This window comes from Capsicum annuum, chromosome 8, assembly GCF_002878395.1.
Source record: "Capsicum annuum cultivar UCD-10X-F1 chromosome 8, UCD10Xv1.1, whole genome shotgun sequence".
Classification (NCBI taxonomy): Eukaryota; Viridiplantae; Streptophyta; class Magnoliopsida; order Solanales; family Solanaceae; genus Capsicum; species Capsicum annuum.
Window position 1 is genome coordinate 170,615,004 of NC_061118.1, and position 67,761 is coordinate 170,682,764.

General features: G+C 32.6%; 7 protein-coding genes and 1 non-coding gene across 9 annotated transcripts in view; 5 read left to right on the forward strand and 3 right to left on the reverse strand.

Moving 5' to 3' along the window:
* Positions 1-1,349, reverse strand: part of LOC107840472 (SH3 domain-containing protein 2) — a 9,120-nt gene extending 7,771 nt beyond the window's left edge. The window contains exon 1 of the mRNA XM_016684341.2: positions 926-1,349. Coding sequence (XP_016539827.1) covers positions 926-985 — 60 coding nt within the window. The 5' untranslated portion in view covers positions 986-1,349. The remainder of the gene's footprint in view (positions 1-925) is intronic.
* Positions 1,350-15,290: 13,941 nt separating this feature from the next.
* On the forward strand, positions 15,291-17,223 carry LOC107840473 (GATA transcription factor 5). Its single transcript, XM_016684342.2, has 2 exons — positions 15,291-15,946; positions 16,281-17,223. The coding sequence occupies exons 1-2, from the start codon at positions 15,635-15,637 to the stop codon at positions 16,965-16,967; spliced, it is 999 nt and encodes a 332-aa protein (XP_016539828.1). The 5' UTR covers positions 15,291-15,634; the 3' UTR covers positions 16,968-17,223.
* Positions 17,224-19,463: 2,240 nt separating this feature from the next.
* On the reverse strand, positions 19,464-24,038 carry LOC107880009 (protein FMP32, mitochondrial). The gene is made up of 7 exons (XM_016726932.2): positions 23,618-24,038; positions 22,637-22,768; positions 22,480-22,539; positions 20,388-20,464; positions 20,255-20,311; positions 20,077-20,143; positions 19,464-19,836 (listed from the first exon to the last, which is right to left on the reverse strand). Exons 1-7 carry the CDS (start codon positions 23,852-23,854, stop codon positions 19,717-19,719), a joined length of 750 nt encoding a protein of 249 aa, XP_016582418.1. The 5' UTR covers positions 23,855-24,038; the 3' UTR covers positions 19,464-19,716.
* A 1,728-nt stretch (positions 24,039-25,766) lies between these two features.
* Positions 25,767-31,000, forward strand: LOC107880010 (protein CHROMOSOME TRANSMISSION FIDELITY 7). The gene is made up of 7 exons (XM_016726933.2): positions 25,767-26,057; positions 26,830-27,086; positions 27,975-28,236; positions 28,343-28,438; positions 28,559-28,627; positions 28,930-29,279; positions 30,638-31,000. Exons 2-7 carry the CDS (start codon positions 26,929-26,931, stop codon positions 30,771-30,773), a joined length of 1,071 nt encoding a protein of 356 aa, XP_016582419.1. The 5' UTR covers positions 25,767-26,057; positions 26,830-26,928; the 3' UTR covers positions 30,774-31,000.
* Positions 31,001-38,250: 7,250 nt separating this feature from the next.
* Positions 38,251-44,259, forward strand: LOC107840474 (endoglucanase 24). The gene is made up of 4 exons (XM_016684343.2): positions 38,251-38,846; positions 42,095-42,394; positions 42,548-42,709; positions 43,342-44,259. Exons 1-4 carry the CDS (start codon positions 38,424-38,426, stop codon positions 43,948-43,950), a joined length of 1,494 nt encoding a protein of 497 aa, XP_016539829.1. The 5' UTR covers positions 38,251-38,423; the 3' UTR covers positions 43,951-44,259.
* Positions 44,260-46,093: 1,834 nt separating this feature from the next.
* Positions 46,094-46,166, forward strand: TRNAE-CUC. Its single transcript has one exon. It is a non-coding gene; the product is annotated as a tRNA-Glu (tRNA).
* A 45-nt stretch (positions 46,167-46,211) lies between these two features.
* Positions 46,212-53,036, forward strand: LOC107840477 (fructose-bisphosphate aldolase 1, chloroplastic). The gene is made up of 6 exons (XM_016684346.2): positions 46,212-46,363; positions 48,171-50,302; positions 50,992-51,261; positions 51,680-51,789; positions 52,022-52,382; positions 52,511-53,036. Exons 2-6 carry the CDS (start codon positions 50,129-50,131, stop codon positions 52,787-52,789), a joined length of 1,194 nt encoding a protein of 397 aa, XP_016539832.1. The 5' UTR covers positions 46,212-46,363; positions 48,171-50,128; the 3' UTR covers positions 52,790-53,036.
* A 1,491-nt stretch (positions 53,037-54,527) lies between these two features.
* Positions 54,528-60,482, reverse strand: LOC107840478 (B-box zinc finger protein 19). 2 transcript variants are annotated; one of them, XM_016684347.2, is made up of 6 exons: positions 59,891-60,482; positions 58,383-58,479; positions 58,170-58,285; positions 57,832-58,074; positions 57,655-57,749; positions 54,528-54,984 (listed from the first exon to the last, which is right to left on the reverse strand). In XM_016684347.2, the coding sequence occupies exons 1-5, from the start codon at positions 59,981-59,983 to the stop codon at positions 57,660-57,662; spliced, it is 639 nt and encodes a 212-aa protein (XP_016539833.1). In that variant the 5' UTR covers positions 59,984-60,482; the 3' UTR covers positions 54,528-54,984; positions 57,655-57,659. The 2 variants fall into 2 exon arrangements, with proteins under 2 accessions (XP_016539833.1, XP_016539834.1); XM_016684348.2 differs by lacking the exon at positions 59,891-60,482 and adding an exon at positions 58,576-58,745.
* Positions 60,483-67,761: the final 7,279 nt, after the last annotated feature.

Below are 67,761 nucleotides of genomic sequence, written 5' to 3' on the forward strand. Positions count from 1 at the left end.
CAACTTTTTACCATCAAAATAACCAAACAAGGAAATTAAAAATATTTACAACTGCGCTACAATACAGCAGAACAAGGCACGGTTCTCACATATCAAGACAATCACTGAACAATAACACGATAAAAATCAATACAAGTAGCCTAAAACGGATCAATACATAGACTACACATGTTTTTATGTATTGAGTGTTACTATACTTTAACAGTGATCGAAATTGATTATCACGGAGCATTACTAGGATATAGCATACTTTAACAGTGAGAGAAAATCAGTCTACTATGTGAAATCAATCAAAATACACTATACATAAATTAAAATTACCAAATACTAGACATGTAAAAGCTATGGATGCACATGAATAAACAAATAACCGACAATGAAACAAAAAATATTCAGAACTGAGCTAAAATACACCAGAACAAGGCACGATTCTCACAGATCAATACAATCACTGAACAATTACAATATTAGCTTACAACGGATCAATACATAGACCATACAAACATTAAAAAAACCTAATATTTACCAATTACAGAGTAACAAAATGCTTATATGCATGGAGCATTACAATGATGCAATACTACTCTAACAGTCATAGAAATTGATTATCATCGAGCATTACTCGGATATGATACGCGAAATCAATCACAATAAATTATACAAAGCTTAAGACTACCAAGTACTAAATATGTAAAAGCTACGAATGCACATGAATCAACAAATATTCAGAACTGAGCTAAAATACACCAGAAGAAGCCACGATTCTCACAGATCAATGCAATCACTGAACAACTACAAAAATCGATACAATTAGCTTACAACGGATCAATAAATAGACTAAGCAAACATCAAAAAACTATAGAATTTACGAATTACCGAGTAACAAAATGCTGCTTATATGTAGAAAAAAGGAAATCGATCGTACTTGCTGTTGGCGAGCGACTTGTTCCCTAAGCCTAGTAGCTTGCTTTCTGATGGCTTCCATTGACGAACCAAAGTGGACCTTCAAAATCTATAGAGCAAATTCAGAGAGATTTCAGATTGTGCGATTTAGGTCCGATTCGCCGGAAACGGAGCTTGATATTTATACCCTTTCAATTTTTCGAAATGGGAGAATTCGAATGGGGTGGAATTGGAAAATGGGGAAATGTGAATTGGACAAGTTTTGTAAATTGCATTATTTACCCTGAGGTTTTGAAATTTAACAAATTACCCTAATTTGCCCTTGTTGCTGGGTGATAATACTTGTTGTAAGCGCAAAGTCTTTTTGATGTGATTTGATTGAAGTTTAAAATACTCAAAAAAAAAAAAAATTGAAATTTACCAGAATTCTTGGATGGAATTTATTCCAACCATAACTCAACCAAATTTGGGCAGATTTGACATGTTACATTTACATGGGCTGAATTTGATAGTCTTTTAAGTCATGGCATCTGTTTTAGTTCTGGATTTTAGTAGGCCTATATTTGTGGGCTGTGGTACCAAGTCCACATTACTCAATTTTCTGTTATAACGTAATTACAAGGAATCGACTACCATTTCACTCATGAGAGAATAGTACAAACTATTTACAATCAGATTACTTATAAGAATAATTGTAGATAAATTTTTATGATAAGCATCAATCAATATTTTTCTAGAAAGTTGGTAACTAATATGATATAATAATAGGTCTCGAAATACTTTTTTCTTCTACATACCTAGAGCTATCGCTTTCTTACAATGTCCGAAGTTCAAGTAAACATTTTTGCAGAAATTCGACAAGCAAAACTCACCCGATTCTCTCATTCTTCCATGAATGATCATAATTTGCATACATCTTTCCATACCTCACTTATCGGACTACATTGAGTATCTATGTTGTTGTTTGGTGATAGGCGATTTCACCCGATCATATATGATAGCAGTGAATGTTGCGTGAAGGCAAGAATAAACGGAGATATTAAAACGCTTGCAGCAAATATTTTAAATGCTTCATGATTGAAAAATTGTCCAAATTAAAATATTTGATTTTACATTATACAGTATGCTAGAAATAAAAAAAGCTCTAACTAGCTTGGATCGGATAGACTCGATGTATTAAATACTTTGAGGAAAGTCCAAATGTATCCCTTAATTATTCTCTTGACTGTGATTTAGAATTGTCATTTTATGATATGTTAGATTGGTTATATGTATCTTTTTATTAGGGTCAAGGACAAATATAAAACGATTGGCTAACGATAATAATATAAATAGGCCAACAATGCAACATAAGATAAATTAAAGTGTTTCATATAATAGATGGCCGACACAAACGATTGCAAAAAATCAAAAAAAAAAAAAAAATCTTCTGGTGATATATCATTATTTAAATGTTTGCAATCACTTTTTTTTGTTCTTCTGGTGATATATAATTACTTAACTGGGACTGGGTGGATTCTAGTGACCTGGTAGATAACTACAATGATCGAACAAGAAAATTTGCCTTTTGAAAAATGTAAAAGCAGATTATCTTTTTGAGAAAACTAATAAACTTTGTAAACTTTTAGTGGATATGCAGATAAAGTCCCACTTTGGAAATTTGATGAGAAATAAATGCTACATATAAAAAAGTTTAGTAATATATACTCTCAGGAGGAGTAGAACTTACAAAACTTTTTGAACAAAATAAAAGAATTTGGATCATAGCTTAAAGCATCATATATCATGTTAATAGTCAACTTTTAATTTCGTTGGGCAGCATATTTAGCCCACCTTAAATTGATATCTATTTGAAAAACACTGCATGGAAATGGATATACTTTAATTAGGTCTCATCTATCAAAATGAGTTTGTTGCTTCTCAGCTCGAATTTAGATTTAATCGAACTCAAATACAGAAATCGAACATTAGTCGAAATACCCTCCCCAAAAGAAGAGGTTGTTGCTTCCCCCACCCAATATTTATTTTTAAAAAAATCTTTAAAAAATTTAAAAGATAACGAAACGAAAAATAGAAGGTGGAAATTCACGGTTTGTATGGTTTCTCTCAGGTACGAAAGAAAATACAATTAAAAAGAAATCGTGTTGCATGCACATATAATTAATATTTTCATAGTTAATTATACTTGCATTACTAATATTTATATAATTCTAACCATCCACCAAACGACCCCATAACTTTTGATGATTTTCAAGACTACTAGTGAGTTTTTTAGTTTGTTTGATTAAACTTAGAGACTCATATAAAGTTAGTTGACTTAAAAAAAGAAATTTCAAATATATAAGGTCACAAAGTTGTTGACATGCAAGTGATCAGATTATGAAGTCGTAAAAACAGTCTCTTACAAAAATATAAAGTGAGACCGCATATAATAGATCTTTATTATTCACCCATTCTCAAAATACCATATATAGTGAAAGTTTTAATGCCTATTTATTTCCACATATATAAGCAGTCATATTAGAGTAGACTTTCTAGTAATACTATTGTAAGGAGGACTGCATAGTGGAAGTGGAATTCATGCCAAACACGAAAAAGGAAAAAGGGAATAAAAAAACCTTTGCACATATTTTTGTTTCTTGTTATTGGATTCCTGATTACTCCTATCTTAGATGAGTACGATGTTAACATCAACCTAATTTTTTTTTTCTCTCATTTCCAAAACAGAATATTTCGAAATTCAACTTACCATTTGGATTTTTTCAATTTATTTCAAATGTTGCCTGCAAACACCTGACTTTGCTGAAGAAATAAATAAATAAATAAATAAATAAATAAATAAAGTTACAAATTAGCAAAATTAATCAGATCTTAATCAAATCAATATTTTTGTTAAAAAAATTGATGGGAGTGGCAACTTGTGAATCACTTATCCGAACAGGGTGTATTCGGTATGAGGGAGGATATTTTTTTATTTCTTTCCAATCAGTTAATCAAATTTTTTTCTTAAAAACGAGAGAAAATAACTTTTTAATTGAAGTATGAAAAATAAATTCTACACGTAATATTCCTCATCATTATATCCTCCCACAACTTATGATCGTCATCCCACCCTCGTAGCCCCTCCTCGCATCATTATTTGTCTTGATTATATACAAATATTTTTGTAATAATTTCTTTCCTTACATACTGGCCACAAGAAAATAAATTTAAAAAATTACTTATTTTCCTAGAATTTTTTTTTCTAAGATAAAATTTTTCGTAAAAAAAAATTCCTTTGTATCAAACACACCTAATCAAGTGTAATACTCTATAGTATCTTGTATAACAACTGTACAGTATAGTAGAGTATTTTTAATTTTTTTTTTCTTTTTTGTACAGATGACATAGATTCCCCACTGTCCACCACTCAATAATTAACCTGTTTATAATGCGTATCTACTTGGGAGTAGTATATTGAAGAAAAATTGGCCAGCTGTTATTCATTAAATTGTGGACATGTGACTAACTAGTCAAATAAAGTTTGGTGATAATTAGGTAAAAATTATGTGAAAATATACGTACATGATTTTTACAACTAACATAAGCACATTGTTATTTTATGGTGTTTCGGGTATAAGAATCTATATAAATGCAACACCAATTTTAACACAAGTTGCTGTATAAATAAGAACACCTATGAAGTTTTTTAACGCCTTCAACGAACTCACTCAACAGCTTAATGATCACACAGAGTTTTTGTTAATAACAAGAGAGTTTTTGTTGTCAAAATTGATGTCAATACATAGCCTTAAGGTATCCTTTCAGAAAGAATGCATTGGTTCGGCAAAAAGGTACCTTTTCTGCAACAGTCACGTCCATGCGTTGGGACTATGCTGGACATGAGCCCGAAGTGCGCCCGCACGCGATGTCTTGCAGATTCCAGTGAGTATCTGCGCTGGAAGTGCGTCCGCATTTCACCCAAAATCGCGAAACAGTGTGCCTCTTCTCGAAGGGTCGCATTCCTTCCTGAAATGCTTCCGCATTTGGAGAAAATTAATACTATCAGATTTTGGATTAACCTTTCACTTGTAAACAAGTTCCAAATAATTTTTGTCTAAAATTATTAGATCTCATCGATCGCCAAATCCAAATCCAAAGCTGAGCGATGACAACGACGCGAGGCATCACCTAGTTCTCTATCCATGTGGAGTTAGTATTTCTCATTATAAACACTTTCAAGTTCTCTTCACCCACCAATATGGAAAAAAGAGTGAAGTTTTAAATTTGGGAGTACACTTTCTAAATTAATGTCCCCTTCTCTCCACTATTTTTCCTTCATTTTCCATTCATACACACCTTGAACCCAACACACATTAGGCCTATACAGTACTGCAGTAGCAGTGGTGACTAAGTCATGTAATTGGGCAAGGTTTTAATTATTTAAAGTATTTTCAGTGTTAAAAAAACAAGGCATTGTTGAATTGTGACAAAAACCAATATATCTAATATGATTTCATGTGTTATAGAGACACATGGTAAATAATTTTACGTTGGTAAAAGACCATTTTGAAATATCATAGAACTTTTTTCAGTTGAACCAAACTCAGTTACAAAACAATCAAATCTAAAAAAGATGAATGTAATATTGAAAATCAGAAAAAAAATTATTATTTTTTTCTTTGAAATTTCCTCTTCTTTTTTTCATTTATATTTTTTGGGGGGACTTTGTGAACAAGGGGAAAAGAGAAGAAGATAAAGATAACAAATATTTCATGGATGACATTTAATTGTCGTTTCCAATCGTGCTAGACTGAGGTAGACTTTTGACTAGCATTTTTCACAATAATAACGATTATATATTACTATTGATCTTTTTAAAAATTTATATGCTATTTGAAAGGAAAGGAAAGACAATATGAAGGAAAAAAATTGAACCGACTAAAATTATGTGAAGACACGTATTTTTTTATATGTAATAAATGTAGTAGTATATTATTTTATTTTATTTTGTTATTAAAAAAAGGTTTAAAATATATTGGAACTTTCAAGAATACATGTAGGCTCATTTTAGTTACCCGGAAAAAAAAAAACAAAAGAATGTAGGCTCATTTTAAACGAGCTGAAAGGAAAATTTGTCTTCTCAAGTTCGTAATCCAATGTGGTCCTCGTTGTTTACTACTCTAATTCTCCTAGTTCCTACATAAGTATTGTTTTAACCTTTTCATTTTATTACTAAATAAGTGGTATTTAAATGAATAAGACATTAATAATACTCCTTCAGTTTTAATTCTTTAGATAAAGAGAATTTCACGTAATCAAAATACTACCAAAGAGTTACAGCTTGAGTTCAAGATGAGTACTTATTAAGAGTAAGTAAAAATACTCTTTGCTTTCTAGGTATAAGTACTAATTCCTTAAGAAGTACTCCAAGATAAAAACATCACTTATTTAAAAACAGAGGAAAAATACCATTGACTACCAATATTTATTATACCTTTTAAAATTACTGTTATTCACAATTAATGGAAGGAATTAAAATGAGAGTATTAAGGTTTGGCCGTATGATCTGATAATAAAATTTTCATGGAAATTAAAATTACTATTACAACAATATGTTGAAATGAATATACTGCAAGAAACGAGATAATTGATATAAAATCACATGGATAGCTAGAAGCTTTATACAACTCATTTCAATTAGTTTGAGATGAAAAGATTAACAAATAATTTGGACGAAGTCAGTTGGATGTTCATAATCTGAGTAAAATAATCTATCCGTTCACATCGGAAATCAATAACTTTATTACTATTTGCCTGCAGTACTTAGGCATATTTTGCATGGTAGGAATAGGAAGGGGTGGGAGCCAGAATTTTAAGGTTTAAAAGTGAGCATACGAACTAATCGGAGAAGAGTTAAACATTTACTATATATAAATTCAATAACAACAACAACATACTCAGTGTATTCCCACCTAGTGGGGTCTGGGGAGGGTAGAGTGTACGCGGATCAGGGGCGGACCTACATAGTGGCGAGGAGGTTCACCCGAACCCCCTCAGCAAAACATTACGTTGTATATATAAAGTAGAAATTTTTTATTTATGTACGTATATTAATTTTGAATTACCTAACACGAGATTGTTGGATAGCTCAGTGGTACAATCTCCACTTCTTGGGGCGCTACTTCAGGCTTGGTCGCGGTTTTAATCCCTATCATGCTGCTCACCTACTGAACAAAAAAGAAGAAGCCCACAACTATTAAAAAAAAAAGACTACACACCTTGCTATTAAAAAAAAAAAAAAAAAAAACTTTAAAATAAGTTAAAATATAAGTTTAAGTATTTTATATTTATAGACTATATACTATTACGTCCCTTGAAATTATATTTTATTGACTTATTCACACATTTATATTTTTATTTTTCGAACCCCCTAAAGAAAATTTCCGGATCCGCCACTGACGCAGACCATACCACTGCCTCAGGAGAAGTATAGAGGTTGTTTTCAATAGACCCCTGGCTTAGGAACTATATATAAATTCATAAAAAATAATTTTAACCATGCATAAATAGTATAATTTTGGGTCCTTCCCCGAACTCTGCGTATAGCGGGAGCTTTAGTACGCTGAATTGCCCTTTTAAATAGTACTATAATTTTTCGCCGACCAGAGTTTGGATGAACCCCTTGTTCAAAGATGGCTCCGCCCACGGGGGAAATTAGTGTGCCACAAAGGCCATGAGTGAGCATTGATACGATTCTTCAGGCCACAAATAAAGGGCAATCTCAATATATTAATCCGTGATTACTAGCAATTTCAATTTCATGTTCTCATAGTACATTGCACAATTTGAAGCAAAATAATCTTTCTAAATTCGTTGTGCTTTACCACCTTACTTCCTATTATAATTGTCATTTTTACGCGTACGTGTCCAACCTTTAAGGGCGTGTTCCTCAGGTATATATAAGCAATTAATTTGTCTTATATACAGTTAAAAAGACTAATCACTTGCATAATAGTGATATCATCAATTAAATATAAGAATCAATCTAATTATGTAGCATTACAAGTTGTCTAACATGTTTGACTAATGAGCCATCTTTTCAGGGAACTAGTATGACTACGTTTAATTACTAGAGTTATTATTGCTAATCAAGTTGACGTAAGAAAAAAACCAAACAAAAAAAATATAAAAAATATAAATGAAAATTGACAGAGAGGACTCACATGTGGAGCTCCTTCTTGTGCTGTAGCTTCCCCTTTTGACCTTTTTTGCAATTTTTTAAAAAATATAACAACACTATGACTCATTCTCCAGTCACTTTCTAAAAAAATGAACTGAGAAGAGGTGAGGAAGTGGTGGAATGTCCGATGGCGGAGCTAGCTAATAGTGAGGGTTCAATCGAATCTTTTTGGACGAAAAATTACATTATTTATATAAATTTAAAATTATTTTTTATGTATATATAGCGGACGTTGAACTCTCTTTGACTAATTTGTTTTTTGTTCACAATTTAAATTTCTAACCCTCTTAATTAAGATGTCAGCTCCACCACAGAGGTGTCCGATGGCTTCAACCTTTGCACAAGTTTCGTAGTTGCCGGCTAAGACTCCCACGATGTGAGCTATGTGCATCATGAAAGACACACCCCCAACTATCCAACTACTACTTTGAATTATTCTTATTTTTGGTAAAATCTAAGATAAAATACACACCATTGGATGTATCAACAAGATAAATATATTTACTTGAACTTAGAATTTTTTTAGTAAATTGAGCAATTTAAACGTAATATTCACATCGGAGTTCTATGTACTAACGGGTAACGGGGACGACTCTATCTAGCCTCTTAAGGCAACGCAAGGCAATGGAAGCCTTTGCCTTGGGCCTCCAAATATTAAACCCCCACCTCACCCCCACATTCCATAAGACTAGGGATTTTCAATGCTAAAAATGCCCCTATATCTTAATTGGATCACGACTCATAGAGTCTATTTTTACTCCCCAAGATAATGTATTACTCCTTCCGTTTTTTAAGTGTTGCTATTTGATCGGATAGGAAGTTTAAGAAATAAATATATTTTTACAATAAAATTTAATTTTAGATCACTAAATTCGTAAATATACATATATATATATGTGTGTGTGTGTATACTAGTCAAGTGTACGTGCTTTGCACGTGAGTCATGATAATTAATACTAATAAAACTATGAGAAGAAGCACGTGTGTCACATTAATTAATACTAATAAAGCTATGATAGGAAATTAAAATAGTACAAAATTATACTGTATAAATGTAATATTAAATTACTTTCGTATAAATCAATATCATAGTCTTTGACTATATGAGCATTTTCATATCGTGTATATAAATGAGCACTTTTTTATCGATTAATTCAAAAATCTAACCGTTAAGGACCCACATTGATAAGAAATATGTTATTGATTTGGTTATTGATTTAGTACAACAACAACATATCCAGTATATTTTCATCAAGTGGTGGTTATCGATTTAATATGTTTAGAAATTAAAAACTAATAAAACGAATGGATAATGCATAATACCGAACTATAAATCAACCGATGATGGAATACCTTAGAAAGGAGTAAAACGTGTGCCAACCTAAAAGAGAATCATCATTCTCGTAATATAAATTTAAATTTTTAGGTAAGATAAACATTTGATTTTTACCGCTACTTCACTCGTCGGCAACAAGTTAGTTTTATCCAATTAATACAAGAAATTATTAAAAGGGAATAAACCATTGTTAATTATTGTTTACGTATAATTCATATACAATCTTTAAACTTATCACTAATGATAATGAATGAAAGAATACGACTTCAATCATAATCAAAATAAGAAAAAAAGTTATAGCAGAAGAAGTGGCGGCTTTTCTTTATTAAAGTTTGATCAAAGCATTATTTAATAAAATTGCAGATTTTTTTTTTATATATAAAATAAAATTCTAATTGATTTAGAAGTCCAAAACATTTTCTTTAAAAAAATAAATTATCTAAATATAATAGATTTTTATTTTTATTTCATAAATTATCTATCAATACTAAAATAATATGGATTCCAATATAAACTCACAATTCTTTTTTATCTTTTTGTTTACTTTTCTTTTTCAAAACATGTTGCTTTTTTGTTTCAACTCTGTATGTTATCTTTTATTTAAATAAAATGGTCCAAGAAAGAAAAAAGTAAAATTAACTATATTTAAAAGGTATAATTATGATTAGCCATGTTTACCTATATTTACTTTTTATATTAAAAGATATTAATTATCAAAATTATATATTTACTTTCCGTAAACAATGAATATAAAAAATTTAGTACATATAAGCTCTAAATATTAGTGTCATAATTAATATTTATTTTTAAATGTTTGAAATGTGTTCTATACGTATATCTCGGGTCAATCAATAAAAGAATATATAAAAAATAAATTTATTAAAAAATATCAATTAACTTTAATATAAATAAATCAATGAAAAGGCTCTAATTATATACAAAGAAAAACGAAAAAAAAAATTGTAAAAAGGAGGTATATCCCAATATTAAATAAAAAAACATGCTTGTAAGCTGCAAAACATCATTTATTAGAGAAAATTATTTTAATTGACAATAGAAATTAAAATAACCTCTAGAAAAAGTATTTGATCATATTTTGTACGTAAGATAACAATTGGAGCTTGTATCCAAGAAAAGAATAAAAAAATCATTAAAGTATATGAATAAATATAATGATGATATACTAAATCTCATGATTTATTTACAATTAAAATAATTTCATATAAGCAAAAATTTAAAAGGAACTTCATATAACGAAGAAGGCTAGAAAAACTTAAAGAATTCAAGAAGAAAATATTAATTAATCATCAATCAAAATCAAAATAAAAACAAAACTAAGAATAAGAAGAAAATATAGAAGCAGGAGATATTTTTCTAGTAAAATTTGATCAAATAATATTTAAATAGAATTGTAGACATTCTCTTTTTATATAAGGTAAAATTCTATTTAATTTAAAAGTGTTGAATATTATGAATTTTTATGTGAATAAAATATATTTTTTTCTTTCCATACATATATTTTAAAAAAAGTATATTTTGGTTCCTAAATTTTTTTCATTAATAAATTAAATTTTTTCATCAATAAATTGGTACCTTTTCTTTTATGTCTTTTTTTTAACTATAATTTTTGGTTATTCTTACCAAAAAAAAAAAAAAAAAGGTTTGGTTCTTAATCTTCTTTTTTGTCCTTTTGAAGGATAATTTTTTTCCTAAAAATTTGTGTAGGATCCTTAATTAAAAAATTGTCATACTACATTTAATTTCTTTTAGTTATGTAATTCTTTCTTATTTTTCTTTTTGTATCCTAAATATTTGAATAATAATTTAATGATAATTATTTTTTTTTTTTAAAAAAAAAGATGATTTTATCTATTGCAGGGTATTTTAATGAAGGACAAAAAATTTAAATTACTTTTCTAAAAATTTTCACACTTTTAATAAATTATAGATTAATTATAAATTATAGATGTATCTATTGCGTTGAACTTTTTGGCTAATGAATTACATTTGAATGGAAATAGGAAAGGGTGGGGCGGGAGCGAAATTTCCAAAATATACCAATAGCAGTGGTAGCCCAATGGTAAGAGATTGGTCTACCCTACTCAGAGGTCGAAGGTTCGACTCTGGGTATGGACAAACATTCTATTGGGAGCTCTTCCTCGCAAATGAGGCCTGACGCGGGGTGAATCTGGATATAATCGGACTCCTAAAAAGCGGGTATCGGACACCAGGTGGTTTAAAAAAAAAAATTAAAAAAAATTCCAAAATATACCGAATAACAGCGGCGCAATCAACGCGGCAAAGTTTTGCTACTTTCTCTATTTTTTTTTTCAATCAAAATATACCTAAAACAAAAAATAAGAAAAAACGGTGTAATTTGATTTTTGATTTTTGAATTTTCATAGCGCCATAATTTTCAACTATTCACTCACATTCGTCTTGTCTTTTTTTGATATGAGTATTTATATTGCTTTCATTTATAATTTGTCGTTCGTGACATTGGAAATGCCTTAGACCATCAATATCAATATATCATCACGATTTATTCAACATCCCTCCTTTCTAAAAATTTGAAATTCAAATCATGCAACTATTCAAAGTTTAAAATGCATCCAAATAGTGAAAATATTAAAATATTTAGATGATAATATTACTACTCAAGTTCTATGGTTACGTGATGATGATTCATTTTAAAATTTATTGTTAGTATTACAATAACAACGATGTACTAAATGTGATCCAACACGTAGGATTTGAGGAAGGTAAAAAAACATACGCAAACTTTACTTTTATCTTGTAAGATGGAAGGTATAGAGATTGTTTGCGACGGAGCTTCAACTCAATAAAAATATTTTAAAACAGGTTTCAAAAAAACTGAATTTTCTTGTTACTTACATCAATTTTAAAGTTTAGACATAATTGGAAATTAAATTTTCTTATCTACTCATATTTGAAACTATGGATTCGAATAATAATTCATATCTATATCGGAGGTCAACTAATTAAATAAGTAAAAAAGTTACAAATTCTCTCCCAATATTCAAACTATTTTAAGTTTGCCCTCTTTTATGCTATTCGAACAAAAAGATCGTCGACGTTCAATAAAAATCCCCAAAAAATTGCTCTCCTTTAACATCCGTCCAATGTCGGAAAATGTCTCTAACTCAATTAGCTTTTCTCTTCATCTAAATCAAATTCTCCTCTCGTTCGTACTGTAATATTGATCCAATTCAATTGAATATAAGGGAATAATAATACAAATAAGATTTTAAAATTAACATAGACAAAATTGTTCCCTCGTAAATTTCAAAAAAAAAAAGCAAATGCTTCTCGATAAACCCCAATGAAAGCAATAATCATTGTGTTGCCCAGCTAAAGTTTTGATTATTGACCTATATATTACCCCACCAAGCCAATAATCACTCCCTCTAAATAAATATCTACATTTGTTGACAAGATCTCTATGATTCTGCTAAATGCGTGCTAATCAATCTATCCTCGCCGTTTTAATTTACTCTTTCTGCTTGACAATAGTATTGTTAATGTTACTAAAAATATATGCTTAACAATACTTGTTCGATTTAAAAAATAATGAATAATTTATCAATTTTTATCCATTTATCTTCGTTTTTAAAAATTATTTATTACTCAATGATTTTTCTAAACCATTAAATAATTATATTTAAAGAATGATATAGTAAAATTACTCATATTATTTATTGTTTCTTAATATGTATCTCACGTTAATAGTGGACAAGTAGTATTGAAGTAGGGAATATTTATTTTATTTTTGAAGGGTATTCTAGTTCATTGTATATATCTTTTAAATAAATAATTTTTAAGTTACTAGATTTCAAAGCATAATAGGTACAAAAATATTATTAAACCAAATACATGATTATATTTATGTTTACGCGGAAGTACAAAATGCATGTTGAAAATTTAAAAGGGAATAAGTGAGTAATAAAACAGGCTCAAAGAAAAATCACCCCATGACTAATCAAATAAGTTGCCCAAAGTAACACATGACGTACAATATGAATAGTATCACCTTTTCAATCAGAAAATTAAAAATTAAAAATTAAAAATTAAAAATTAAAAATTAAAAATTAAAAATTAAATGAAGTAAACTTGTAGAGTTGAATTTCATAAAGTGCCTACGTAAAACTAATTTTCATTAGCTAAAAAGTGAGCTTTCACCAAAATTATTATTTTACCACGAATTCATTATCTAGTACTAATATACTCGTATTTTTGACTGCCACGAATATTGAGTACTCCCTTCCTTCGTTTTTACACGTCACAAATTGAGATAACATATTTATTAAAAAAATAATTAATAACATAATTATTTTATCATAGTACATTTATTAAATAATGTTTAAATTGTGTCTTCAAATTAATTTGAAGAAAAGAGTAAAATAGGAAAAAGGATTTTTTTTTTTTTTTTTTGATATATAAAGAATGACAAGTAAAAGTAAAAATTTAATTAGAAAATTTGTGACCGGTAAAAATAAATGGAGGGAGTAATTATGTCAACCAAAATTTAAAAGATTAAAGAATAAAATAAAATATTATTTCGTAGCTCAATCTTAACTAGAGGTGTCGGGTTTGAGCCCTGGATATGAAAAAATTTTGTTGGGAGCGCCACCCCCAAAATGGTCCTTAACACCCGGATGAGTAAAAAAAAAAAAAAAAAAGGAGATCGAGGTCCATTTGTTGCTTAAAGTTGTATATTTCCGCGTGTGCCAAGTGAATCACAGCTAGATTAATTTACTGAATCGCATTTAAAACTTAGTCACTTCATTATTTTCTATATTTTTTGTTTACTCAACTTATTATTATTATTTTTAATTAATTTTTTTTATTTGATATTTTTGATATAGCAAAAAAGATAGTGATTTTTTTTCTTAGTATTAGTTATTTATTTTGTATGGTATTTTTCAAGACATATTACTCTAAATATCAATTAATAAGAATAATATGATAAAATAGTCGTATCAATAATTAATTTCTTAATGAGTGTATTATGTTAAAAAATAACAAGTAAAAGAAAATGAAAGAAGTACTGTCTGTTTTATTTTTCATGTTTTTTAACTTATACCTCCTTAAAATATATCAACTAAAAAGATAATTTAATGAAATTATTCTTAATTAATTTTGATTTAATTCCTTTTTTACAACCACATTAATCTGTAGCTGTATTTATTGATTAAAAATAAATATGACAATTAAAATGGATGAGGGAGTGGCAAAACTTAAACATCATTAAGAAGCGTCAATAAGGATTCAACGCGGTAATAACTTAAAGACAATTTAAGGGCTGTCTTTCTAGAACAGCTCTCTCTTTTTGACCATTTTCATTTTGTTTTTGTTTTTTTGTTTTTTTTTTTCTTGTAAGAAACTTTGAAATTTAATCAAACCTTTCATTTTCACTTTCCCTGCCTTTGAATCTTAAACCATAAATCTAACAAATATCCTTCTTATTTTTTTTTTTTTTCAAAATACAAATAAAAAGAAGAATATTACAATAAATCTACTTGAAATTCTGGACCAGTTAAAAAAGAAAAGATTTGTCATGTAGCCAATAATATTTCAACATCTGTAACTTATAATTTCATGCCTAACGGCCCACCGTAATAATAAACAGTCTTCTACTAGTCATCCTCAATTATTAACAAAAACAAAAAAGAAAAAATTCAAAAAAATAAAATAAAATTCATCGAATGCACTAATACTGTTGCTATTAACAGAATTCAGGAAAGAATCAAGTCATGTACCTTTTTGCAATCTACATGAACATGTTTTCATAATTTAAACTTGTGATCATCTTGTAAATAGATAATAATTTTATCGATTATGTGAAAGCTTTTGGAGCATAAAAAAAAAAAATAATTGGAGAGTTATTTTTTCATAAAAAGGAGAGAGAAAGTTAGATAAAAAGAGAAAAATAAAAAACAATAACCCCCCACTAGTTTCGCCCCCTTTTCAGTGCTTTTAACCCAAAAACTCTTCTTCTCAAATTTATTTTATTTTAGCCTTCACCTGCAATTCTCCAAACTTCTTCTTCCAATTTTCCTACCAATAAAAACCAACGTAAACTTCTCTGTACCTTAAAAAAAAGGCACAAACTTTTTTTTGCCTAGTTTTCAATTTTGTGCTAATTTTTTCTCATGGAGTTGATTGAAGCAAGAGCATTGAAACCTAGTCTTCTTTCAGATATGGCTATGAAAAATACCCAACAAGTTTTTATTGATGATTTATGGTGTGTAACAGGGTTTAATAATGGAGCAAATGATGATTTTGAAGTTGATGACCTTTTGGATTTTTCTGATAAAGATTTTAAAGATGGGTGTTTACAAGAATTGCATGAAGAAGATGAAAAGGAATCCTTTTCTGGAAATTCTCAGAACAGAAATTCACAAGATTCTGCTTTTTCCGGCATGGAAAGCTTTGGTTCCCTCGCCGGCGAACTCCCTATTCCGGTAAAAACTCATGGCCTTGGGAAACAGAAATTTGCCAATTTTTCGTTTTATTTTGTAAATTTTGGATTTTTATGATAACCCAGAAGAAAAAATTGCAATTTTTTCATTTTATTTTGTAAAATTTGGATATTTAGGAAAACCAAGGAAAAAATTGCAATTTTAGTTTCGGTTTGTAAATTTTGGATTTTTATGATAAACCCAGGAATTTTTTTTGCCAAATTTATTGTTTTATTTTGTAAATTTTGGATTTTTATGTAAAACACAGGAAGAAAATGGCCAATTTTTTGTTTAATTTTGTAAATTTTGGATTTTTATGAAAAACCAATTTGAACAGGTTGATGAATTGGAGAATCTCGAATGGTTATCACAATTTGTGGATGATACGTCGTCGGAATTCTCGTTGTTGTGTCCAGCCGGCGGTTTCAAGGAGAAAACCGGTGGTTTTCCACAGCCCCGGTCTGAACCGATGGTTATGGTTAGACCGGTTGTTAAGAAAATGAAAGTTCCAGTTCCTTGTTTTCCTTTACCAGTTCCGGTTAAACCGAGGACCAAACGGTCTAGACCGGCTGGAAGAACATGGTCTTTTCCATCACCGACAGTTTCAGCGGACTCTTCTTCTCCAACCTCTTCCTCGTACGGTTCATCACCTTTCCCTTCGGTTTTATTCATGAACCCGGTTCATGATGGTGACTTGTTTTTCAGCGTGGAAAAACCGCCGTTGAAGAAGATGAAAAAGAGTTCATTAACTGAACCCGGTTCAGGACGGAGATGTACTCATTGTCAGGTTCAAAAAACACCTCAGTGGCGAGCCGGTCCATTGGGTCCAAAGACTTTGTGCAATGCTTGTGGTGTTCGTTACAAATCCGGTCGGCTTTATCCTGAATATAGACCGGCTTGTAGTCCAACTTTTTCTCAAGAAGTTCATTCGAATAGTCACCGGAAAGTTTTGGAGATGCGGCGGAAGAAGGAAACCGGTGAGGTTATTGAACCCGGTTTAGCTTCAATGATTTCAACTTGTTGAAATGAAATAGAACCGGCCGGTTCGGTGGAAAAAGCGGTTTAGTAGGTTGCGGTTAAAATGTGAAAATTTTTGGTAAAATTGTGGTTTGTAGGAGGAGGGTAGACATAGGAATGTAACGGTATTTTAGGGAGGTTATTGTAATTTTACTTTTAGGTATTTTCTACTTTATTCTTTTTGCTTGATGTTTTAATTTTTATTTTTTTTTGCAGTGTAAAATTCTAATTCATTTGCCGTTTAGTGGTCAATCTTTTAGAAATTGTTTTCATTATTTAATTTATGAAAGTAGGTCGGAACAATTCAAAACGGTTGAGCGGTTTCTGACAAGTGACAACCCTTGAAGTTCGAAAAGCTCACGTAATAATTCTTCACTCGCCAAATTTAGTACTACAGCTTCAGCACAAAGTACAAGCATGTTAGTCTTTCAGTTTGATATAATCTTGTAAAGAACTGGGCAAAGCTAAGAGAATTTATATCCAATATATATGTATATTTATTTTCAGTTGAAACAGTATCCAACTGATCATCCTTTGTTTAATACGGAAATAAATGTTTCGATAGATGGAACGTCTATGCAGGATAAAGTAAAATTCAAATATCACAAATTGCATATACACACTATGTTCAAAGGGCATAGATGCTACAAAAATTGAAATTATGAAATTTAATAATCTTTTTTATTTGTTGAAATAGTCAATTTAAATATGGAAATTGGAACAGTAGCATGTAAAGTGAAGTTATCAGTATTTTAATAAGAAGAAAAAGAGAGTAGATAACATTCAATGCATTTGGTGAGAGTATGGTAGTTTATCGTAACGTAAAGGCAAAGGTGTGGGACGTGGTAAATGGGCCCATAATAATATTTACGTCATTAGGTGGGTTGGAGCCCACTAAAGGGTGGTGTGTGGTATGCTTGGTATATATGCCCACCCCACCTTTGGTGCTGTTTTGAAATATCTCTCTTTATAATAATTGAGAATTTCACACTATATAGCAGTAATGACTTGTGACCACTTTTAATGGTGTCTGACTCACTCCATTCTTCTCTCCAATTAAAAGAGATTCAATATATTTGACTTCATTTACTTGGGGGGCCAATTGGGCCGGGTCAAATAGAGATTAACATAGACGACCCATCAATTGGGCCCATAAAGTATTTACACGAAACCAATTAATGTAAGCTATATTTTCCGCATGCTCATTTATCACTTAATTATGAATTATGAAGTATGATCAATGAAATGATATCTGTTGTAACTTCTAATTTTCAATGAGCGAGGTTAACCATATTGATATATATTACTCCTATCATTGTTACTTTTTATTTTTAGATTAGATAATTTAATAATTGATATAAATATTGGATATGGATAAATATTCGTGGAAGAAGCATTGGTAGCATGTCATGTGGACATGTGAAACGGTGGAGTGGTTAGGAATCATTAAGGACGTGCTAACTGTAATGAAAGAACATGGGGTTCTTCTTCCCATAACTGTCCTTTTCCTACACTATTTTAAACTTTTATCCAATCATTATTATTTTGTGTAAAAAAGAAAACATTACTTTGTAAATTGGCAGCTGTTATCTCTTTTTTTTTTTTTTTTTAAAGAATATGAGAAATGTAATTCGATTTCTATGGTTATTGATTCTTTGGTTCTCATACACAAAGCATTTGATTCCTCAAAGATTGAGTCAAATTTCATCTTTTGTAATTTATGTTGGCGACAAACCCATAGAATATACTTTGGTACATGTTTGAAATAATTTCAGAGGAAGCAAATATAGTAGATCAACTTAAAGAACATAAGAGTTACAGGGAGTAAAACAAAAAAATACAACGATCGAACATAGAAAATTCTTCGTATAGTGATTCCCCATTCACGATAAATAATAAATAATAAATATATGACATGATTGTCCCTATCTAGTTGTAAAGTAAAAATGTTAATACGCTCGACATTGTCTAAAAGATAGTCATACATATAATTATTAATAATAAGTGACACTGCTAACTTGTAAAGTAAGGGATGCAACCTAATACAACATGTTAAAAGTATATTGACAAAGTGAAAAGTATTTACACTATGAATGTATATAAATTAAATCCTAGAAGCATACGGTCTGATTGCTTTAGTAGTACCCAAGGAGTTTTCTTTATCCAGCCTGTCACAATGAAAATAGTCCATTCGAATGGGTTCGTAATGGGCAATGGCTAACATGTTTTGATAAGTAAAATTTTACTACACACCAAAACATAGTTATATTTACAAATTTATAATAGCTTACCAATTGAGGAAAATAAACAGCAACAAATTACTAATTGGTAAGTCGAAAGTTTCGTATTTATTTTTATTAACTAACTTCAAATCCTAGATTCATTACTAGAGATTGTTAAATTTTCAAAACGAAAAGTGTTTTTCTTGGGGAAAAAAGTGTTTTTGGCCTCGGAGAAGCTTGGCCAAAGAGACTATAATTGCCGAGAACCAAGGTTGTGTATATTGTCCACAAAGAAGGTTGAATGTAATTTTCTCTCTGTCATGGAGTATTTTTTTTCTTTATAATGTCTCTTCAAGAAAAGTAACAAAGAAAAAAGAACACTCTTTCCTATTAAGATACATCATGTTAAATTATAATACTCATTTGTACAAAGTTGCTAAGCCAATTGGAATATTAAGCTCCCAAAAGAATAACATCAACAACTATATTTGTTCCTATGTTTTTGAGGCAATAAATATCTTATGGAACTTCTGTTTAAGCATATAATCGAAGCACAGCAAGGCCAACAGCTGATATGGACACAAGGGTACCTATACAATATTTGATGACTTCATATTTCCCAGCTTCAAGTTGGGCCCTCAGAGTATGGATTTCCTATTCAATATTCACACAACATAGTGAGTTTGATGAAGGCATTTTATGATATATACTCCACTCAGTTGGTTACTGTAAGCAAGTGGCGCGCGATGATTCCAAGATTCAGAATCAATAGGTTCCGCTCTCTACGTGCCATTTTAACACACACATAATATACAATCAATGTATGGACAGTCCGAGCTAGATGTAACTACATCTAGTCTGGATCTGCCACTGTAACAAAGAGAAAAAACTTACTCGGTCTAGCTTGTTAGTAAGGTCGGTGGTCCCTGTATTCTGCTTGGCAAGCTCATCGCGAATGATTCTGCAACCAGTTTGCAATTTGGAGTGAGCCACTACTAGTCATTGATTTACTATGGAGTAGAAAAATGTTAAAATGCCTTCATTATTAGCTAGGATGCTCTTGAAGTCTTACCCTCTTTCGAGATTTAAATCTAAACGTTGGCCGGCAGTAAGCTTATCAATCTCATACCTATATCAGCAAATAAGTAGTCCTCAAAGCATGCAAATAAAAGTAAAAATCAAATTTCACCACAATTCAGATGTACCTCAATTCAACACGCACTTTTTCAATATCATTCCGAAGCTTTTCAGTTTCCTGTTGCAGCAGAGTAAAATGATTTTCCTGCAACCAGAGAGATTCAGAATTCAGATATCAAACTCAAAAGTCAGTTTTGGGCTTTTGGAAAAGCCTAGAAAAATAAAAAGCACAAGACATGACAGTAAGCAACAATCATCAGTCCAACTATTTTTATTCAAAAGATCAGAAGCTATGACATCACATCATTCACTTAGCTGTGGAGATCGACTGAACAACTCAGTCATATGAACAAGGTGGGACTTTCATTTCAAGCCACCAGACTTTCCGTATATACCATTAGTAAGATAACATTACTTCAGAATTGCTCGGTCGTAGAAGATTTAATAAACAGCCTGAATTGTATAAGTGGATTGCTCCTTGAATCTGATTCTTCCAGTTAGAAATACTGCTGCTGTAGCCTATTGAAAAAGATTTATCCATACCGATTCTATAAATTTAACTCCCAATATGTAGATCACAAAATCACACATAGTCCATCGTTATTCCTATTTGCAAGTTTAACTAGATTCTTTTGGTTCTTCCTTTGATCTGTTCATAACACTCTGGATATAGCGAGCCTTGATTAATGGATACACAATCTGATCAAATCAATAGCTTCCCAGAAAAATCACTTTCCTGAACTTGGATCCATCTGAGGAATCACCGAATAAGTGACACTGGGGTGTTGTTTGCCGATATTCAGTGTTCACATACTTCTGTACTTCTGAATCAAAGTACTATGAATTTACCTTGACCTAAATTGAAATCTTAAAGAATAGGGATAAGTTTTTCTCATAAGGACAGTATTTTGAACATGCAACAACAACAACTACGCCATAGTGAAAATGTCAGAACAGACTTGAAATATGGATATCAAACTAAATCTTCAACCATTGGAGTATTATAATTGGAAAGACATTAGGAACTATTGCGAGCCATCTACGAGAATTTTGAGAAAATATTTGCGGGATTGTGCTTAGATCTCTAAAACTGAGTTCAGAGAACTTCTACCAAAATCTCTTTCTGACAGGATTTTGATCATTATGGCCAGGGTCCAAGTTAATTGTATTCTGAATGGATATTTGTCATCATTTTAAACAATAAATTCACAATTCGACGAATCCCTCTTCTGCTGCAACTGAAAGTGCTGTAAGTCTTAGACAATTCACTCAGCTTAAAAAAACTTCAACTATAATCGTGAAGAACTATTATGAATATTGTACTGATCTCCACTTTACCGATCCTGCACTTGGGACCTGAGTAGTTTTTTTCTTTCTTTCTTTGGATACGTTGGTTAATAAGCATCCATCTTTATTTGGGACACAGAAAGCCAAAAACTTTCACAAACCATGATTATTGCAACAGCTGATTAGGAGCAAAAGATCCATGAACCAAAAACAACTTGCATAAACTTAATGCATCGATAAGGAGTTCCGACAGATTTTTAATTGATGTGGCAAATGGGAATAACGGCCAAATAGTCCTGCCTCTCGATCCCAAGAAATATGCGCACAGCCCTAAGCAGATCCAACTCAAAGTCATACCATGTAATCTCCAATTATCGCCTGATGAGAGGGGTGGGATAGTGGAGAAAACCATTGTGACTGCCACAGGATGACCACTGAAATAGAGAGCTTCTTCTTCTCTTATTTATGCCATGCTTATTGCATATTTTTCCATGAAATGTTTAACCAGTTATGTATTTTCTAGCAGTTCACAAAAAAGTCGTGGTCTTCAACTTTAAGTTAATCCACTTAATATTTAACACCAACCCAAAATCAACTAAAAGAAAGTGCTTAGTAGTGTAGGCAGGATTGAATCTTTTCACAAACTCAACCACTAATTATTTGGCTCCAAACAGCATTCACAATCATACATCTCCACGCAATAGAACCAGAGAAGACAAAGGTAGACTACTCTTCCAAATAGGTCAAAAAGAGAATCAAAAGGTGTACATTGGATATATCATGAGGAATTATTCTACAAACAAGAAGAAAAAAAAGTAGATTGCTATACATTACATGATGAAACCTTCCGAAAATTCAAAAAGATATATTTACCTGAGAACTTTGTACTTGGGATTTGAACTTGGAAAGATTGGCTTCTTGAACCAAATCACACTACAGAGAAAAACACACAGACGAACATTTTCATATTGGTACAACGATGGCACATTGTCATAAAACCCCCATAAAAAGTTATCAGCAAATCTCTTACTTTCTGCATTTCAGCTAGTGAAACAAAAGAATGAGCAATATTATCCAAGCTATTGTTTAAAACCTCAGTGATCGCAGCTGTTATTGCCTCTGCATGCTTTGAAGGTACACCTTGTGCTTCCAATCTACGAACCTGTCAAGAAACCGACTTCCTAATTATAACAACAACTGCGCATCAATACCAAACAAGTTGTTGTCGCTCTAGGAATCCTCACTAGCAATGTCCTCTGTTTAAGCTCATCTCACACCAACATTAAACAAAACAAAAAATAACAATATAATTACAAGAAAGCATATAAATATAAAAGAAGGGTAGCCCGGTGCACTAAAGCCCACTCAATGCTCACGGTCTGGAGAAGAGTCAGACCACAAGAGTCTATGTATTCAGCCTTACCTTGCATTTCTGTAAGAGGCTATTTCCACGGCTTGAACCCGTGACCTCCTGGTCACATGACAACAACTTTACCAGGCTCCCCTTCAAGAAGGCATATAAATATATATACTTCAAATTAACAGGAACAACCAGAGCCATGCCTAAAATTGTTAAGTGCAATCAGACCTCTCTATAGCAGTCGTCCTCTATAACAACATTTCACTATAACATCCATGTTTTCTGAGGAATTGATCTTTCATGTTATGTTATATTATATGTTCTTTATAACAATATTTTTCTATAAAAACCAAAAAATGTCGGGGACAAATGACGCTATTATAGAGAGGTTTGACACTATCATATTTCAAAACAACCTGCATTAAAAGGAATTTTTCAAGTGGAAAGTAAAATATACTACAACCGAACAATTTTTTGTTATTAATCAATAGTGTTCCAACTTATCCTCTAACGTGACGCAAGCCGTCAACCTACCAGTCGACGATATAGGTTCTTAACCACTTTGAGTTGAGCAAGCCTCACTTGTTATCGAACAATTTTATTAAGAAACAAATATAACAATAAACTTAGAAACAAACTGCGAAAAATTACCAGAGCTAATGTATCAACGAGAAAAGCACGTTTGCTATCCGGTTTAACCAGCTGCGAGATCTGCCTATAATCAAATTTATTATGAGCAGAAGATTTCGACCTGCATTGGTTATTTACAAGCAATGAAGCTGCTGCAGGAGTGTTAATGGCTACATTGTTAATCCCTTGCAATTTTGATAAACTAATACCATAATTAACAACTAATGGAATCACTCGCTTAACAACAACAACAGCCATTAATCACAAGGTTTCAATCCTAATAGAAACCTGGATGTTGCGAGCAAAAAAAATAATAAATTATTGGTTCTTTTCAGATAATAATAAGTGAAAGAATGTGAAATTAAGAAGAACTTGTAGTAAAAAATCGAGCAGATGATGAATCGAAAAAATGTATGTATATATATTTTTATGTTGGGAAAATAAGAGAAAAGCGAGATTGAAGGTAAGAATGGTAAGTGACTTGTGTTGGTTAATGAATATTACAAGTTGGTTGTTGATTGTTTATGGCGGAAGAAATGAATTTCAACTTCTTTTTGCATCCTACGGTTGCTTTAATTCTACTTGTATGTTCACTGGTTTCTTTTTCTTTCTTTTCCATGTGATTTTATTTCCAATCTTAAATTATTGAAGGAAAATGTGTATTGTATTATTTTATAATAACGTTTTAAGAAAGTAGAGAAAATGGTTCAAAATATATCCAAATTTTCTTTAAATTATTGAAGGAAAATATGTATTGTATTGTTTTATAATAATGTTTTAATAAAGTAGAGAAAATGGTTCAAAATATATTCAAATTTTGACGAAATTTTTTATAACATGTCTGAACTTTGCAGGTCCTATGACCCCTTCAATTATTTATTAGTGTATTTTAGTAATATTTATAAGCTAATAAATAAATAAAAGAGTTTAGTGTAAATAAATATTAATAAAATATGTTAATAAATAGTTTAAGAGATTACAATACACTAATAAATAATTTAGGAGAACATAGAACACCCGCAAAATTCATGCATATTACAACGAATTTTATCAAAGTTTAAGTACATATCAAATTATTTTCCTAATAAAGTATTACGATGAAAGGTGTCGCTGACATAAATTAATTATAAATTGTAAAATGTTACTAGTTTCTATTTTCCAGCAAACAAAGGTACCTCAATAGAAATCAAAAAGGTATAAATATCCTTACTCATGTATTTAGCTGATTTATATCGATTTTATTGTTAGTAGAAATACAATTTAAAATATATTTCAAATGTGATTTATAAATTACATTTTCGAAAATGCCATTTACGAGTTTCATTTTCAAAACGTGATTAAACTAATCCATCTTCCAAACCGTCCATTGTCTCCATTAGATTAGAACACAAATAAAATCACATTTCAGAAATACATTTATATATTTTTAAAATTCTCAAAAAAATAAAAATAAAAAAATTACACAACGTAGATGATAGAACGGAAAATGAGAAAATGATACTAAAAGACGTGCTTGAGTTTGTGATCCGAATTCTGTTGATTCGGTCTTGAAAAGTTCACAGTGTGACTCATGTTTGTGATTTTTTGTGGGGTCTGTGGTGATAGCGTAGGGATCAGGCGATAGGTCCAACCTATATGTTTTTGGACTTATGATCTATTTGTATGCACGTATTATATAAGTGCGTTTAGTAGGCTATTTCGGGCGGTTTTTTCATATACACTAAATTGAGACTGTCGTCTCCACCTTGTATTCCTCTCCTTCATGGTGAATTTCCTCTGCCCCTGCCCGTGATTTTTCCTGTAAAATTTTTTCCGTAAATCTGTGCGTCCTTCTTGTTTTTCTTTTGTTGTGGTTTGTTTGTTCTGTCCGATCATAACAAACCGTTTTCTAATTTGGATCATTTTGATCCAAGTAGTTCAGATGTAGTTTGTATTGTTTAGATGTAGTTTATATACTATATTGATAGAATTCATATACATGATACAGTTCGTAAAAAAAATTAGAATAATGAATTTATGGATAGAATTGTGTCATTGTCACATAAAATATGTATTTTTTAATATGATTTGAATATAATTTATATTGTTGTTGTAAAATATATGTATAAATATATATAAAACTTATATTTTTATTATTTAGAATATATATCAATATAAAATATATATTAAATTTATATTAATATTATTAAAAAGTTGACAACAAATGACTAGAAAATGAAATTAAAATTCAATATGCTTTTTCATCCGAAGTGTTATTTGTGTAAAAATTCCTCATCTACGACCTTACAAAAAAGCCCAAGATGGAAAAAGCCAATTTTTGCCCCAAATCGACAAGGCGCCAATTTCAAAACCCGCCAAATTTCCCGCAAAAAAAAAAAGAAAAAAAGAAAAAGCGAAGAGTGTTGCTTAGGTTCTTCTCGTTTTCTTCTGATTCCAAATCTCAGAAATACTCTTGAAATCGGTGAGTTTTTTTGCTTTTATTTGTATTACTTCGCGCGTTATTTCTGGTTATTCTATTTATTCACTTACTACTTCAATAGTTCATCTCCATTGTTTTCGCGCAGCTTGTGATTTTTCCTTTTTTCTTTTTTTCCTTAATTAACATATGTTGTATATATCACACCATAGGATAATTATGAATTTAAGGGTTTCAATGTGATGTGGTAATTCAAAATATAGAGTTGAGGTTCCAAGACTTGTTATCAAAATGATTGAATTAAGTTTGGTTTGGAATGAGCTTAAATGAAAGAGTGAGGATTCATATAGCTGACACTAACTTGTTTGGAAATGAGGCGTAGTAGTAGTTGTTGTTTTTCCATCATCGATGTTAGAGTGAGGCTTAGTTGCTATTATGTCATCATCGAAATTAAGTTAAAAGAGAATAATTAGAAAAAATCGATTATACAATTTTGAAAATAGTATTCATTAAAAAAAATTATTTTTTCTTAAAAATTTTAGGCCTCCATTTGATTTTCGCCTTAGGCCATGAATATATTTGAGCTGCCCCCTCCGGTGTGCTAAACCTCCCGCTATACGTTGGGTTCTTGGAAGGGATGGACCACAAGGATCTACTGTATTTCTGCACAAGGCTGTTTCCACGGCTTGAATTCGTGAACTATCATCGATATTAAGTGGTCCTTGAATAAGATTATGAAGGGAGGAAGGGTTTGAAGGTAACCAACTGTCTATCTAAAGGCTAATTTCACTTCCATTTCCTTTTTTTTTTTTTGTAGGAATGGCCCTATGACAAAATTTTCATACGACATTTACGATATACAACTTGTGCAAGGTAAAAGTTTGAGAGGATATCGAAGAAACGGAGAAATTGAAGCATGCAGTCAAAGATAAACAGGTTCTTCAAGCCCTCTTCTTCATCTCCTACGCCCAAGAGTGCAGACGCATCTCAATGTTACAGCATTGAGTTCGATTATGGGAGGGTACAGCCAGAAATTCTGGTCACATACCAACGAAGACCTCAAAATTCAATTTGGTATGATATCTGTTGCCACATTTTTCTTCACTTAGTTGTTTCTTTTTGCAGCCATCGACTGTATAAGCACATCCCCTTTTAATTATCTTAGCTATCATTTCCTTAATCTGTTCATGGCTCAGTAACATGTGACTGATGTATTGGTGAGAGGCACTGGTGATCATCCATGTCTTTGGCAACTCTTGGCAAATCGACCACTCAAAGCTACTGGATCTTCCCCTAGCTCATATTCCAAATATCATAAATATTTTATAAGACATCAAAGACGATATGGGCAGGTGCATGTAGATTTTGGCCTTACCAGCTTCCGTTGGATTGAACACCTCCTTTTTCCTTGTCATACTAATGTACACGTGAAACTCCACCTCGCTTCTTGCCATTTGTCACAACTTTTGGATCCAAACAGCAAATTAATCAATTTCTGCCGTCCAAAATAGGAGAAGGCATTGTTGTAAAATGACAATGTAGATGATCAATTAATAAATAAGTGAGCATTACATATGCATTCAGCATGTCTGTCATCTACTTACAATTACCTTATATATTCATTGGTAATAGCCCTCTCTCTTCTCGACAACTAAAGGGCGACATGGCTATTTTAGAGGAACATAGTACTTAAGGCAGATTAAGGGAAATGATTTAAAAACAGTTCCTTAAAATCGCACCATGAAACAAAATTTAATGCTCTTGAGTCCGAAAGCTTGATCATTACACAATATTTTGTAAATCAATTTCTTAATTCTCTTGAACAAATAGGTGTGATGCTAAATTGGGCTAACATGTGTTTAAAAAGAAATTATATATCCCAGTTGTTACTACCTACCTAACATTAATGATATTTTTTGTTTCCCCTTCAAGTTCTTTGCTTATGCTAATCTGATTTTGCAGTGAAAGGAATGATGCATCAACCGATGAAGCATCCAAAGAAATAGACTTGGAGAATATTATGCCAAACCTGGGAACTGCAAAGTCAGGGAAAGTTCAGAATAAGAAGAGAAAGTATGCCCAATTCTATTTGGAATTGGGTCAGTCTGATTTCTTATTACATACTTGTACTGTCTGTGGCTTCAAGTATGCCAGAGGTGATGAAGGGGATGAAAAGTTTCATAAGACGCTTCACAAGAATTATACGCATGGTATTCCATTTAAGGTATTCCGCTACAGAATCTGGTTTCAAGATTTTCTGTTGTGCTTGATGAAATAAAGTTATTAAAAGATTAAAGTTCTATCCTGCCGTGCTTTGATAAAATGTCCAGGGCTGGCAGAATGAAAGAGAACTTCGAATTCCTTCACTCGAAATTGGACGAATTGTCCTGGTGCTGGACGATGACCCTCCTCCCCAGAGAAACAAGGTTTATATTTACTCTTTGGTTATACATGAAAAGCCATGTTTTGATTTCCACAATTGATATTTCTCTAGTTAATCATGTTAAACATAGTTCATAAACTTAGAGAGAGTTTGTTGTTGACAGGTACAGGAAGCTGTGAAGATGATGGAGATGGAACTTGGAGATGGGTGGATATATCATCAGCTATGCAAGGTTTCCTTCTCTTGCAAATTTAAGAAATTTATAGTAATAAAAAGAAAATTTCATTGTTGAAATTTTTCCACTAATCAATGTCAAATCTCAACTGTCAATCTTCCTACTCTCCGCTATGCTTTATTTAATAACACTAGTTTTAAGTAACTTGAGTTCAATGAGGCTTCTTAATCATCCTATGACATTGAGTGGTTGTCCTCATTTTGCTGGCTAATTTTTATCAAGAATTATCCCTCTGATGTGATAGGCTGCGTTTGACTAGCTCTGTGAATGACACTCTGAAATATCCGTCCTGTTAACAGGTGTATCTGCTTATATCTTCTCAAAGAATATCTGGTTGTCTTGTAGCAGAGCCCATAAAGAAGGCTTATAAGATTCTCCCAAGACCAGGGGGCAGCAGGTGTAATGTTTCACCCGAGAAGGAAGCAAGACAGACTTCAACTATACTCCAATTTGGGGGAGTGAGTTTCCAGAGGGAAATGGTAAGAAGAAATCACTCTACCAAAAGTCGTGAAGAGTCCGATGAAAGCATCAGTGGAGTAGTCTTGTGTGAGAAGGAAGCAGTATCTGCGTTATGTGGCATTAGAGCCATTTGGGTTACTCCCTCCAATAGAAGAAAACACATAGCCAGCTATTTGCTGGATGCTGCTAGGTAACCATTCACTTTCTCAGAGTTGTTATGGTTCCTTGAAAATATATGGACGCAAAGATAATGAAGTAAAATCTCCTGACCTTGCGTCCTACACTTCGATGAGTGGAACCTCTTGTACCCTCTAATTTGTTGTGTTCTTAACATGCGTGATCTGGGTATAGAACCTATTATTTGATTACATACAATTGAACTATACCACTCGTACCCTCAACATGGGTTTGTATAGTTATAAAGTATGGTCAACTCATCTTCGGTGCTTTGACTACATCTATGACCGAGAAATATAGATTTATTGGGTGTTTTATTTGATTTTGTAGGTTTGTATAGTTATATAAAGTATGAGAATGCTATGCTATTACATGAGGCATTTTATGAATAAAATATTAGGTGTTTATAAAGAACTAAATTTTATTAGCTTCGTTCAATAACTTTAGTTAATCGACATATACACGTTTTATATGTCATATATATTTATTGGTCGTATCCCAACACCCTTATCCACACTCTAGTCCATACCCACATATCCTAAAAGTTATGCGGTGAAGAGTCCGATCTCTAGATATGCACCTATATCGGGTACCGCACCCCAATTTGAGCAACATAGGGTTAAGACTTAAGACTATATAGGACCAGAACAATAGACTGTGGTCAAGGTCTATTGTCTGTTGGAGGAGATTGATTGGACTTTATACTGTACCTTACTTAGTCTGCTGGAACTAATTTCTCTAAAGCTCAAATAAAAGTCCCCCTCGGTGGAGGATTTAATAAGGAATTGACTTCTCTATAACTAAAAAGACAACTCTTGGTATTCAAACTAGTAATTTATCCTAGTGTCAATTGGAACGAAAAGTTGATATCTGAGAAACAAAGACCACTGGAAAAGGAACAAAGGTGACTGTCACTGATCCAACAAACCTAGTTCTCATAGATTGAGTAGTCTGATACTCTGACTTTACAGAGTGTCTTTGTGAACTCGTAGCTGAATTCTTTATCACTTGCACTTTATAATCATTAAAGAAAGGGGTCCTGCTATGCAAGTATTTGCAAGGTCAGAATGGTGTACTCTTAGTATGAAAAGATCCTACCGACAGTGTACTCCATCTATATTGCTCCACACTGTAAATATGGATGACTACACAGTTTTTGTGTAGTTCACTTTTATATATATATATATACATACACACACACATATATACATACATATGTTACCTTCTCCAATAGAAAAAGAGTAGTAATGATTCTCGTTAAATTAAACTTCCTGTTTGCCCTTTGCAGTCTGGAATGCCAAAGCTCCGAATATATTTTCATTGCTTATGATTTATGTTTAGTCTGAACTTGCTTCTCATTCTTCAATTCAGGGAAAGTTTTTGCAAGGATTTAGTTCTTAAACGCTCAGAGTTAGCCTATTCTCAGCCAACCTCAGTTGGAAGGGCCTTTATCTCCAGTTATACAAACAGTGACTCATTCTTGGTTTATACGCCTTCTGATGTGTAATAAGAATTTAGAAATAGCATGCTGATCTTTTCCAGCCAAGTATATTTCAGTTCTAGTAATTTATTGGATAATCCATCTACGTTCATGGGTGGAAACTTACTGATTTATTTGTTTTAACTTTGTCAAACGAAGCTATTCTTACCCAGATTTCTATTCTACTAATAACCTTCTCGCTATCAAGAAAACATCAGATTTCTAGCAGATGGTTGTAATATCTTTAACTGGAAGTCAATTACTTGGCTCCATGTAAGAATCAGTTTTCTCTGCATTATATTCCGAGTACATGATTTTTACTTGTTTGATTTCTACGGCAGTTGCCTCCCATAGGCAGCTCCTCTGTAGGAAGGCATCAAATTTCTACCAATGTTTCAGGCTGTATACTCCACTGCTCATTATAGCATAAAATCTCTCTCTTCAAACATGTTTATTTCTTAGAAATTTGCTGCTGCTGCATCATCCGAGCAGTTGAAATTCTCATTGCTTTAGTCCTATTTAGGTTCTTTCTGCTCCCATTCGTCTAAGCTTTGGTGGATAGAATTACTTGGTACATGTGACAATAATGAATGTAGGTATCCAGTTAAATAGTTGATGTGAAGGTGAAAATTGGCCTAGGTCCAGTGTTGTTGAAGAGTGGTGGTACTGAACCTCGGGCCAGTGGCGGTGGAAAATGACAGGCATTGTACGTCGAGATTGTTAGCAAGTAGCTGTTGTCACGCGTTGGGGGAGAGGGGACACCAAGCATATGAATGCCTTTGTGGAAGGTTTATAGACCATTCCTCAGTAGATACTAACAGATGGAATGTGGCATATTGATAAGGTGGTGGGTGACACTATCTTGTTCCACTTGTTTGTGAGGTGAAGTTGACATTTGAACTATCTTGTGATTTTGGAATTATAATTATGATTCTTTTTGGTTAAAGCGTTTTGCTTTTGTTTAAAGCTATTATTGTTTAGAATGGTCATTTTCAGTTGGACTATGAATATTTTAGTTGGTGATTCTGCTGATTGATGAAGAGATGGGGTTTAGTTATTACCAGTTTTCTTGGCATATGTGATCTTAACGTTCATGTCTGACAAGACTTGAATTTCGGATTTTGGTGCCTAGGTCTTGCTACTGACTGTTATGTGTTCATCCACTTGTAGAGAGTATTGAAATGCATCAGATAACTTTTCATATGGGGCTCTGCCTAGGAATTGAATGATTTTTTTCATTATATGACTATATCGTAAAAGAATTTTTACACTATCAGCTTGCTATCCATAATACGTGATAGCAGTTACAACAACATACCCAATATATATTCATGAACTGAATAATTCGTCAGTGCATATGAATTAAATCTTATTTTCAGTAGTCAATATTGTACATGACGCCCGAGCCTGGAGGCCCCAAGATTTGTCCCCCTTTACGAAAATGTGAGGAGTAATAGGGAGCTACGATATTATCGAAAACATTTGGTACCTCTGGGGTCAGAATACTATCAATTCTCCAACTGCAAAATACAGCACTTGACTTTTTTTTTTTCCTACAATACAGGAAGAAGGATTTCTTTTTGTTTTTAGTAATAAATATCTGAATGGCCCTCTTGCTTGTATAACAGGTAAATGCAGTTTCATATTAAAGATAGATCTGCATAGAGATGATAAGATTGATGGAGTGAACATTTTTGGTAAAAATTTCATTAATGAGATATGAGATAAAAGGGTGGTACGTATTTAGCCTTTCCTCTGTGTTGTACAGGTAGAAAAGTTGTTTCCGATAAACTTTTGAGTCAAACACAGAGCCAGCGAGAGAGAGCTCCTTCGCGTACCTGCTTAGTATTCAGTTTCAGTTCTGCTTCCAAAAAAACATATCAAAATCAAGTATGAAAAGAAAATATAGCGGCATAGAACCCATGCTGAAATGTCTACGGTCAGTATCCCAATGTTAGGTCTTGAGTTTGGTATTTGATGCCTTGAGTAGTGAATATTTTTGGTAAAAATTTCATTAATGAGAAAACAACATCATATCATACCAAATGTAATCACATCAGAGAGGTTTGGGGACCATCGGTGGTGTATACGTAACCTTATCTCTATTTTGTGCATGTGGAGAGATTGTTTTCGATAGACGTTCAGCTCAAGTAAACTGTTTTCAAAAACGAAATCGGCAATTAATGTTTTTCATTAATGAGTATAACATTTAGCTTAAAAGACTATGGTGAGTAGCTCAATGTTAGGTCCTTGAGTTTGGTATTTGGTGCCTTGTGTAGTGTCCTAATTTCTTACATACTTCCCACGGGCATCACATAACCTTTTACATCATGTATACAAAACGTCGTATTTATTTTATTGTATGAGATACATGGGGATGCTCAAATATGATGAAATGATTAATCTTTACAATCCTAAACCATCCCGAGTGTTACATGGGTTACAGAAGTCTGGATACATCCTCCACGCGCATAATACACAACACACATCATGATATTATCTTTATCGAGTCTAAAGAGGATCAGGTCGACAGTCTAATGAATTATTATATCACGAAAATTTAGAGTATCTGATTATAAGTTACAACGACTATGAAGTAATTATTTGACTTGCATTCACTCAAATAAGAGGAAGCGTGAACAGTTAGATAGCTAGAAATTAGTGTTTGGCACACTATATAGTATGGGTCTAAAGCTTTCTATTAGAGGGAAAAAACAAAAATTGATTTGGATTTTTCCATTTGGACTTCAAAAATACATTACAAAAAACTAAAAATATTGTCACGAATAAGATAAGTGCACCCATAATATATATATATATATATAAAATTAAAATTCTTGCCAAATAAATAAAAATACGTAAACAGTTTATGGGCCAATTATAGCAATGCCTACAATTAATTGGTGGGTCCTTTTTTCAGATATCGTTTTTATTAATTGTTTGGTATGTCCACTTAGCAAAGGACAGCATCCTTAATTTCTCCTTTTATTTAACTAAAAATTACACAAATACATAACTTATATTTTCAATATTACAAGAAATCCTAACTCTCTAAATATATTACAAAAATTTCAATATATACACAGAATGCTATATATATATATCAGTTAAGATATGTATATTCATAGGGAGAGAGAGTAAAGTAATTAAGAAGGTGAGAAAGACATTTATGTTATTTATATTTTATTTAATACACTTTCTTATTCACTTTTGATTTGACACTCCTCTTTAGAATCAATAAATGTAAAAGTAATTTTATTATATCTTTCTTAATTACTATATGTTGTTTTAACATTGAGAAGTAAATAAGTAAATAATATTAATAGTAAAAATAAAATAATAAGTTATTTTTAAATTTTTTAAACTGGATAAATAAAAGTGGATGAAGGGAATAATGCTGACTGTTGAGCAACGATTTTCTTATTTCTGTTTCGATATTTAGCTTTATTTCATTGACAATCTGTCCTATTTCTGCACTATTTAGTACCCTGCTTTCTCTAACTCTAAAAAAATCACAATCCTTTTCTCCCATCCCACTCAAACAAAATTCCAAAAAATAAAAGAGAAAAACAAAAAACAATTCGATCTTACTGTTTGTAGATCTTGTAAAGTTGGTTAAGGATTTTGGGTGGTTACAAGTTCTTTGCTTTTTTTCCTCCTCAAGTGTTCGCTGTCCAAATTCACAGATTCGACTAATTCAGATTGCTGTCATAATATGATGAATAAAAAGGTTTTAGCATTTTTTACATTTTCTTTTTTTACTGATAGGGGGGCTTGTAACTTTTATGTCGCTATATTTCTCAATTCGTTTTTTTTTTTTTTTTTTTTAAATTTCAATTGAAGCGATAACATTTAGCCAATTCAGTAGATAAGATGGTTGTGATTGGACTCGCTCAAGAATATATTGGCAATGATCTACCGACAAGCTCGTTCTGATCTTGAAATACAATATATTGATATCCTGAAATACCATCACAAATGTTACTATGTACGTACGTGTCCATCTTCACTACGATAAGACACCATTCCGTTGTGCCAACGATCAATCAACGTGTCGACTTAATTATCCTCATATGTATAGCGATTCAAACTCGATACATCTAACTAAAAAGAATTTAAGGAACCTAGACTATTACGCTGCACACTTCAGTTGGTGAGTGGTCACTAACCATCACACTACCCTAGCAAGTACTCATGGTGTCCTTTTAGAATGCATGCCTTAATTGAGGGGGTTAGAATACAATATAAAATAATAATTCTGGTACCTTTTCTAAAATTATTTGATGTTGAGATTCAAATAACACAATGCACTATTCACAAGCCTCTGCTCCAAAATTGGAAGAAATAAATAAATGTGTACAAACACACAAATTCATATAAATAACCAAGAAATATTTTTTGAAAAAAAGAAAAAAAAAAAACTGCAACAACTTTATCTCTTTTTCAGGCATATTTATTTTCTTTAGGATGACGTTATTCTAAAGATAATGAAGTATAAATGAAGCTTGGTGTAAAAAATTAAAAAATAATAATAAAAAAAGTAAGCATGAAGCTTGGCTTTCCGTTTTCTTTTAACCTTCGACTTCTAATTGGAGAGTGTAACCGACGGTTTCTCAACAGAAAGTAAAACTACTACTTTTTAACTTGTCAAATTCATCGATAGCCCTAAAATTCGCTTTAACTCCTAAATTAAGACTTGTACCTATCAAATTCTTAAACCCTCTAATTTTATTTCTATTGGACATTTTTTGACCAATCAGCTAAAATATCAAGTGTGTGTAATACATACCCGATGATATGACAAAAAAGATTAATTAGAAACTGCCACGTGACATTATGGTCCATTAATTATGAAAAATCAATTATAATTTTTTCTTTAAAAAAAAGGTTCCTTCAAATCCCCCAACCCACCAGTCCCCTTCACACCCCACCCCCCACCACCTCCACGCCACCCCCTTCCATTCTCTTCTCCATTATTTACCAAAGATTATTTAAAAAAAAAAAAAAAAAACAACGCTGATACACCCGCTCAAAAAAAAAATAAATTCTCATGATACTTTGTACATCAAGGATACCATTCCCCATTATATTGGATTTGAGTTATTTAAGTTTATAAACATGTAATTTTGAACAATCTTAAAATTTTGAAGTTAATTTTTTGGCAAGTCTCACCAGAAAATGCATTCGAAAATGGATAAAGAAGATGACGACTGAGGTCGTGATTTGTAAAGGAAGACAATGATGACGAAGGGTTGTGAAGAAGATGATGAGGGGGTTGCGAAGAAGACGATGAAGGGTGGGCAGTGAAGAAGACGATGAAAGGGGGTGTACTTTTTTTTATTTTTTTTATTAAGAAATTATAATAATTAAAAATAATATTAATAAAATAATTTAAATATAAATTTTTAATTAAAAAAAGTAAAATATTATTTAATTTACTGTTCACACGCCCAAGGAGAGTGTAACATACTCTCCTTGCCAACTCAGCATTTTGTGCCTGATACGTACTAATTTTAGCACTTGAGGGGCTTGATAGATACAGACCTTAGTTTAGGGACCTATGTGAATTTTCGGAACAACTTTGAGGTCCTATTGATGAGTTTAACTTTTTACCTTCTATAGTGTTATACATGCGCATCTAAACCGACAAAACATGCAAGGGTGTTTTGATACTCCATCCATTTCATAATAAATAAATTATTGCATTTTGACACATATATTAAGAAAAAAATATTAAAGACATGAATTTAACACAAGTTTTGATTTTTACTCAAAAAAAGAAAAAGTTGACCTTGCAATACTTTTTCAAAAGTTAATTGGTTGTCAAATCATAAGGACAAATTTTTAAAAAAATTCAATGATTCACTTCTTTTGAAACAGCAATAAATACCCCAACAATTCACTTATTCCGAAATGGAGGGAGTAATATTTTTGGTGAAAATAATGAATTAAAATAAATAAATATAATATCCGAAGTTTAAGTTGAAGTTGAAAAGGGGTGCAGTTTGGTTTTTGGAATAAGATGGGATATTTAGAATTACGTTTATACTTTTAATAAAATACAGTATAAATTTAATCTCAAACTTATTTCTTATCCTATCAAAATAGGTGTCATGTTATATCACTGTCTTTAAAATTCTAGGATTATAATTTCAGTACAATTTAATTCGCAAATCAAATGATCATAGTGTCTGGACATAAATTTCATTAGCGAAGATGGTTTAATTTTTTCTATTTTAAATTAAGTATCTTAATTTGACTAAATGAAGTTTACGATACAGTTCATTATCTAATCTTCATCCTCAAACTCCCACTCCCAATCCTTTCCAACCTTCACAGTGATGTGTTAGATTGTACATGTTTTGGGGATAATGTTTTTAATTTACTTATCAAATATTAAAAAATATGTAAGACACTTATTTTTTGAAAATTTTTTCTTTCTTAAAAAACATTTTCCTAGCACACCCAAAGTAGTGAAAAAATAACAACAATAATATACCTAGTGAAATCCCACAAGTCATGAAGTCTCGGGAGGACGCAGACCTTACCGGCCACTAACTCGGAGAGATAGGGAGGTTGTTTTCGAAAAACAAGTGGGTGGGAATAGTTGGAGTAGCTAGATTAGAAAACAAAAATTAGAGGGACATAAAATAAAAGAAAGAGGTAATGTAAGTCACATTTCTCTTTGCATGTGAATTTTTAACTGACACTGCCTTCTTTTGTCTTTCTGTCGGCGCTTATTTGCTTTCACTTTCCTCCTCCTCCAATCTCTGCTCTCTATTTTTCCACTCCCGTGATCCTTTCCTTTCCTTTTCTTTATTTTCCAACCAATAATACTTTATTCAATTTACAATTAAAAAATTATCTACATTTTTATGCTGATTTTAAAAAGTAGTATATATTGATTTGGCGCGATTTTTTTTTTATTTTTACTTGTAAGTTAAAATTTAGTAAGATTTTTAAACACCATGTAGTTATTGGTGTTTATGGTGTAGTCTAGAAAATAATCAATTCTTAAGTTGAAATTGCAGGTTAGACATAAACAATCGATAATTTCTTTTAATCTGTCTTAATTTTGATAAATAAAATTACTTGATTCCTATTATGGATACAATTGAGATGCATTCAGGCTTATTCGAATACCATGAGTATTTAAAAGAAAATTATAATTTGTGTGTATAAAATACCTTTGACACTTGTTATCTTAAATATGTTAAATATTTGTGTGATAAATATTTCTTATTACAAATAAAATTTAAAATTTATAGTTAAATATTTTAAATATAATAACATGTCATTTTAGAAACACATTATTTCTTATTAAAAATAAAATTTAAAATTTATAGTTAAATATTTTAAATATAATAACATATCATTTTAGAAACATACTCCTATTAATTAGTAGAAAATATCAGCGTGTAAACTCACAAGTTTTTCAATAAAAATAATTAATTTTATATTTTTTTCAATAAAAATTCTAATTTTGTCCCTGTTAACATAATCACAAGTTTTAACTCTACAAAGTAGTATACACTATACCATAAAATAAAATAAAACAAAAGACCACTATATTTCTACTTCTATTACTACTATAAATTCACAAACTCGACCAAATAATTTTCACACAACTAGTAGTAGTAGTAATAAGAAGAGAAGAAGCTTAGAAGGAAAAAAAAAATGAAGAATAACATTATTTCTTCAAAATTACTATTGCTGCTTCCTCTTCTTCTTCTTCCATTAATGATTTGCAATGGAAGTTACCTTAACTATGCAGACGCATTAACAAAATCGATTCTCTTTTTCGAAGGCCAACGTTCCGGTTATTTACCACAAGACCAGAGAATGAATTGGCGTGGACATTCCGGTTTAAGCGATGGATGGCAAGTGAACGTCGATTTAACCGGCGGTTATTATGACGCCGGAGATAATGTGAAGTTTAATTTCCCGATGGCGTTTACGACGACGTTGTTGGCTTGGAGTGTTATTGAATTTGGGGAAAATATGCCGAGTGCTGAATTGCGGAATGCTTTAGTTGCTATACGTTGGTCGACTGATTATCTTCTCAAAACTGTTTCTCAGCCTAATCGCATTTTTGTCCAGGTTCGTTCTTTTTTTTTTTTTTTTTTTTTTTTTTATTTCGTTTTGATGTGACTAGACGAACACAATTATTGAGTAATTACTTTTTTTTTAAAAATAGACCTTTTTTCTGCTCTGTTTCTACTTGACTTTGGGTGTTCACATCTGTGCATGAAAAATTACTAATCCTCTGTTTTAACATTTTTGTGGTTATAAAAATGTCATCAATTAAGAGTGTATTCTAAGAACGTGTATTCTTGCAAATCTTTGTAAAGAAAGTAAGTGAGCTTTACTAAAAAAAATTTAAGTGCCGTTTGGTTCGCAAATAATCTCGGAACAACTTTTTATCCGTCGTTTGGTTGTAAATATTTGAGATAATTTATCCGGGACTAATAATTAGTTCTGAATTAGTTATCCGGACAATTGGTGGTAAAACAATCCCAACATTATTCTTACATGGGATAAAACCATAAAATGACAATGTTGCCCTTAAATTCTTTAATTTTTCACTTCCATACACATAATTTGAGTGCATAATTTAAATTTTTTACTAAAAATATTTATGTGAAACAACTATAATTTGAGTGCATAATTTATTATATTTCTCAGGCTAATACAATTAAATTTATTATAATTTATTATTCGTACTATAATTTGAATGCATAATTTAGTCTATTTTCGCAATTAAATATTTTAGGAAGTATAAAGGCATTTACCGTTCAAAATGGTTGTAAAATATATAAATTATGTTTATTTATATATTTTAATTTCTCTAAAAATAATAAAACAATTTAAGAATGAATATTTAAAGCTTAATATATAAGTTAAATAAGATGGAGGATATTCTGGTAATCAATCAATTTATTTCTAGAAATTACACCATGCATATTACTTTGAATACAACAAATCAAATACTCAATAAAAAATAATTCCAACATAACTAATCCCGATATAACTTGTTTTCAAACCAAACGACCCCTTAGTGTTTAGTAAGTACACCAAAAATATTATTTTAAAACTATTTATATATTGTAAGATAGACAAAATATTATGAGAGATGGGGGTGCAAAATGGGGCTACAGGATGGGTGGGAAGGTGAGATGTGTTGGAAGAGTTAGCATACAATAAATGCGTGAATAGTTAAAACTAAAAATTTGCAAAAAAATAAAAAATGAAAAAACACATTTTAAAATGGATTAAATAAACAAATTGAACCTGAAAAAATACTTTTGTTCAACATAAATATTAAATATTTCTTCCCATAAAATTTTAGACGGAAAAAAAAACTTACTTGGATTTTTTTTAATCTTTGGTAGGATTTTGAGCACTAATCTCTCATGACTTTTGTTAACTTCGTTAGCAGTTAGATCACACTTTTAATGTTCTACGCAGATGAAAAGTATTTGAGTGAAACAAAGTACAAAATGCCTTTATAATTTCAACTGTAATTTGGTGGGAAAAAAACTTGATTTGCTTAAGAAACGGTTGGATATATAAAAGGACTCTTTCGTGGCAGGTTTAGTGGTTGTGATAAAGAGAGGGAGTTGATAATGTGGGTAGATATGATGGGTTGGTTCAAATTGATTCTTGGAATAGATGTGTTTGTTTGTTTCTCTTTTGGGTCAATACGGCGCCAATTTTTGGTTTCAACAAAATTTTACCTTTGACAGTGTGCAGCTCTACTTCCTATATAGTAGTACTAACATTTTGCTTCATCAAATGGAGATAAATGAATTATAATTTGCTTTAGATTGAAATGCATGGTTAGTATTCCTAATCTACGAACGCATCAACTTTTCCGTGAAACAATTACATTATTTATATATGATTAATTTTTTTTTATCTACCTTTAGCTACGTGTCTATTTCTTCATATTTTAAAGTCTCTTAGTGAAAATTTTAGCTTCGTTTGTTCTACGATAGATATGGAAACTTAATGTAGCTACACCTCTTGACAAGGGTTCAACTCCCTTCGGACAATTAGATTAGAGAAAATGGTCTATTACCCCCCAACCTTTAGTCGAAATCTCAACTACACACTCAACCTTTAAAGGTGACCTATTACTCCTAAACTTATTTTTACCGAATTTATTACCCCTAGTTACTGACCTGTCACTGGACGTGACTACACCTGCCCATGGACGCGTCAGTTGACCCCATTTCACTTTAAATTCTTTTTTTCTGATTGCGACGTCATTATTTTTAATAATATAATAAATATTTTAATTATTACTTTTTCTTAATGAATTTTAATTGTCACGTCATGTCTTCTTCTTCTTTTTTTCAAAACAAAAATTCAAGAACTCATTAATGGAGTTCCTCATCTTCCTCATTAATGGATTTTTCCGAAACTAAGAAATTCTTTTTGCTCCGAAACCGAAACCAAGAAACATTTGAACTAAGGAAACAAGAAGATTTCTCCGATTAATGAATTCTTGAATGAAGAAGTTGGGGAACTCCGATTCAAAAAACTTGAAAAAATTCAAGAACTTCGATTTTCTCTCTTTTTGTTCAAGATCGCCATTAATGGCAAACTCAAAACTTCGAATTTCCACAATGCCATATATAATTTCCAACATAACCCACGTATAATTTTCAACCCATTATTCAATTTTCTCTATTTTTGCTCAAGATTCGCCATTAATGGCGAGCTCAAAACTTTGAATTTCCACAATGGGAAAGAGAGATGAAATTGGGTTGAAGAACTTCATTAATCCGCAATTCAAGAACTTCATTAATCTGTCATTTTTTTTCTCAAGAATTTTATTTTTAATCCAAGAAGATAAATTGATTAAAGAAGAAAATGGAGCAAAATGAAAAATGGGGAAGAAAAAAAGAAATAATAAAGTTAAATAATTAATTTTTTTAGAGTAAAAAAAGAAAAAGTGATGTGGCAGCGCGTGCATCACACCACATTTCAAATGACTGGTTGTCAGTATTTAGAGGGTAATAATTTTACTTTAAAATAGTTCCTTTAAAGGTTGAGTGTTTAGTTAAAATTTGGATTAAGGTTCTGATTTTCCAAGCACGTGAAGTCCGTACTTCCTTGTTTTGCTTTTAACATATCCGGCCCAACTAGAAACAATTGGTGGACTATAATGTTGGTCCTACAATGCACATATTTGCATTTCCTTTTCATATATTAATTAGTTTAAGAAAATTTCTAGGCTATGATTCTTTTAAAAAGTTGAAAAAAAAATTAAATGGGATGTTAGCAGCAATAACTTTTGGTAGCTGACCTATTAACATCTTTTGGTATTATTGATGTTATAGGTGGGTGACCCTGTACTAGACCACAACTGTTGGGAAAGGCCAGAAGATATGGACACTGCTAGGACAGTGTACACAGTGGATGCCCCGAATCCGGCATCCGATGTGGCCGGAGAGACTGCAGCTGCTCTGGCAGCTGCATCCCTAGCATTCCGGCCATCGGATCCCGGATATGCGGAGACACTTTTGAGAACGTCCACAAGGGTGTTTGATTTTGCAGATAAGAACCGTGGAGCTTACAGTGATAATCTCAATATTAGAGATGGAGTTTGTCCATATTATTGTGATTTTGATGGATATCAGGCAAGCATTCTTCTCCTACAAATTAACTAATTAACTCGAGGGTGAAAATGATCTCGTATATGAATGTCTTTTCAGATTTCTTATATGTAAAAATAATATTATTACAGTATCGTTAAATAAAACTAATTAAACTGTTTGAATAATAATGGTTAGGATGAATTGTTGTGGGGAGCAGCTTGGCTAAGGAGGGCTACTCAGGGAGATGGTTATTTAAGTTACATACAAGAAAATAGGCAGACACTTGGGGCAGATGACAATATTGATGAATTTGGATGGGAAAATAAGCATGCTGGCCTTAATGTTCTTGTTTCTAAGGTCAGATTCTCACCCTCTTAAGTTCACCGACTTTCGGTTTACAAATTTGTTTTTAGTTTTACGTATTTTCTATAAGAGATTTTCATTGTTAAATCGTAATAAATTTATACAAAATTTTCGATGTGAAAATTAAAAGCCCTGACATTTCAAAGTAACTTTCACGAAGTACCGTATATGTACTACAAATGAATCTGAAAAGTTAGGGTGTTGTGATTAGAACATTGCCACCTATAACTACTACTGGTATGTACGTACTACTTAATTTACTTTATTTTGATATGACAAATTAATGTCCCCATTCAAATGTTTAGTTGGTGGGTGAAAGATATCTTTCGAAATGTATATATGCATTTAATATTAGTAAATCCAACAGTAGTTTGATGAGAATTTTGAGTATTAAAGCTTGCTATATTCCCAAGCTCGCCCGGCTAATAAATGAAGTTAAAATCTAAAATAATCATTACCCCAAGTCTCAAGTATAGAAAATTACTTTCTCGAAAAATATTTTCCTAAAAGATGACTTTTGTCATATCAGAACACCTATATAACTAACCTCAAGTTGAAAATAGCAATAAATGAGACACTCATCATATATCGGGGATTACAATATCGAGATTAATGAAATAATGCAGGAAGTGTTGGATGGAACGACGTATTCCCTCCAATCTTACAAATCATCAGCAGATAGTTTCATGTGCACATTAATCCCAGAATCATCATCCTCCCATATACAGTACTCTCCTGGTGGCCTAATTTACAAGCCTGGTGGAAGCAATTTACAACATGCCACAACAATAACATTCCTACTACTAGTCTACGCAAACTACTTAGAAAAATCATCACAAATCTTGAATTGTGGCACCATCAGTGTTAGTCCCTCGATGCTTCGAAAAATTGGTAAGAGGCAAGTTGATTACATATTAGGAGAAAATCCTAAAGGAATATCATACATGGTTGGTTATAGTAATTACTATCCTCAAAAAATTCATCATCGTGGCTCCTCCCTTCCATCGATCAAAGATCATCCTCAGGTCATGGGGTGCAAGGAGGGCTCGATTTATTTTAACTCATCGCAGCCAAATCCTAATGTTTTAGTTGGTGCAATTGTTGGTGGTCCTGGAGATGACGATGCTTATGAAGATAGTAGGGATGAATTTCGTAAATCTGAGCCAACTACTTATATTAATGCACCATTTGTTGGTGCACTTGCTTATTTTGCAGCTAATCCTAACATTAATTAGTTACTTACATGATCAATCAGAGCAAAATTCTGGTGATGAATTGTATATATGTGTAATAGTCTCTCATCTTGCACATGCAAAGAAGGAAGAGGCTGATCTTTGGATTTAATTTCAAATCATGTGAGAATTATATATGTATAGTCACAATAACTTATTGTGACATTTATAGAGAGAGCATTATTATTAAGTGGTGCAAATTTAACATGTAAAACTCTTACATGTTGCTTATTTTGTAAAAGAATGAAGGAGCATTCTTTTGTCATGAATTATGTTGTCATTTTGATGAATGTAAGGCTTTTGCAAATGAAATTACTTGTATCTTCTTTCTCTTTCGACAAATTCAATTATGCATATAGCTTCTAACTATACCATGAGAAATTAATCTATATTTCTCCATATGCAATAGACTGAGTAAGCCATTATTCTTGTTTTTTTCCAGAACGAAATTATGATTCAAAACAATGCTTCCCACATTTTATTCAAAAATCCGCAAAAACAAAATATTTTCTAGTCCATACATGATGCAACACGTAAATATTTATAACTCTGTGCATACAAATTCACTTTGGAAGAAGAAAAAGAAATTACACTATTTTATGCATTTAAATTTGCTTTTTGGTATTTGATTAAAGGTAAAGGAGATGAAAGGAACAAATCACATAAATAGTAAGGAATGTGATACGATAAAAACTTGGATAGTATAAAAAAGAAGTCAAAACAGTCCACAAACAAAGAAAAATCCGAGAGCAATACAAACACAATTCTTGGCTCCAACAACAATAAGAAACAAGGTGTAAATGACTAACAACAACAAGGGATAAACAACATTATAATAAGAAGAACCACAATAGGATAACAACAATCCAACGATTACAAGATTACAAGAACAACAAGAACTAACGGTTTCCCTAGATAACACTAATTAAGACATGAAATGTGGAGATAGATAGTGAGACATACACTATACTAAGACCCAAGAACCCAAAGATATATTAAATCGAAGGACCCCTAAAACTTACAATAGCAATACCACACTCTTACGAAGACACGAGAGGGATTCTACCGCTCAAGCACCATCGTTTCCAAGCAATACACATTCACAAATGAGTCCACACTTGCTCATGTCCTAGTTTCGGCCTAGGGAGGCTCTCTCTCAAGAGAAGTGTTCTTTCATCAATATTCAATAACTAATGAGCTAAAACCCTAACATGTTCTATTTATTATAGACTTATTACAATAAGAAACAAAATGACAAAAGTTTCCCTAAGTGTTAAATGAACAAAATGGAGCCCATGAAGTGCAATAGAGGGGTGACTTTGGAGCCCTTTTCAAACTTCAACTCGTACACTCCGTATATTGCTTTTAAAATACTCCAAAGCGTCCATCTTTATGATCGTGCTTGTATCAGAATGGGCTGATAAGAGATGCGTGGGCATCGATTCTTGTACCTTATCCTTACCATCACATTAACTAGGCATGATATAAAAGTGACAACTTTGGAGTTAAATACATGTTTCTATCTTTTCTATTTTGTACGAAACACTACCTTTAAATTTATACTATGTTCAAAAAAATTATACATGAAAACTTTATGATTTTAATGTTTTAATTCTACCATTACTGACACAATTACAATTAAAAAAATGTTATTATACGTGTATGATTACAAATTTTATGGAATAATTTCACATGTACCAAATATATTATTTCTTTTTTTCGTTGGTAAACTTTATGTTTAGTCACACATTGACATAAAATAGAACAAATGGAGTATTGCGTGACCTTAGTCCAGTGCGTAAGGCTCTCGCCCAAGAGACCCGAGTGTAGGGATCTCGCTTGAGAAACCCGGGTTAAAATAATTTAAGACACTAAGAGGTAGTTTGGTGTGAGGTATAAGATATGATAGTCTTGGGATAAAATGCAGGATTATTTTATCCTACGATTGGTCGAAGAATCAATTAGTTATTTCCAAAATTATGTCCTAACATTTATACCATAGTTATAGCATAATTTATCACATATACATGGACCATGGTGGGATAACAATATCGGAATAACTTGTTGCCAACTAAATGACTTGTAAGAGGCTGTTACTCTTATTTTATTAGTACACTAATAAAATTAACTGATCATTGCCAACAAATCCGTTGTAGTCTAGTTGGTTAGGATACTCGGCTCTCACCCGAGAGACCCGGGTTCAAGTCCCGGCAACGGAATTTTTAAAAAAAAAAATAATTTCAATCCCTTTGTATTAATAGCCTTTATTACTTTTTTTTTTAATCTCTTTATTTTGTTTGCGTCTTGTTTGTTTTCTTATTTGAGAGAAACGGTGGAAGCGGTGGCATATAAATAGCCCTATGTGTTTGGGTTTCTCTCTGTATGTGCTTCGAGATTTTTGAAGTGATAAATTAAGGTACAATAAAATTCAAATTTTGACTTTTGATTTTCCACTAATCGTTTCAATTCTTTCAACCAGTTTGATAACTTTGCAGCTATATAAAGTTAGGTAATTTAGTAGGTGTTATTCGTGTTGATATTCGCCCTTTATTTTCTTTTTGGGAGATGATTGTGCTTAATCATCTAATCATTTATATATGTTAAACTGTTGAATTCAATTGCCGGTTCAAATTTCAGTCCGAAAAACACAAACTTGCTGAACTGAGATAAGATTCTAAGTTTTGTTAGAGGAGCAATGCATGATTGAAGTGACCAAAACATAGTGGTTCTCTGACATTGCTTATGTGTTTGTGCTGTACGGAGTGTTTCATAGATACATGATAAAGGGGAGTATAAATTGATTTGGGTAATTCAGCATTTTGTTAGTACTTGTATGTTTTGATAACCATGATGTTCGGGGCACCTTGCGCGCACCAGCAATAGGTATCAAGTAACTTTGTCCACCAAGGCCAGGACAAATGGCTAGGACTTATAGGAATAAATCCCCTAGTGTCTTTTGATTGCTGGGATTAGGACATGAGACTTCATGATCCTCAATCCGTCTCATTGACCACTAGGTCACACCCTTGGGTGCACTTCGTATTTTCATATATAGAACTTCTAGTTGCTCATTCCAAAGAAAGTTGTAGAAGGTTGGACTGAGTCAATTAGTTTCACCTTTTTGCTTTGTGTGGGAGAGGCTTGGGGGTAGGCAGTAGTAGAAAGGCAGTTCGGGTAAAGATGCAAGGTTGGAGCTATAGCAATGAGCTAGTGCTGGATTCTTGTCGATGTGGAAACTTAATGGAGAAAAGTTCATACATTTGAGGAATAGTCGCATATAATTGGTTTCTATATGTTAAGGGCTCCTTTTATTACTCTGCTTATTGTCTCTGAATTTCAAATGACGTATCTTGTCAATTGAAAAAATCAAATCACACATCATAGTTAAAGATTAGGATTTGGATTATGAGATGTTTTAGCACTGATGTTATAGTATATGCAAATTTAGTGGTTACTTTTTTGTCATTCCCAGTGATGTTATGTTGGTTATGTCTGCTGGACCTGCAGTGGTTCTGCCTTAGGATTCTATAAAGTACACCCCGAGATCTTACACATTGAGTAACTCTCTTATTTGAATGAATTTTTCTTCTCTCATTCCATATGATCGAATACGGAGTAAATTATTGGATCTTCCTTCCCATGATGCTTCTATAACTTTAGTCCTGGCCTGTCTCTTAGTATTGACTAGTAACACACTCACACCAAGCCTTTTAACTGATTTTATTAATTATAGGCAGTACTAATCTGCAACAACTGAAGATATTCACCTGTATCTTTCGTGCTTGGTATTATAATTGTTTAGGTTTGATTGAAGATTTCCCATGTTGTGAATCGTTGATGCAGGTAACCCCCTTTTTTGCCATCTTTGTGTTATTTGAATCCTCTGTTTCACATTTGGAACCGTTCTATATTGTGGTTTTCTCTTAAATGCTTTTTCTTGGAGTCATAAACTGCAAAAGTATAGAGGTCCTCAGATAGAACCCCACTTGCCCCCACAAAGAAAGAAGCTTCTTAAAAGCTAGTCTATACTCTATGTGATATTTGCTTAGTCAAGTTAGTAAGACATACTGTATTTTGTCAAGAATAAATGGGTTAATTTGGAAGTGATTGGAATCGAAAGCATTGGTATTTTTATGATGCGGGGTTGGTATCTTGGATCCTATTATTATAAAGTGTCCGTTGACGGTTCTTGAAGGCTTTACCTAATGTACTTTCTGTTGCAGAACGGTCCTTAAGGAATATGGCTGAACTTCTCTCCAGGGCCATGGCTGTTGATGATGACATGAAAGAGGACACTCTTTCTCCGCCCGACCTCGATTCTATTGGTTGTAACGAGAGCGAAGATGTGCTTTCACCAGAGGATGTAGCATGGGCCGACTCATGCCTCATTAGTGATCTTGCTATATTGGACCATGGCATGGATTCTTTGAAACATGCCTTACTGGACACTTTTCCTTCACAAACAATCTTTTCTGCAGCGATGAGGGATGAGTCTCCTCAAGAATCTCATGTTTTCCCCACCATCGTAGAGACAGGTATTGCAGGGATCGTAGATGACATGATTTATGATGTTTCTCCAACCAATGAACAAGAAGGGAACACTACTCATCATCAGATCAATAACAAGGATGCAGATAGTTTTTGGTCCAGAATTAACTCTGAAAAGGATCTTTTCCACATCTCAAATGAGTACCCGGGATTAGTTGAAGCCTCAGATTCTGAAGTAGATTCAGGGTTTACAACATTTGTTGAGGAAAATTTGGATGACTACATATTCAAGGTCTGGGAACTTGAGATTCCAGATGAGGAAGATGAACTTGTTAAACAGCTCTACAAAGCCCTTGCCGGAAGTTCTCTGGGCTCCACCCTTTCAGCTTCTGAATATCTCGGAGTACTGGATGATAAGTTACTTGATGATATCATTTATGGCCTCGATGGCCTGTCGTTGAGTCCAACACCTGACTAAGTTATGTTGCAAATCCAGCTTCTGGTCGAAAGCATGCTGCTTTAGAAGCATAGCTTTAGTAGTTTAAACAAAACTCAACAAATCCGTTTTGCAGCTTACTGTTTCCGACTTATTTTCTGGTAGAAAGAGGGTGATATGTCTGTGCATGGTCCAGGAAGGAAGACAATCAATGGCGGGTATCATCGTCTACAGCTCAGACATAAATTTGCAGATGTTCTTTGTTTTAGTTACTACCCCTATTTAGCTACTGGTGCACAAAACAGGCTTTTGTCCTTAAATTTTCCTTGTATATTGCTACAGTTTACTTTGTAATGTTTTCCTTCCTTTGAACTGGAGTCTTTTAGCTGATACAAGAGGTTGGATTTTAGAGCAAGATATTTTTCTGAGTCAACTCTTTCAGCCCTTTAAAACAAAACTTGAGACAAAAAGTAGTGAGGAATTTTCCCCGCCACGGGCGAAAGTTGTCTCTAAAAAGTAGTTCGATATATTTTTCATTTGCAAATTTTGCTCATTTGTGCCCATGCCTCGAATGTACGTAGCCTTTTGGCCATTCACATTGAAATTAATGTATTCAAAGCTAAATGGTACCTACTTGGTGGGAGGTAATCAGTGGAAGAGCCCTGGCCACCCCAAATTGTTCCAGATACTGCGAAAGAATTATTGAATAGTAATATGGAAGTCATTGTCAGACCCAATCCTGGAACCGAACCATGACCACTGATCACCTTGGGATAACTAAAACAAACAGAGAAATGTTAGCAAGCCACTCAAGGTAGGATTGCTAATCAGAGCCTCATGTTTGGCTACCCATTGCACCTGGTGTTGCTTTGAGCAAAAACCAGCTTTTTTGTACTCTAGTGTAAGTTGATGTGATGTTTGTTTCAACCATCAAATAACTCCAAAAAAATCCAAGTAGAAAAAATCAAACTCCATACCACAATTTTACTATTTATGAAAAAATTTTACGAGGTAGGAATAATTCCATCTATTTCAACCACTTGTACAGTGTCAAGTAGACAGACTAATCAAGATTACATGGCAAACAGCCATTGGTTGGCTCATAACAACCTCAAATGATACATCTCCAATGACACTTTAGCACTGTTATAAATTTTGGCACTCTGGTTGATTAATTTGTGTGGCAAAGAGTAGCATTGAGAAGAGAGTGTGATAAGGAACTTTGTTGTAGAGAGGAACAAAAAAGTTAAAGAAAAAATGGCCTCAGCATCTCTACTAAAGTCATCCCCAGTTCTTGACAAATCTGAGTTTGTAAAGGGGCAAAGCCTTCGTCAGCCTTCCGTCTCAGTGGTTCGTTGCCACCCCACCAATGCTACTTCTCTCACTGTCCGCGCTGCTTCCTCCTATGCTGATGAGCTTGTTAAAACCGCTGTAAGTTTTAGCTTTTCGAGGCTTTGTTTTGTGCACTGTCAGTATAAGGAATTTTTACACTATCAGCATGTTATTCTGCATGTCATGCCTTATTTGTTAGCCTGAAAATAGAGTAGTAATCTGTTATAACCGATCAAATTGAAATATTTCTTCTTGTGGATTGTTCCGATTAAATATTTAGTATCTTTCACCAACCAATGAATAGAGCTAAGGTTATAGTTAAAGCCATTAACTGGAAACCGAGAAAAAAAAACTAGCTATAGTAAGCATGAACTAGCTAAATTTAAGTTTAGGATGACTGGCCCTTCCAATCCAGCTCATATAATGTCTTTTCGGGAGCTAGAGGAAATGCATTTCAGGTACATGAATCAGTTATTCTGTCAAGTAAAAGGGGGGAAATGCACATTTGCTTGAAAACTATTGTTTTACGCCTTTGATAGTTATACAAATTCTTGACGTTGTTATTGTGTATAACTTAAACTCTTAGCTTTGAGTTTGTATTCCGTACACTGATAGTATAAATATTTGCTACTAATTGTTAATTTCAATATGTATGTGAAAATCTTGAAAAGTAGTACAAGTATCAAATCTTGAACCCATTAATTTTCATGTTGGATTCGCCTTTGAATTTAAAGTAAGCAATCTTAAATGGAATAAAGCTTTAACAATGAAGTGTTTGTTATGTGTAGAAAACCGTTGCATCACCAGGACGTGGAATTTTGGCTATGGATGAGTCCAATGCCACTTGTGGAAAGCGTTTGGCTTCCATTGGTTTGGAAAACACAGAGGCTAACAGGCAAGCTTACCGTACCCTGCTGGTGACAGCTCCAGAACTCGGACAGTACATCTCTGGTGCTATTCTTTTCGAGGAGACACTCTACCAGTCAACCGTTGATGGCCGCAAAATAGTTGATGTTCTTGTTGAACAAAACATTGTTCCTGGTATCAAAGTTGACAAGGTATATTAACCTGCACCCACAACTTGAAAAAGAACAATAATAAATAGTTAATGATGCAGGCAAAAAAATATAGTGAACTTTTAGTAACTTTTATATTGTATAATATTTGTCTGAGCTGGACTTATTTGGAACGACATGGGCATTTGAGGATTTATATAGCCGACCCCAACCTGCTTGGGATTGAGGTGGAATTGTAGTTGTAGTAACAAAAAATAGAGGAAATGCAAGGTTATATATGTTTAACAAGATCATGTTATAGGATGTTCAAACTTAAGTTTGATCTTAAAGAAACTGTAACTTGTTCAATTTAGAGTTGTTTATCTGGTGAAGCTAGCTCAGACAAGATTAATCATCCTAGTACTTCTTAGACTGAAATGAGACCTCTTTCAGTCTCTTAATCATTATTTTCTGTTCACAGGGTTTGGTTCCCCTTGCTGGTTCAAATGATGAGTCATGGTGTCAAGGTCTTGACGGCCTTGCCTCCCGCTCTGCTGCATACTACCAACAAGGAGCACGTTTCGCCAAATGGTACATTTGAAGTCCTAATTCTCATTGTTATTTTCCCATTATAGGCACAATGAAAGAAGAAAAAATTCATATGGGCAATACCAGTTAATTTGGAATATACTTGTCATGCTGTGTTACATTTACTTGAAGTCCTTCAAATGGTGTTTTAGTCATTTTAGAAGCTTACATGGGGCTGAAGCATACTAATTGTTGTTGTGTCTAAGATGACATGCTAAATTATGGTACCTTGCAGGCGTACCGTGGTGAGCATTCCCAACGGACCATCTGCATTAGCTGTGAAGGAAGCAGCATGGGGCTTGGCTCGCTACGCTGCTATTTCTCAGGACAATGGTTTGGTCCCAATTGTGGAGCCAGAGATCTTGTTGGACGGTGAACACGGCATTGACAGGACTTTTGAGGTAGCACAGAAGGTTTGGGCTGAGGTCTTCTTCTACTTGGCTGAGAACAATGTCATGTTCGAGGGTATCCTCTTGAAACCAAGCATGGTTACTCCTGGTGCTGAATGCAAAGACAAGGCCACTCCTCAGCAGGTCGCGGACTATACTCTCAGTCTCCTTAAGAGGAGGATTCCCCCAGCTGTCCCCGGAATCATGGCAAGTCTCTCTCCGTTTCATTTTACAATGCAGTGTTTGATTGTTAGTCTATTGCTAGTGGTAGATGAGTAAGTAGAGAAATTACATAACTTATGCTAATTGATTCAATATTGTCGGATTGTGAGCAGTTCTTGTCTGGTGGACAATCAGAAGTTGAGGCTACCTTGAACTTGAATGCCATGAACCAAGCACCAAACCCGTGGCACGTATCGTTCTCTTACGCTAGGGCTCTTCAGAACACTTGCTTGAAGACATGGGGAGGAAAACCTGAGAATGTGAAGGCTGCTCAGGATGCTTTACTTACCAGGGCCAAAGCCAACTCACTTGCTCAGCTCGGAAAGTACACCGGCGAGGGTGAATCGGATGAAGCTAAACAAAAAATGTTTGTAAAGGGTTATACCTACTAAGTTAATGGCACTAAAGTCATGAAGAAGAGTAAAAAGAAATGATGAATTCTATCAGAGTTATGCAATTAGTAAAGCCATAGAGAAGAGTATTTTTGTTTAATTTGATTACCAGTACCCTTTTTTTTTTTACAACTTTAATAAACTTGCTTGTTGATTGAGACTAGTAAGTGTTGCTTACTGAATTACTATAAACCTGCTCCTTCTTGTATTATGCATACTGAATAATGAAAAATACTTATTGTGAGCATGTGGTTTCCAGATATTTTTAAAGCAATACTTGTTTTCCAACTAGCTTCTTTTCCTTTATCCAAGAAGGCTAGATATACAACAATAAATATGACTTAAACCCACGCAAGTTGGGGTTAACTATATAAATCCTCACTGTCCATGTCACTTCATTTAAGATCGAAGTATTAAATAAAAACTACTATAGTTCTCTTTATTTTCACTTCACAGTTATGGGAAAATCTCCATATCTTGAACTAATAATAACTAATACTCCCTCCGGCCCATTTTACCCGTCCCAAATTTCCTAATTTAATGTTCCATTTTACTTGTCCTTTTTTACTTATCAAGACAAGACAAAAAAAATTTCTCATTACACCCTTAGTGTAATTAATTACTCCTTATTATTAGCATTCTTGAAAAATGTTGTAAATAGGAGTAACATTAAGAATACATCATTAAGAATATAAATGGTGCTTTGGTATTAGTGATCCATCAATATTGGAACTAACAACAAGACACAATTAAGAGGGGCAAAATGGTAAAGTTACATTACCAATCATTGTTTTCTTAATAATTGTGTCATCCCAATTTGGGACGGAGGGAGTGTATATTTTGAAGAAAAATACTACCTACATCTCATTTTATGTGTCGCCATTTGACCGGGCACGGAGTTTAAAAAATAAGTGATGACTTTGTAAAGTTTACAAAATTGCCCCTCTTAATGTTTACTTTTTAGTTATCTTTTTTTAATAAGTGGGATCCACTAAGGATAAAATGGGAATAATTTCATTAAATAACTACCAATAAGGAAAGGTGACATTCTTATTACGATGGACTAAAAAGGAAACGGCGAAATGTAAAATGGGTCAGAGGAAGTAGGAAGTTAGGAAATAACATCCCTTGTACAAAACTACATTGATATATACATCTTAAGGGAACTTAGATGGAGAAACACTGAAGACAGAAGCTTCATATACTGGAAGCCATTAACCAAAAATGCAGTAATTGTTATCTTCATTCTTTAATAGGATCATTACAGAACATTTTTAGAAAAGACCTGTAAAACAGACTTTATTCCAAGGGCTCAAACTCGAAACATCTGGTTAAAGAAACCACACGATCACCTAGAGTTAATACCATAGATGGCATCCAACTTTCAAAGGGAGTTTCAATTCCTAAGACTCAAACTCGAAACCTATAATTAAAAAATCCACAAGATCAACTAGAGTTAATATCACAGATGGTCATCCAACGTTTAAAGACTGCTTCCGTCCCAAGGGCTCAAAACTCGAAACCTTTGATTAAAGAATCCAAAAAGATCAGCTAGAGATAATCTCATAGATGGTCATCCAACTTTCAGTTTAAAATCATAAACCCACCTTTTGTCGCAGAAGAATAATTCAACTACAACTATACACCTCCGTGTATACAAGCGAAGAGAATACTAAATCCAGTCCCAGAAATCCCAGTCGTAAGATTCTAGAGCACTCTTCAGCTTGTTTGAATCGAATTGGACCCAACATTTATGAGCATTTAACAACAGAATTGCTCCAGAATCAAATTCAAACCAGATGAGATTACAAGTGAAATGGTGGAAAGTGATGAATAAAAACTAAAACTAAATGAATGTCACTCCTATATAGAGTATCAATTCATCCTGAATATGTAAAGATTGTTTTTCTTGTAACTCATTACAGGAAATTACAGAGGCAAATGTGGTGACTGCAGCCTTATCCTCTCTCCAAAGCGAGATGGCAGAATTTCTTTCTGATCCTCTTCTCGAAGTATATGCATGAAGTGGTTGAATCATGAACTTCAAAGAGCTCTTCACTCAAGAAATACCTCAACTTGGTCCCGGCTAGTTCAAAAGCTTCGTTTAAAGCTTTGACGTTGCAGAGAATGCAGCTAGGGATGGCAACTCCAATTCATAATTCAAGTTTGAAATTTGGAATGGCGGCAGCTCACATCTGCACCTCAAGAATGGAAATGATAAGCACGCAAGAGAGATTAGAAAGATTCATTCTTACACGCCTTATAAACTGAGTAGCATTTGTCAAGGACAATTCCACAAGTTCAAACTTAAACATCTTCAACACCATAAGGTCCACTTTGCTACAACTTTACTTACGTCAAATAAAACAAATATATTGCAGATTGTCAACAGGAGGGCTGAGAAATTGATCATAAACATTATACAACTGAACATCCAAGAATTCTATTATAGTATTATCAAGCTAGATATCTTACTGAAATGTTACATTTTGAAGTACATATTCGGCACCCAGCTCAAGATGAAAAGCTAGCGCCCAGTTCATTACCTTAGTGCATTTGAAAGTTGCTTTTGCAAATCTATTACAGGCTACATGATAAAAGACCCGAATCCACTAGAGGAACAAAAGAAGGGCAAGATGATCATTATTATTATGACATAAAGGAAAACCACCCAAGCAGACTGCAAATGTGGTGGTCCAAGGAAATGCGCTGTCCTTCAAAGATCCACTAGAGTGACACCAGTCGTTTACATTCAATTTATGGCCCTAAGTTTCAGCTTTTTACTAATGGGTTAAGCAGCTATTCTACATTTAAAGGGTAGAAAAAGAATGGCACTTTTCTATATACAGAAAGAATTCAACTTTAAACTTGGCATTATACCCTTAATGGCATGCTTTTATAGCTACAGAAATTTCATGCCATGTTTAAGGCCACAAGTTCTAAAAGTCTTTCTCAAATTCCGTATCCAATCAAACTGCACCACGTCAATTGAAACTGAGGGAATAATAATTATTATGTGATAAATTGTTACCCACTTTCTGTCCTCCTTATATGGTAAAGACAATCTGATCTTTCTTAATGGAAAATTTATTAAGGTAAAGAGCCCATTCATTTTCATCAATATCACATATACATGATATATATGAAATGAAAGCAATTGAACAATTGCAGTCCTTCGCCTATAATAATGAAAAATGCTTTTCCTGGTAGTTGTTCTCACAAGGAGGAAGAGAGGAATAGGGGGTGAAAGGGAAGAGGATGGAACCCCCTGGATAGCCCAAATCACCCAGAAAAGGGTAAGATCATTAGGTTTGAGTGGGTATGGGTCAAATTCCGGAAAAACATTCTTCCGATGGTTAGCTTTTTTATTACTAAAGTATAACAAAAGCTGTTAAAGCCAAACCAGAAGATGGGGCCAATGAAAGGGAGAAACATGTGATTCCAGGTGCCTGCATTTCCGTCCATGCCTAGAAAGAATTTATAAATCCTACTAAATATCCATATGTTATCAGTTGTGCACCATCTTAGAAAAAGTACTGATTTTACCAAGTGTCTGCACATTCAGGTGCTTGCATTGTTCCTGCATGCCCAAAGAATTTCTATCTCTTACTAAACATCCTACAGTTTTTATTTGTTTTCCTTGAGCCGAGGGTCTATCTGAAAAAGCCTCTCTACCTCACAAGATAGGGACAAGGTCTGCGTACACTCTACCCTCCCCAAACTCCACCTATGGGATCACATTTTTATGTTATTGTTCCATTAAATATCCTATCATTATCAGGTGTCTGTTGCATTAAAAGAAAGAACTCATTCTACTAAGTGCCTTCGTGCATAACTCAATTCTTATAGGCATTAATACATAAACATGCCCTTTAGCTTAACTTCAAATCACATCTATGACCTTCAATTTTGGGTATGCACAAGTAGAAACTTAAACTTGTATAAAGTTGAACAAGTAGACACACACGTCCTGTGTGGCATAATCCACATAGGACGCCACGTAGGCCACCACATAGGACATATGTGTCTACTTGTTCAACTTTATACAAGTTTAAGTGTTTAATTGTGCACACCCAAAGTTGGAGGTTATAGATGTAATCTGAGGCCAAGTTAAAGGGCATGTTTATGTATTGTGCCATTCTTATAGGTACCCCAATGAAAAACCAAAATAATAAATGCTTCCCTTTGAATTTTGATGCATGAACAACTTTTTTATGTGTGTGGTGTTCCTTTATTAGTTCATAAAACCAAAATAAATAGTTTGTTTTCAGTCTAATCGTAAACTGCTCAAGTACACTCTATGTATGTAGTTTATATGCACCACCACCAAATCCATCAAAAATTGAAACAATTGGAAGGCAATGCTCCTCCTCTCGTTCCTGCACTCTTTCCCTTCCAGCTTCTCCAGAAATGAGATATTTTGATCTAACCAGTTCTTCAATTTCTTCCCTGCTGAAGAGCTAGAAAATTGTTTATTCTCTCCTTTTTGTTAAACTTGATACGAGATCCTCATCATGTGACAACACATCTCAGCCGAAAAGGTGGAAATGCCTCTCAAGTATCCTTCTTAAACCTTGAGGCGCACCTAAATGTCCTTAAACACTTACTTACAATCTGCAATTAAGTCTGGCACAAATCCTTTGGTAGAAAGTAGCAATTATTCTTTCATTGCGTATATTCATCCACTCTTAATGGAAAAAGGTGCCACAATACATTAGAATGTGTGACTGATAGCATATTGCTTATGTACGTACACATAGCAATTCGTAGTGGTAAAATTCATAGTATTATTCAAGATACTACAAGACTTGCACGAAGTTGAGAGAAGGACATTCCAAACTCAAATATATAAGTAGAGTTTATACCTCGATCACTTCTCTGGTTCTCTTTTGAAGGGTCCATCAGGAACCACGCCGACTGACTCATGATTGTTGCCACTACGCATGTCCATTCCTTGTTCCTGCATTAAGTATTACAATTACTTGGGGGACCGATAGCTGCACAAAGTACGTGAGATGGTACTTCCAATTTGAGTAGATTACCTGATTATTTGACGTTTGACCATGTATCCTTTGAGGCCTGGAATTAAGGTCAATTAACTCATTCTCCATTTTCACGCTGTTATTCACGTTATTTTCTAACCCTGCCATAGCAATCTCCCTGTTTGGTTGGTGATTGTCTATCATAGGGAGCTTAAAGGGCTGTGCAGGCTCCCTTCTTCCATCACCTTGTTCTGTAGATGGCAATCCTAGCTCATTTGAAGGGCCCAATTTATCCCCTGGAAACTACAGAAGGACATAAATGAAGTAATAAATATAGACTCTTCCCTAAACACAAGAAGAACCTGAACCAGTGTTTGTCTTGGCATGAAATTACAAACCTCAATTCTCTGCCTTATAAGGAGATATCTTCCATGGGTTCTTTTACCTCCAACATGGACAATCATATCACATTGCAAACAAAGGGAACTTCCATCGATCTCACAATAAAAAAAAGCTACATACAGGTATTCAGCGCAAAAACTTCATATATAATGTTGCCATCTTGGCCAGCGGAAACAGGATAAGGAAAGAGAAGAAATGAAGCTACATACCAGGTGCATTTTCACATATGTCGCAACGCTGGATTTTACTGGGGGCAGCAAGACCAACTCTTACATGTCGACTTGCAAGCTTGTTGCACATATGGACCTTATATCAAATAAAACAACGACCAGGAATTTCTTTCAGTAGAAAACAGATGAAGTAAAACTTGTGAGTTGAAAACGCAGAGAAACAGATACTAACCAAATGTTCCAGAAGATCATATTTTACCCAATTAGTTCCTTATAAGTGATTGTTCTTCTATCCTACAACTTGCATATCATTTCTGTGTTCCCAAACACTAGATGATTCTTGGAAGATCAGACAAGGGCAGTAAATATAGCTGAGACGACACGTGAATAGGCAAATGCTGACTTTGAAGAAGTTCCAAACACGCATCAGAAAATACACCCCTAACTAGATAAAAAGTGTTATGAAGAGAATAATTCCAAAGAAAGACTCATAGTCCATTAGCACCCGAGGGTGGGGCCTAGCGGTCGATAAAGTTGATCAAAACCATCAGAAACCAAGGTTCAACTCACAGTAGAGACAACAAAACCTAATGATTATTTCTCACCTTGCCTAAGCTTTGGGGGCGTAGAGTACTGCTACCTATATTGGTAGGAGATAGCAGGTACTTGATGGAATAACTGCGGTGAGGTGATGGGCTGGACATCACCGTTATCAGACAAAAAGAAAGCCTCTAGTCCATTCAGGTTGATCAAGATTCAAGGGGTGCATGTGGAATTCCAGAAAATGCAGTACCAAAAGGGAATGCACTGAATTGTATACTCTAGACGAGTATAATAAAAGTAGTAAGTACAAAGAAATACAATAAACACTTGTGGTTCTGCCCTTCCACGGACCCCGCACATAGCGGGAGCTTTAGTACACCAGGCTGCCCTTCTTAGTAAGAACAAAGAAAGAAAACATAGACCACCATATGCACTATATTAGTGGAAGATGTAAAGTATCTAAAAATCCTAGATCCCCCTCTGCACAACAAAGAGGAAAGTTAACAGAATGGACCTCAAAGAAGATAATTCCACCCTTTAGATAGATAGTTTGAATTACCCCTACCTCGTGTAGGTAGAGAAGCTGTTCCAAAAAGACCCTCGGCTCAAATGCAGCAAATCAAGTAGTAATGGAAGAAAAGAAAATATGGCCACTATTAAGGAAAAACATTACAAAACATCCACAAAAGGAACAGTAACAACAACAAATTAGTGCAATAACCGAAACACAATGGACAAAAGATGTAACCAATATCAAAAACAAGAAACTATACGAATAAGTCTTAACACTACTGACGTACACCGTGCTCTAGATTACCACCAAGCCTAATCCCATCGAAAAGCAAAAAAGAAAAAATAGAGTTAGACTATGGATCAATATTGAATCAACCAATTCAAGATCATAGAACAACAAAAGGGCAATCTTTAAAACACAAACAACACGATAGAGGATTACAAAAGCCAACAAATCGATTAATACTGGAAAATGGAATTGATAAAAATACCTTTTGGTCACAGGAACGGCAGAGAGCAGCCTCATCAGCAGCACAGAAAAGTATAGCAGCAGCACTTTCACAAACATCACAGAGAGTTCTCATATTGGTTTGTATCTTTTCACTCTTCAAGTTCCTTTATTCATTTTCCAAGAATCCACTTCAGGCCGTTGATTTATAACAAAACAAAGAACCCCACAGAGATTTTTTATCGAACAAAGTTTTTAAGTTTTTTTATCAAAGATAAGTGAATGATGAAAAGAGAATCTTGAATTTTGACAAGAAATAAAAAGAAAAGGTGGTTGAGCTAATGTTGAGAAAAGAGGAAAAATGGTTGAGGTGGGCAATAGGGGGAAGGGAGGAAAGAGAGAAGAAAAGAAGAAGTGAAGGAAGAAGAAGAAAAAAGAAAAGGCGTGGAGGACAAAGAAAGACACACGAAGAGACAACCAAAAGTTGAGTAATCTCTTTTGAGTCTTGCAGCTCTAATGTTTAAGTCATTTTCTTGTCTAATTTGCCCTTTTTATCCATTCTGTTGCCAAATTATTAGCATGGTTTGGTTTCGTTTGGTTATTGTTGCTTTTGCACTCTCAGATGATGTTTGCTTATGTTGCATCCAATTAGCATGTTACATGGTTTTGATCACACAGCCAAGCAAGTATATTTTAGGTCATTTCTTTGGTGCAACTCTTACTTACTTAGTATCGTACTCGGATAAAAATAATTGAATATAATGTCGATGGGAGCTTTGTCCATGAAATAAGTTAAGGTGTAGAAGTTGATCTAAACAACGTCGAAAAAATATTGACTATGTTACATCCAATTAGCATGGTACATGGTTTGATGATATAGACAAGAACATTTTTGGTGATTTTTTCGATATGTGTGCCGTGAGAAACAACAATTATCTGATGAAATAGTTGAAATGTGTCACTTGACGATAGTTTGATTAACTAGTTGAGGTGTGGAAGCTGGTCCAAAAACCTAAACTATAAAGATTGTTGGTTGTGACTTGTGTTGCATTCAATTAGTTTTGCCATTTGAACCAACCTAGTTTAGTGGTTCTGATCTCTTAAGTGTCATTTTTTTTGTTTCTTTTGCTTAATGTATTATAGAAATGAATTGAAATGTTAGCAAGTAGAGAAAGATAAACAACTTTTTATTTTCTTCTCTTTAGTGTTGATGATTACAAAAGTCACTCAACCATTTAAAGAAGTGCAAACTGTCCTCTTTAGAAAATACTTATGTTGAGACATTAAATTCAAATTGACAATCTCCTCGATCCCCACAATACTCAACCTAGGACCCTTACTTTGGCCTTGTTATAAGTTTGCCATTGTGACATTGCCACCACAATCTATTTCCCCCTACAACTTTCTTATTCCTCTTGTCATGCCCCACACTTCCTATCCTTTTGTTCTATCCTCTTCTATGAGATGAAAGACTTTCATAAATGTTGACAAGAGTTCTATAATTGAAATGTCAAATGCTTTGGATAAGCTGGTCTATGCAAACTAATTACTTGTTCCATCTTTCAAAGGAGATAGAATAATAAAATTATACCATTTTTTATGTTCCGCCCTAGTATAAATAACCACCTGTTATAGAAAATATTGAAGGTTTCAAATTTAGTCAAGAGTGTTTCACCCCCAAATTTTGCCCCAAAAAAAGGGGAACAAAAAAAGTTTTTTTTTTAAATATAAAAAGAAAAAGCAGATAAAAAAAAGAGGTCCACATGTAATCCAATAAGATGGGCCATGGACGATTGGACACGTGGGAATCGAGAAGGCTGTGGCGTGCGTGGCTGTTGGAGATTTTGTTGATGGGGCCCAAATGGAAATACAGAGATCGTCCTAATTTAACAAAGTGAGAAATCAAAACAACAATTCTTATCCACACATTTCTAAAGTCTTGAAAGCTACCTCTACCTTTTTTTTCACCCACTAATTGCTTCTCTTCCATGTCCCACTATTTCTTGTAATACTGTTTTTAGTAACTTGCAAGTTGTAAATTAAGTTATTGTTATAGTTGTGAAAATAGTTTTTAAAAGAAATATAAGATAAAATTATATATAATAAATTTTTGTGATTGGTCCTTTTTAAAATTGTGCATACAGCGGGAGCTTTAATTGATCCAATTATTTTTGAAGTGTTGTTTGGGCCAATTTCACGTATCTAAATTATTTTTTCAGTGGCCTATGTTTTCGTTGATATGGATATTGGATAATTTTACTTGTGAAGATTTAGATAGATAAAAATAAAATATCAAAAGACTTTATTTTTATTCTCTATTGGAATTTGCATTCTGATCTCGTACTCTCTCTATTTTAACTTTATCTGATAGTATTATTTTACTCTTAATTTAGAAAAAAACAAATTTTTATACTTAGTCGTAATTTAATTTTACAACAACAATAAATTCAAAATATTCTAACATAGTGGAATTTGGGAATTATAGAATGTACGCAGTTCATATCACTATCTCAAAAGAGGTAGAGAGGTTGTTTCCGATAGAATCCTGGCTCAAGATAAGAGACAGTATATAGAAGCATGCAAGGCATAGAACAGGATAAAATAACACAGGTATGACATCCTAAAAAAAAAATTACAATGTCAAACTAAGGACACTAAAATTCACCTAATTACTGACTACGACTCATCCACACCCTTAGCCCTCTTTCTAATGTTTTTCCTTCATACCTTCCTATCTAGGATCATGTCCTCAGTCAACTGCAACAGCTCTATGTCACGTCTAATCACTTCTCTCCAGTATTTCTTTGGTCTACCCCTACCTCGCTTGAAACCATCCAAGGTCAACCTCTCACACCTACGAACTGGGGCATCCGTGCCCCTTCTCATCATATGACCAAACCATCTCAACCTCACTTCCCGCATTTTATCCTCCACTAACGTCACTCCCATCTTCTCTTGAATAATTTCATTTCTAACCCCGTCAGCCCTCGTGAATCCACACATCCAGCGCAACATCCTCATTTCCGTCACTTTCAACTTTTGAATATGAGAATTCTTAACCGGCCAACACTCCGCTTCATACAACATAGCAGACTGGACTACAACTCTATAGAATTTGCCTTTCAGCTTAGGGGCACCTTCTTATCGCATAAAATTCTCGAAGCAAAACTCCATTTCATCCAACCTGCCCCAATACGGTGAGAGACATCCTCATCTATCTCTCCATTTTCCTGAATCGTAGACCCGAAATACTTAAAACTATCTCTTTTGCAAACCGCCTGAGAATCCAACTTCACTATCACCTCCTTCACTTGCTTCGAGTCACTAAACTTGCACTCCAAATACTCTGTCTTGTTCCTACTCAGCCTGAAACCTTTAGACTCCAGGATTTGTCTCCTTAAATTTTAACTTTTTTTTTAATAGTCATAGAAATATTTATTGTGTACTTTAAATCACAAATTTTAAAAATCTTATTTTCATTCATGAACTTCACGCTAATCCAAAGACTTTTACATAAATTGTGACAGGAAAAATACTTTTATTTTTATCCACTTCATTATTGGCTACTTTTTCTGTTTCAAATTTATATAACATGTTTTTTTTTTAATTATTATTTTAAAAAAAATATTTTTTCAAATTTAAAAATAAATAACCTCACGCTTTCCATTTTCTCTTTTAAGGAAAACTCTTATAATCATATAATTACTATAATATATTTTTAGAGCATTAGTTCCAAAATTATTATTTATTTCTTAAATGTTCGTATTTATCCAAAACATGTTACACTGCTAAATGCTCCATATCTCTATTTTTACAAAAGTTTATATTTTAGTTATTTATTTGCTAATAGTTAGGTCATTCCTTTAATTGCTACTCATAGGGAACTCTATTGTTTTTTCCTAATAATTTTGATGAACGGCTCCACTTTAATTTCTAAATGATGAAGATTACCATTATTCATGACAGTGCTTCCAACGTCTTCTTTTATCCATCTTCTAGAATTCAAACACTCGTTGAGAATTTATTTGATGGTCTACTAGTAATTAATATGTCACCCATTGATAATAGTAATAATTACATTTAAAATTCTGGTTATTATACTACCAACTAGAAGTGCGAGGCCCGTATCAGCATGGACCCAACAGTAGAACATGTGGATTGCGAGTTTTAAATTTTAGAATTTATCTTGGAATAGAAAATTTGAGTAGTAGAATATTTTCATTAGTATGATTGAGTTGAGGGAATCACAATTGAAACCTTTTTTTAACTTACTTGTTGAATTTTGTGATCAGAAATATAAAGAAAAAAGAGGCGTAAATATGATGAAATGACTTAAATCAAATATCCAGCAGATTATTAATTTTTAATATCACAGAGATTAAGAATCATGTAAATTTACCCGATAAAGAGAATACACACCTTAGATTCGCTATTGTTTTGTTTAATTATTAATTTTATCACAAGAAAAAAGTGTTGTTTTTTAATAGAGAAGGAAGAGTTGAGATTTTTTTTTTTTTTTTAAAAAAAATAGAGAAGCGTTAATTAACATTGAGGAGCTGTAAAAAGTTGAGAAAGATGACTACACATATTTAATAGAAAAATTGCTAATGTTAAGAAAGTGTGAAGTGTTTGGTAGTAAATTTGTGATAGATACATGTTTTTTGTACTTAAATTTACTTTATTTATATTTAAATTAGTTGGTAAAAAACTTTTGCAAATAATCTTTATACTTCTTTACTTTAATTTCTTTAAAATATAGTAATAAAATTTACTCATGCTTTATTCTTTTAACACTTTACTACATACATTTTATCCTCTTTAAATCTCATTATGTCATTTTACCCTCTTTAAAGATCACTGTATATTAAAATTACGATTGAAGCAGCTGAAATATAAATCAGTCAATTTTTAACTTTTTTTTGGTTAATTATTGTTATTTACAATACTTTTTATTTCATTTTCAAATAATATGTCCCAATTTATGTGGCATTAATATAATTTTGATAGTTAATCAAATATTTTATGTTGACATATCATTTTGTTATTCTTATTTTTATAATACATAACTGACTTATAATAAAGATTGATATAGTAAAATCATCATTCGAAAGACGAAAATTTAATTTAAAACATTCAGAGTTAATTTTGCATTTTATGTCTATTTTATTTTTCATTAAATATTATTTATTTTCTTAACACTTAAATGACACATAATAATTAATTTAGAGCAATTGATTATGTTATTACTATAAAAATTAATATAATTTTATCATATCCAATAGTAATCATCAACAATTCACCGGAATAGTCTATTAATTAAATACGGGATGCTATATTTCCATATGCAAAATATAATATTATTAAACATTATTGGATAGTGTATTATATTTATCTGTCACAATAATAAAATTTTACTATATATTTTTATTTATTTCTTTTTAACTTGATACATATTGACCCAACACAAATTCTAAGAAATATTCATTAGAAATTTATTTTATTAAATTAAATTTATTAATTTTGTTCTTTAAAAATTTAAAGTTAAGTTTAAATATTAGTATTACTATATAAGAAAATAATATTTTTAAAATTTAAATTTACTAAAATAAATAAATAAATAAAAAGATTAATTTTCTATATAAAAGTCAATTAAAATAATAAAATTATTTTAGTTTAATTATTTAATGGTAATTAATTAAGATAATTTTTTATTTTGTGATGATTCACGTTGCACCGATAAAATTTAAAGAGTTGAATAGAACTTTTATCTATTTTTAAAAAAGTATTTTAACTTGTTAATTATTGTGATTTATAATAATTTTTACGTAATTATCAAGTAATATATTTACTCCTTGTGTCCCAATTTATGTGGCTTCGATTCAATTTTGAGAGTCAACTAAAACTTAATATATCTTTTAAATATTTTAAGTTGTTAATTATTATGATTTGCAGTACTTTTTCTTTTATCTCAATTTATGTGACATTGCTAAAATAATGAGAGTCAATAAAATTTCTATATATTTTTTAAATATTTTAAATTATTAATTATTGTGATTTGTGGTAACAAATTAGTTTTGAACATGATAGCTAATTAAATAAAAAAAAATTACTTTTAATATGTAGTTATAGTTAATTAATATAAATTATTAAATATTTAAATCATTATGATGAAATAATTAAATTATTATATATTGAAATATGGTATATAATTAAATGGGAGTAAAGAGATATTTTGGTAATTGGATAAGAGGTGGTGGAAACCACCTCTTCCATAGAATAAAGTCCAAGAGAGACAATTCAAAGTATATTAAACAAGTAGGATTTGAAATTACCAACTACAAAGTGATTGTGTATAACAAAGTAACTATTTTACGCAAGGCGAGGCAGATTTATGTGAAGTGAAAATGAATGAAAATAACATATGATGTTATGTAAAATTAAATGAAGTTTTTTCGACTTATACGTAAATAATTTGAAATCACATCATTCTGCACTGTTTGTTATTAATTCTTTATAAGGCTCGTATCTTGAAATACTGAACTTTCGGATGAAATACAAATCATTGCTTCGAATATCGTTAGAAGCGTAATATTTGATTTCAAAATTTATAATGTTTATAAAATTGCTAGCTAAAGAACAAAAACTTTAGTGTTGTGCGTGATCGAATTTTATCATGGTGAGAAAGTTTTTATGGCCAAGAAATTCAAAAGCATGAGCAAGGACTCAGGTTCACTTTTTAGCCACATGTATAAGGTTTCTTGGATAAAGAATAAAGATGGTCATCACTTTTTAACTTGCCCACAAATACGAATTTAAGTCATCGATAATTTTTTAAATTTGTCTCAAAATTTCAGTTAAATTCCTCAACTCAGGATTGTACCTATCAAACCCTATCCCAATCGAAATTTGATCCACCCACGCCTTTTTTGTCTACATGACACCACAAGTGAAATTCACATTCACAAGGCGCGTGAAGCCAAGAAATTTTTTCAAAAAACCAATTAAAAACTGACATATCAACAAAAAAAAAAATCAAAAATTAAATATAAAAAAAATGATTGGTACCATCTTCCTCAATTCACCCTAACTACTATACAAATTTCCTTACCATCGACCTTCACTGAAATAATATGAAGAGCAGTGCAACCAACAAATTAAACCAAGAAGAACATGAATAACATGAAGGACAGTGCAATCAAGAAGTTTAATTTTTCATTTGACTCTCCAAATGCATAATGAATTTCAGATTTATTTTACAGCAGTTGAGGGGTTTAAGTAAAATTTCGAGACAAGTTTAATAGTATATCGATGACTTAAGCCTTTAGCAAATTATCAAAAATCGATATCACCTTGTCGAGTAAGTGTATATTAAGTTGAAAGTTGAAAGGGATAAATTATCTATATTAGTTTTGTAATCTCCAATATAAAATCCCTCATGTATACCAAATGCCTATTATCATTAGCCTTCAAATTTATCATTGCATTTTGAATCACATCTGCATCAACACATTTAAGCTTGCTAGCGTAACTGAAATAGTAGCACTCCGATGTTGGACGGGTTGGACCGGTACCTTAATGGGCTATCCTTTAAGTTGTTCAGGCCCATTATTGAATTCGACATATGGATCCAGCAGGCCCTCTTGTTAATTTCGCATAACATCTAATAATGGCCCAAATTAGTCCCTTTTTCTGGCTGACTGGGCCTTTCTGCTTGTGTATCAAACAAATAAATTGGCCTATCGATCTACATAATTAGCTTTCGATATATTTAATAAAGATATATTTAAAAAATATATATATATAATTAGCTTTCGATATATATATTTTAACTTTGGGTCTGTCGAGATACATAATACATCCAATGAAGATACATTTTTCCTTGTAAAGATACATAATTAGCTACATTTTTTTTTT

Bases quoted from the DNA above. Each gene is read 5' to 3' on its own strand.
- LOC107840477 (XM_016684346.2), top strand. From the start codon at position 50,129: ATGGCCTCAGCATCTCTACTAAAGTCATCCCCAGTTCTTGACAAATCT. The intron at 50,303-50,991 runs GTAAGTTTTAGC...TGTTATGTGTAG, and splicing joins ATGAGCTTGTTAAAACCGCT to AAAACCGTTGCATCACCAGG. The intron at 51,262-51,679 runs GTATATTAACCT...TTCTGTTCACAG, and splicing joins CTGGTATCAAAGTTGACAAG to GGTTTGGTTCCCCTTGCTGG.
- LOC107880009 (XM_016726932.2), bottom strand. From the start codon at position 23,854: ATGGCTGTTGTTGTTGTTAAGCGAGTGATTCCATTAGTTGTTAATTAT. The intron at 22,540-22,636 runs GTAAGAGATTTG...TTTTCTCTGTAG, and splicing joins CACTAGCTGAAATGCAGAAA to TGTGATTTGGTTCAAGAAGC. The intron at 20,465-22,479 runs GTAAATATATCT...CTCTGGTTGCAG, and splicing joins CCCAAGTACAAAGTTCTCAG to GAAAATCATTTTACTCTGCT.
- LOC107840473 (XM_016684342.2), top strand. From the start codon at position 15,635: ATGGAGTTGATTGAAGCAAGAGCATTGAAACCTAGTCTTCTTTCAGAT. The intron at 15,947-16,280 runs GTAAAAACTCAT...CAATTTGAACAG, and splicing joins CCGGCGAACTCCCTATTCCG to GTTGATGAATTGGAGAATCT.
- LOC107840478 (XM_016684347.2), bottom strand. From the start codon at position 59,983: ATGAGAACTCTCTGTGATGTTTGTGAAAGTGCTGCTGCTATACTTTTC. The intron at 58,286-58,382 runs GTATGTAGCTTC...ACCTGTATGTAG, and splicing joins CATATGTGAAAATGCACCTG to CTTTTTTTTATTGTGAGATC. The intron at 57,750-57,831 runs GTAATCTACTCA...TACTTAATGCAG, and splicing joins GTCAAACGTCAAATAATCAG to GAACAAGGAATGGACATGCG.
- LOC107880010 (XM_016726933.2), top strand. From the start codon at position 26,929: ATGCAGTCAAAGATAAACAGGTTCTTCAAGCCCTCTTCTTCATCTCCT. The intron at 27,087-27,974 runs GTATGATATCTG...CTGATTTTGCAG, and splicing joins AGACCTCAAAATTCAATTTG to TGAAAGGAATGATGCATCAA. The intron at 29,280-30,637 runs GTAACCATTCAC...TCTTCAATTCAG, and splicing joins TATTTGCTGGATGCTGCTAG to GGAAAGTTTTTGCAAGGATT.
- LOC107840474 (XM_016684343.2), top strand. From the start codon at position 38,424: ATGAAGAATAACATTATTTCTTCAAAATTACTATTGCTGCTTCCTCTT. The intron at 42,395-42,547 runs GCAAGCATTCTT...AATAATGGTTAG, and splicing joins GTGATTTTGATGGATATCAG to GATGAATTGTTGTGGGGAGC. The intron at 42,710-43,341 runs GTCAGATTCTCA...GAAATAATGCAG, and splicing joins TTAATGTTCTTGTTTCTAAG to GAAGTGTTGGATGGAACGAC.